The sequence below is a fragment of the Phaseolus vulgaris genome, chromosome 4 (genome assembly GCF_000499845.2).
Source record: "Phaseolus vulgaris cultivar G19833 chromosome 4, P. vulgaris v2.0, whole genome shotgun sequence".
In the NCBI taxonomy this organism is placed as follows: domain Eukaryota; kingdom Viridiplantae; phylum Streptophyta; class Magnoliopsida; order Fabales; family Fabaceae; genus Phaseolus; species Phaseolus vulgaris.
Window position 1 is genome coordinate 1,728,783 of NC_023756.2, and position 72,089 is coordinate 1,800,871.

Here is a 72,089-nt window from a genome sequence, read left to right on the forward strand (position 1 = left end):
GATACTTATTGAGATTTTAAAACAACACTACAATAATCATGACCAGAGACCATCCATCTAATCCAACCTGAAGGAAATACATTTTATGCTGAGTCTTTCTGAGAACACAACCATTCAGTCTTAAACCATTCGCAGCACACTGAGAATCCACATAGATTCAATTAACGTTGCACTTTTTCCAACAATCTTGGCACCAGTTAGCACTTGATCCTCTGGAACTCATATCTAAGCTTGAGTATGGATGGTGTTCTTGAATTTCTTTGATTCACATCTTATACACATGGATTACAATCTTGTATCTTTAATTTCATCCACTTTTCTTTCTGCAAGAGGGTTAGTGGCGTAATGAGTGCTCAGGGAAAAGTCCATTTTTCTTGGTTTATATAAGTATGGAATGATTTTTCTTTCTTTTTCCTTTTTTTAATAATACTTTTTTCATGTGATGGCAGATGATTGTTGTTACTTGAGATGTCAGCCTAGCTGAGATGTCAAGTTGCATAGTGATGCCTAACATGAAAATTTTCATTAAAAAAAAATATAAGTATGGAATGATTTTTAGTTTTCCTGATTTGAAAGTGGCATAATTAATTGAAACAGTAGCATGCAAATAAGAAAAGTGGGTTCTATTTTTATTCCTTCAAACACAAATTTAGAATCAAATAGACCCACCAAGAGGTTCAACAAAACAGTTTGGTTCAGAAATCCACTTTCCAATCTACAATCTTATAAGAATTAATGTTTAAAGTATTTGCATTTCAAAATTCCATTGCTTAAATTCGCCTCTCAGATGTTGGAGTTTGCTCGGGAATTGTATAGGAATTCCTCATCATAATCCAATTTCAAGCCCTTGTACTTATTTTCTCTGTATAATAAATATCATGGTACACTGCTAGAAACCAACTTTGGAAGAGCTGTGGAAGAAATAAGGTAGAAACAAAAGCATAAGCACATTGTTCCATTTATATCATTAACTTAAAAATCAAGAAAGAATGAGTGTATCCATCATAAATATACATTAGCATACAAATTATAGAGCTGCATGTTTAGATTTTTCCAATTAAATTTTGTACTTTCAGACAAAATTTTGCAGAAACAACGTGATAGAAGATGTCTAGAGCGTTTAGTTGAAGTGAAGAAGGCATTGTGTGGGTTTGTCACTGAAATGGATGGATGTATGGCCTTGCACATTGGACCCTGTTTTAACAAAATTTCAAGGCTCTTCAGTTTATTCTAATTATACACACTGCTGAACCAGCCGAACCTACTACTAGTAGTGTATGAATCAAATAATTTATAAAATATCAAGTTGTGTTTTATCTTATTGAGGGCTAAATATGATTTTTTTTTTCTTCTAATGGTAGGAATTGAACACAAGTAGCAGAAGGTTTTCAATAAGTCACACTACTGAACCAATTGAGTATAAAGTTGTTTTTCTAATAGGCAGTAGTGTTACATTTATTTGCTTCTCTTTTTTCAAGATATTGAATCTTAGTACTCTTAGAATACAAACAGAAAACTATGAGATCACTCTCAGTAGGAAAAAGTTGAAAATATGAATTTGAGTCTCAAGATCAGAATATTAAGGAAACTAAAATTGGACCATGACAACATTGTGTGGGTGAACACTAAAATGGATGGATGCATGGCCTTAAAATTAGCTGAAGCCTCCTTTAATAAATATCATGAGTTTAAGTATAACATGTGCTGCTCTTGTTTGGAAAATGACAAATATAGGGTAACCGTTTGCAACTAAGAAAATTGTAATCGAAAAGGAACAAAGATATTGTGTAGAATCAGAACCTGTTGAAGTGGCAGACAAAATTGAAATAGGTGCACGTCTAATTTTGAACATGTGACTCATCTAATGATCGAACATCCAGTTTTTGAATGTGAGCAATCTTTGTCCAGTCTTCGCCATCTGGATTCCGGCAACGCTCCTTCAGCAATGGACAATCCCATATTGTAAGAGAAGAGATGGATTTGGGAAGACCCTCCGCTGGTAAGCATTGAAGGCTGGGACACCTTTCAAGGGTGAGAGAGGAGAGGTGGCAGAGACCCTTGAAGTGCATCTTTTTAAGATTTGGACACCTACGGATTTGTAGAGAGGTGAGAGAGCGTGGCAGCAAAACTTCATCGGGAAAACACTCCACGTCCAAATTCTCAATAGACAAGCTTTCAAGACATGTGTTGGGATCGTTCTCTCTCAAGGAGGCGATAAGTTTTAAACATGAAAGAGACATATCATATATATCTAATGGCAAACCTCCATCTGGGAACAACTCAACTTGTGGACACTTAGTTATCTGCAGCCCGATAAGAGACGGAAACAGAATTTGCATGGGTTTGGGAAACAGGAATGATTTAAATTCAGGGCAATCATAAATACGTAGATTCAGGAGATGATTATGAGCGTATTCCTGTGAAATTCTTCTTATGTTTTGGCAGTTTCTCAGTTCAAGAGAAAGGAGCTTTGGAAAGAAATCTAGCCGAAAGATTATAAGAGAGTCGCAGCCTCCATCAATATGTAGGGTTTCAAGCGGTGATGTTTCCATACTGTTTCCGGTAATTATGAACTCATCACTAACAACTAGTTTCTTTGAATGATGACCTTTTAGCTTTGGACATCTATCGACATAAAGCCTACGAAGACATGGAAAAGAAGTAGTTTTACATTCCCATTCTTCCCATTCCTTCATATTGTGGAATTCCAACCTCTCCAAGGATTCAAACGAAGAGTTGCTCCCATAAAATTCAGTACCAATGCTCACTATTCCATCAAGCCCTGCAATTTCCAGGGTCTTCAGTGATGACAAAAGTCCAAGGGGAGGTAAACATAGGCAGTATTTGCAGTCCTTCAACTTTAAGAATACCAGATTTGATAAGGAATTATCGAATACCCAACTTGGGAATTCTGTACCATTGTAGTTCCAGATTGACAAACCCTCCAAGTGTTTGGAGGGTTGTAGATTCTGAAGTATTTCCTTTTCTTTCCTTGGGTCATCAGCGATGTGGTCCGACTTCCATTTTAATTCTAGCTTCACAAGAAGTTTATTTTTCAAATTTGCTTCTAATGCATCCAAAGGATTCGAAATATTCTGCAACTCATTAATTGATAGTCCCCCATGTAGATTGAGTCCTCCCACTGCTTAGTACTGAGTTCACTATTTCTATCGATGATAAACATATTCAGTACTCGAAGATTCTTCAGTTCTCCAAAGTGCATTGGCATCTTTGTCACTCTTGTACCTTCAAAAATCCAAACAACGCAATTTGATAAGTTTATGCAAATTTAAGGGCAACTCCTTCAACCTTGAATTGTGGTTCAACTTCAGTATTAGCAAGTTATAGAGAAAACATGTTGAGTCGGGTAGCTTTTTTATCCCAGTGTACGAAAGGTTTAGCGAATGGAGATGTTAAAGATCACCTATAGAATCTGGAACTTCAAGGTGTCTAAAGCCACTGAAAGATAAGACGCGTAAAAACTTCATCTTGGAGAACAAATCATGCATCGAAATCTTGAAATCCCATTGAGGGTCAAACTGAATCCAGGATAAAAAATCATCTATGGAAATCTTTAAGTGACGTAGAGTCTGTGAGATAGGAAGAAACGAACGAAGTCTTTTAGCATCACCTAAACTCTCAATACCATCAAAACTTTTGACGTCACGGAATTCAAATGAAAAATGACGGGTTGTTTTCGGTATACATCGGCCTTTATCAAATTTCAACCTGAAACAGAAATCCATAGAGACGTATTTTGCCAAATCATTCAGAAGGTCATGAATGACGAAATGCCCTACAAAGCTTGATTGTTGAAAAAAAGACCTTGACAGTAGATCATTGAAGTACTCTTCACCAACTTCTTCTGGATGTCTAATCTGTTCTGGACTTTGTAGAAAATTTTGGGCCATCCACAACAAAATTAACTCCTCCTTCACAAACTCATAATCTTTGGGGAATAAGGCACAATAAGCAAAGCACATTTTCAAATGAGAAGGAAGATAACGATAGCTCAAAAATAACGCAGGGATAATTTCACTATGTTCTTTTGGTAACTCCCATATGTCACTTTCCAATATCTTCTTCCAATCTGAAATGGATGACTTTGTGCGTAAAAGACATCCAATTGCTTTCAAAGCTAGAGGCAATCCGTTGCACTTCTCAACTATCCTTCTACCAATCTCCTTTAGCTCATCATTCAATTCAATATCACCATCTTTTAATGCGTGGTTTTCAAAAACTTTCCAGCATTCGTCCTCTTGTAATTGTTTTAGAAGATGTACTTTAGACCTCATGCTAGAAGCAACTTTCTCACCACGAGTTGTGACAAGGATTCTACTTCCTGGAGCCCCATACCTAAGAGGAGTTTGCACAGCTTCCCATTCTTCTCTTCTTTCATTCCAAACATCATCTAAAACAAGAAGAAATTTCCTTTTTGACAAGTTTTCTTTCAGTTTTTTGTGAACCATTTCTAGGTTCCCACTATCATCTTTTTGATTAGTGATTGCCTCAAAAATTGTTCTTGTCACGGTCAAAACATGAAAATGATCAGAAACACAGACCCAAACTTTGATATCAAATTTTGCATCTTCGATCTTTGGGTCATTGTACACATGTTGGGCCAGTGTGGTCTTACCCAACCCACTCATGCCCACAATGGAAAGTATTGATGGGTGGTTAGGATTGTCAGTTTCAGATGTGAGCCAATTAATGATTATATCTTTGTCAGCAACTCTGCCATAAATAACGCTTTCAACCACCAAAGAAGATGATGACACTTTACTACCTGATCCATCACCAGAATAAGAACCCTCCTTCAAACCAAGAGCACCTTTTTGCTTTGCAAGATATTCTAGTTTTTCCAAGACTTCTTTCATCCCTAATTCAATTTTCTTGTTAAACGAAGTGAAAGTAGAATTGAAGAAATTTGATACCTTGTAAGTAAGGGTTTGAGGTTCGTATTGAGCTTCGACTTGGGATCTGGTGAGTTCATAGTCTATTTCACCCAAAAGATCCTCTGCATCAAAGACAGCCTCTTTGACAGCAAAAAGCCATGCTTTGACGTGTGGATCTTTGAATTGCCTTAGTTCAGCATCATCAGCGAGAGCATTGATGGAATGCAGCATGATGTTCAAATTGCCGAGCAGTTTCTCATCAAGTTTTCTTCTACGAAAGAAATCTACAACTTGAGGAGAAGCAAGCCTGTCGAATGCAACCTGAAGAAAGGCCGAAAGAAGAGCACCACCAACAACTTCTGCTGCCATGGTAATGATGGGAAGAATGGTAATGAGTAAGTCGAAATGCAGTTAGTGACAACTATTCAGCCGATGGATGCAATATGTATTGATAGGATGAGTAGTAAAGTATTTTAGAAATGATGACTTGACTTAAAGGATGGTGGAACATACTTTTCTTTTAGTCTTTCTTAAAAGCTTAATTCCACAATTATTCGTTGCATTCACACATTCAGCCAATCATAAAGAGTGATTCATGGTTCGGTTTTAAACATTCGATACATATTTTATGTTTCAATGGTTTTGGTGAGTTGAATAAGGTCGATAGACCCAAAGTGAAGCAATAATTGTTTATTTTCTGATATGATATCACAAACTTATTTAATGAATAAAAGTCTGACAATAATGGTGTTTTATACGTCGTTATTTTACTGTTCTATCTCTAGCTTCAATTAGTGGAAGAAGATAACTTAAATAATTTTTTAACAATTTTTTTTATGTATTTGAATTTAAAAGAAAAAAAAATCTTATCATTTGGATATAAAATCTTCATTTTAAAATTAAAATAATGCTGATGTATGACTTTATATTATATTATTATGATATGTTTAGATTGTATGAATAAAAAACTAATGAAATTCTTCCGTGATAGGTCTCAGCTTCTCTGTGAAATACTGAGGCAATATATATTAAGAGCAATTTGGTTATCACTAGCAAGATTCATCTCTGTAACTTTCCCAAATCTCAATTCTTTAAGTAATTGTTTGAGTTAATTAAGGTCACAAGACAGAAGTCATTTCTTTCTACTAAGCTTCTGCACTACATCTTCTCACCATGTTCGGCTTCTTCTTCTTCTTTTTTTCCTTTTATAAGCATACACTATTTTCTTATATTATTAATATTAATATAGTTTACAACATGCTCAGAAAGGACCTTCCAAAATCATGTTTAGAGAATAATTTTGCTTTTATATTTATGAATAACGCCACAAAGTATCAATTGACAGTGCAACAATGAGTTCAAATTATGAATTGCATGAGCTGATTTCTCCTGTTAAGTGTCCAAGAGGTGACAGTTTATGCATTGCAGAAAAGTGCGCTCTATTTTGTTACTTGAAAAGCAAATTTAGAAGCAAATAGACCCACAAAGAGGTTCAGAAAAACAGTTTAGTTAGAAAAATTAAGTTTAGAAGTCTCTAACAGTTCCATTCAATTTTTAGTACATAACTAGTTCCCTGAAGTAATCAATAATAGTTCAGTTCACTGTTGACGAGGATAAATTGGTTTTGTTTTATGCTGCCACAGGTAAAATATATTGTCAAATATCTAAAGTTTCTTCCATTAACAAATACATGTGTATTTTTTAGAAGAATTTCAAGTTAAAGTTGTTAGGTCGTAGCTAATGTCTCCAAACATTTGTTCAAGGTAGTCTCACAAATACCTATGTAGGTTGGTGGACAACATTAAGTTTAACTAGAAAGCATGTGTACCTTTTACAGTTCAATAATTACACAATCCTGCTTCTGTAAATTTTATAAATAAATGGAAATTTGAGGAGGAAAATGTAATGTGAGAAGTAAAAGCTATTTGCAATGCTCACTGCTTCAATGCCACTCCCAACACAGCATGAGAACAAATACAACTTCAACTTCTACGAAAGGAAGTTTAGGATCCTCTGCCAACCGAAGATTGGAATACTGTGAAAAAGATAATGTGATTATCAATCAAATCATTAATTTAAAATTAACAAACCAACAAAAGAAATCAGTAGACGAGTCATGGATACATAATACATTAGCATAAGAGATTTTGTACAGCTACATTTTTAGATCAAGGTGTGGGTGATCAAACAAATCTCCGATAAATTATAGTTTAATCATATTGCTTCAATGAGATTCTACAATCACATAGCTGAGATCAGCTACAATTTACTCTTCTCAGTTACTAATGCATTTGAACTATATATGTCTATGTGTATGTTTTCTAATTGCTATAGTTCAAGAAGCTCTACCATGACAGGAAAGATGTTGGAAATCAGACTTATCCAATGTGAAATTTAGCAGAACAACAAAATAATAAAAATTACTAATCTGATTACTTTAACAATTTTGTAATCAACAAATCCATAGTGATATTTTCAATGCTATGACATTATTACTAATTTTGTTCAAAAGCAATAACAGATAACAACAGCAAAAAGGAAACTTCTAGAAAAATGTTTGATTTGGAAAAAAGAATTATATTATTGCCAATTAACAAATAATCAATTAAAACTCATCTGACATCTCCTCTAAAACTTAGAGTTTCTTTTGTTTAGTAAATGCCGATTACACAGTGTGAAACATTTGCAACTTCAGAAAATTGTAATTGAAAAGGTACAGAGATATTGTGGAAAATTAATTAGCACATGTAGAAGAGGCAGACAAATGGGAATTGCTCCACATCGAATTTTGAACCTGTGCTTCATCTTATTACCTAACACTCAGTTTTTCAATGTGATCAATCTTTCCCCATCTTAGCCTTCTGGATTCTGACAATGTTGTCTGAGCAATGAACATTCTCAAATTGTTAGAGAAGAGATGGATTTGGGCAGACCCTCCTCTGGTAAGCATTGGAGGCTGGAGCAATCAATAAGTGTGAGAGAGGAGAGTTGACTGAGACCCTTGTAATCCACTTTTCCAAGATTTGGCAATCAAGTATTTGTAGAGAAGTAAGTGTGGTAGCAGAACTTCATCAGAAAAAGACTCCAAGTCAACCTTTTCAATACACAAGCTTGCAAGACATGTGTTTACATCCAAGGTCTTTCAAGGAGGTCATAAGTTTGAAACTAGAAAGAGCACATGTTGAAAATTCCACATCGAATGTTCTCTATGTGCACTGCAGTTTCCAATCATCTTTATCCTGGGCAAGCTTTTCAATAATACATTCAGGAATCAGAGTGGTGTCAAACTGAATTTTTGGGGTCATTTTTTCTCCAGTTTCAGTGATCTATTATTAAGTTTAAGTTCATTTTTCTTTGTAAGAAACTGCCATAGCATGAAGTAGAAGAAAGAAGGAAAAAATGTGACTATGAAAACAAATATACTCATATAGCTAGATAAATGATGATGTCATCAGAACTTCCAACTATAGGCAACCTTCAATGTCTAAGAATGTGATAAAAGTAATTGAATCATGAAAAACGTAGCTGAGCAATCCTCCTTTAACAAATATCATGATTTTAAGTATAACATGTGCTACTCTAAACGAAGATGGCAATTATAGAGTTACTGTTTGCAACTAAGAAAATTGTAATTGAATAGGAAGAGAGATATTGTGGAGAATTAGCACCTGTTGTGAAGTGGCAGAATGGAAATAGGTCCGTCTAATTTTTAACTTGTGGCCCATCTTATTAGCAAAGATGCAATTCTTGGATGTGAGCCATATTTTTCCAAATTTCGTCTTCTTTATTCTGAAAACGCTCATTCAGTAATGGACATCTCCGGATTGTAACAGAAGAGATGGGTTTGGGTAGATCCTCCGGTCGAAAGTATTGAAGGATGGGACAATCAACAAATGTGAGTGAGAAGAGGTAGCAGAGACCCTTGAAGTGCACCTTTTTAAGATTTGGGCAATCTTTGATTTGTAGAGAGGTGAGAGAGCGTGGCAGCAAAAGTTCATCGGGAAAACACTCCACCTCCAACTTTTCAATATACAAGAATTCAAGACATTTGTTGTCATCCAAGACCTCTCTCAGGGAGGCGACAAGTTTTAAACTTGAAAGAGACAAACTTTTTACATTTAATGGCAAACCTCTATCTAGGAACATCTCCACTTTTGGACAACCACATATCCGCAACACAGTAAGGGACGGAAACAGGACTTGCATAGGTTTCGGCCACAACTTCAAATTCTCAGCTCCTTCAATTGATATTCCTTCACTGAGTAATGATTCAAATTGAGGACAATCATCAATTGTTAGATCCATGAGATTATTATGAGCGTGCTCCTGTGAAATTCTTCTTAGGTTTTGGCACCTTATCATTTTAAGTACACGGATCTTTGGAAAGAAATCTAGCCGGAAGATTGTAAGAGAGTCACAAGCACCAGTAATATCCATCTTATCAAGGAAATCATAATGGGTCATGGGAATATTCACAAATGGACATGAATCAATTATCAAGAGATCAAGCGACGAGGTGTCCATGCTGTTTTCGCTAATGACGACCTTATGACATTCCTTAATAGATAGTTTCTTTAAATGAAGAAGTTGCTCTGACAGACCTTTCAGCTTTCGACAACGATACACAAAAAGATATTGAAGACGAGGAAAAGAAGTAGGTTTACATTCCCATTCTTCCCATTCCCTCATATGGTGGAATTCCAATCTCTCCAAAGATGCAAATGAAAAATTACTCCCATAAAATTCAGCACCAATGCTCACTATTCCATCAAGTCCAATAATTCGTAGGATCTTCAGATTTGACAAAAGTCCAATCGGAGGCAAACATAGGCAATATTTACAGTACTCCAACTCTAAGAACACCAAACTTGATAATGAATTATCGAATACCCAACTTGGGAATTTTGTACCATTGTAGTTCCAGATTGACAAACACTCCAAGTGTTTGGTGGGTTGTAGATTCTGAAATACTTCATTTTCTTTCCTTGGATCATCAGGGATGTGGTGCGACCATTTTAGCTGTAACTCCACAAGTGGTTTATTTTTCAAATTTGCTCCTAATGCATCCAAAGGATTCAAAATATTCTGCACCTCATTAATTGATAACCTTCCATGAAGATTGAGTCCTCCCAATGCGTCCAGTTGCTTAGTACTTAGTCCACTATTTCTATCAATGAAAAATGGATTCAATACTTGAAGATTCTTCAATTCTCCAAAATGCATTGGCATCTTTCTCACTTTTGTATATTGAAATTCCAAGCACCTCAATTTGGTGAGTTTATACAAATTTGAAGGTAGCTCCTCCAAAAACCCACATGAGTTCAACTTCAGTATTAGCAAATTATAGAGCAAACATATTGAGTCAGGTAATTTGTGTAGCAGAGTATTTGAAAGATCTAATGAATGGAGATGTTTAAGATCACCTACAGAATCTAGCACTAGTACAAGTTCCATACAACCATTGAAAGATAAGACACGTAAAAACTTATAATTGGAGAACAAATCATGTATCGAAATCTTGAAATCCCAATAAAAAAGAAGGTTAGGTTTCCATATAATAGGAAGAAATGAACGAAGTCTTTTAGCATCAGTTAAACTCCCAAATCCATCAAAACTTCTGACGTCACGGAATTCAAATGAAAAATGACGGGTTGTTTTCGGTATACATCGGCCTTTATCAAATTTCAACCTGAAACATAAATCTGCACAAACATGTTTTGCCAAATCATTCAGAAGGTCATGCATGATGAAACGTCTCCTGGCGCCTTGAAAAAAAGACCTACTTGCATGTTGAAAAAAAGACCTTGACAGTAGATCATTACTTGCATGTTGAAAAAAAGACCTTGACAATAGATCATTGAAGTACTCTTCCCCAACTTCTTCTGGATGTCTAATCTGTTGTGGACTCTGTAGAAAATTTTGGGCCATCCACATCAAAATTAATTCCTCCTTCTCAAACTCATAATCTTTGGGGAATACGGCACAATAAGCAAAGCACCTTTTAAGATGAGAAGGAAGATAGCGATAGCTCAGAAATAGTGCAGGGATAATTTCACTGTCTTCTTTTGGTAAATCCCATATCTCACTTTCCAATATGTTTTTCCAATAAGAAATGGATGACTGTGTCCGTAAAAGACATCCAATTGTTTTTAAAGCTAAAGGTAATCCCTTGCACTTCTCAACTATCCTTCTCCCAATGTTCATTAGCTCATCACTCAATACAAGATCACCATCTTTTAATGCGTGATTTTCAAAAACATTCCAGCATTCATCCTCTCTTAATTGCTTTAGGCGATGCACTTTAGACCTCATGTTAGAAGCAACTTTCTCACTACGAGTTGTGACAAGAATTCTACTTCCTGGAGCCCCATAGCGAAGAGGAGTTAGCACAGCTTCCCATTCTTCTCTTCTTTCGTTCCAAACATCATCTAAAACAAGAAGAAATTTCCTTCCTGACAAGTTTTCTTTCAGTTTTTTGTGAACCATTTCTAGGTTCTCACTATCATCTTTTTTATTAATGATTGTCTCAAGAATTGTTCTTGTCACGGTCAAAACATGAAATTGATCAGAAACACAAACCCAAGCTTTGACATCAAATTTTGCATCGTGAATCTTTGAATCATTGTACACATGCTGGACGAGTGTAGTTTTACCCAACCCACCCATGCCCACAATAGAAAGTATTGATGGCTGGTTAGGATTTTCGGTTTCAGATGTGAGCCAACTAAATATGATTTCTTTGTCAGCATCTCTGCCATAAATAACACTTTCAACCACCAATGAAGTTGAAGGCAATTTCTGTGACACTTTACTGCCCGATCTATCATCAGAATAAGTACCCTCCTTCAAACCAAGAGCACCCTTTTGCTTTGCAAGATATTCTAGTTTCTCCAGGACTTCTTTCATCTCTGATTCAATTTTCTTGTTAAATGAAGTGAAAGGAGAGTTGAAGAAATTTGATACCTTGTAAATAATGTTTTGAGGTTCGGGTTGAGCTTCGACTTGGCATCTGGTGAGTTCATAGTCTATTTCACCGAAAAGATCCTCAGCATCAAAGACAGCCTCTTTGACATCAAAAAGCCATGCTTTGACGTGTGGATCTGTGAACTGCTTTAGTTCAGCATCATCAGCGAGAGCATTGATGGAGTGCAGCATGATTTTCAAATTTGCGAGCAGTTTCTCATCAAGTTTTCTTCCACGAAAGAAGTCTACAAATTGAGGAGAAGTGAGCCTGTCGAATGCAACCTGAAGAAAGGCCGAAAGAAGAGCACCACCAACAAGTTCTGCCATGGTAGGAGTTGAAATGGAGTGAATGGAAGTTTGTGATCTGAAATGGATTAAGTGCAGGGATTGCTATAGTGATGAAATGAGTAGTTAGCTAAGGACGACTCACTTTAAGAACAGTGGTTGTGATGAATGAAAGTATGAAATCCTGAAGAGGGTTGTGGGCCCCAGTGAAGGAATAATTGTTGACTGTTTCTGATAAGAAAAGTGTTGACAACTGTAATCCATGAATGGATGTCTGATCATTCGGTGAAATAAATGATCAGTGAAATCTGACAGTATTTCGAAACCAAAATTTTAATTGCTGGGATAATTTGACTTCAAATAATATCTTTTATGCACCAATTATATTATATTCATGCATATTTAAAAGATATATGATATGGAGGAGTTTGTTTTATTTATACATATACTCTATATATAGAGTAAAATATAACAAAATTTCAAATATTAATAATATTTCAATCTGAATTTCCTAAATCTAAATAATAAATGAATACATTTTTATCTTTATATAAGAGATATTTTTAAAAAACTTAAATATTTCCTAGAAAAATATTAAGCAAATATTTTCAATGTTGTTTTTCTGAAATTGTGCCTGATGTAAAGACACTATGACTGTATAAAATTTGGAGAGTTGAAGTCACAATCTTACAAAAACATTTCCTAAGAATTATTTTAATGTACTTGTTCAGTAGATCAAGATTAAGCTGACTAATTGAATTTCATCTTACTTCCTGAGATTGTTAAGCAGTCCATTTAAATAAGTGGTATTGATGATTTTCATAATATTTTGATTTATCTATGACAAGTTATAGAATTTTATAGCCTCATACCCTGCAGTTATGTTACAGTGAAGACAAAAAACAATTATATCTTTAAGTCCTTTTGAATAACAAGCTTTCTTGTAGTTGCAACAATGTCCTTTCTTTGTAGAAATTCTTATTCTCTTTTTTAAGGGTGTCAGTTATCTACTCAGTTCAATCTTTGCAGATGGCCAAAGTGGAGAAAATTAGAAACTGGATTCAATTTGGATTAATATTGATTAGCACAGAATCTTGGAATCTTAGAATCTGTAAAGCATAACCTTAGAATCCTAAGAAAAAAAACCCTGAAAATAGAAGCTGAATTACTCTATTAAACAATATCTCATCATCTCTTATTCAAGAGAAAATGAGGGGTCATGAAGAATATGACTAAAGAATTAAGGACTCTGTTCAGCAAGCTGAGAAATCAGCTGAAGTGAGTGTGTTCTACTACCTCCAGATATAAAAGGGGATGATGTAAAACAAAGTGTGGAAAAATAGTAATTGAAAATTATAGGATTAGTGTTGGAAACAAAGAAGATTGCAATCGAAAAGGTAGAGAGATATTGTGCAGAATTATAGCAGCTGTTGAAGTGGCAGACAAATTGAAATAAAAGAGTGTGAGAGTGGAGAGGTGACAGAGACCCTTCTAGTGCATTTTTTAAGATTTGTGCAATCATCAATATATAGACTCATGAGATGATTATAAGCATGCTCTTGTGAAATTCTTTTTAGGTTTTGGCACCTTGTCAGATGAAGCTTTGGAAAGAAATCTAGTCGAAAGATAGTAAGAGAGTTGCAGCCAAATTTCAATTCTTTTTAAGTAATTGTTTGAGTTAATTAAGGTCACAAGACAGAAGTCATCTCTTTCTACTACGCTTCTGCACTACATCTTCTCACCATGTTCTGCTTCTTTTTTTTTTCCTTTTATAAGCATAGACTATTATCTTATATTATTAATATTAATATAGTTTACATCATACACATTGTCATGTTTTCATTATCATTGTTTATTCTTGGGTGTTCTTTCATGTATTATGTCATATGACAATTTTTTTTCTTCTTCTAATACAAGAATCAGTATATAGGATAGTTTTTACGTACCTTTTTAACTGGTGCTTCATCTGACTCATATCTTAAGGTTTTCAATTTGAGCACCTTTCACCAGATTTCAGGAGTTGAAATGGATCTAGTTATACCCTCTGGTAAGCATTGGACGCTGGGGCTGTCTTCAAGCTTCGAGAGAATATGATACAGAGGCACGATGCTTCCATGTTATCATAAATATATATTTCCTTTAAATGAAGAAGTTGCTTTGAAAAACCTTTTAACGACATATCTATGTAGAAAGATGTCGAAGACTCTGAAAAGTAGCAATTTTACATTCCCTTATTGTAGAATTCCAATCTTTCCAAAGTCAGAAATTTCCATAAAATTCAGCACCAATGCTCACTATTACTACTGAACCCCGCAATTTGATTTAGAAGCACAATATGATTTTAATCTGAGTAAGCAGCAAGTCAGAAATGGTAATTTGGTTTGGACAGCATTTTCTTGACTTGCTGGCGTGGTGTGGTGTTTGGAAAGAACGATGCTGGAGGTAGTGAGGAATGTTGGTAGGAGTGGAAGCAACATTTGTAGGCCACAAGCTATAGTTTATCAGCAATTGTGTGCCTATCTTCATTTAAGCCATCTGCAGCCAAAGTAGAGGTGATGCTGGTGCAGACCATCTCTCAAATCTGATGGCAGTGATGAGGAAGGGGTGCCACTAAAAATTCAACCTAATGGAGCATAATTCTCTGAGGTACTGGGTGGTGTAGAGCTGGTTTAGACCAAGTAATATGAAGGAGCATCTAGTAGTCTGTTGATGCTTATTTTCATTGCTGCAGAACTGCTAGTGTGTCACAGTGTAGACCTTGGTGATTGGAGGTTGAAGGAATGTTGAGTAACCTTTGGCACCTGTTAACCATTATTATGCAGCTTGTTTTCATAAGTTCATTATTATGGAGCTTGTTGCCATAAGTTTTGCTGGTTTTTGGTGTAGTACAAACTACTTTGTTGCTCTAGGTTCTTTGAAGTAGCTCTAATTACTTGAGGAACCAAAGCTTGATTCTAGGTGTTTACAAGATTCCACTCTTTACCATCATAGAAAAGTAGCATCACATTGCAATTCTATTCTCAAACAAGTATTTTAAGAACGCAAGAGATGGATAATATATAAATAAAAAGAAGAAAAGAAAGACATGGTGGGAGAACTACACCAAGATCATAAAGGATGAAGATTGTGAAATAAACAGTTAGGTGAATCTAAACACTAAAAAGCATTGATCGCAAAAACTTGAAACTTCAAAGGGTTCCATAAACAACTCAGGAGAATTCAATAGGTGACACTTGTTGCAACAACATCTCTGGTTGGGAGAAAAGAGAGAATGTAACAAAGGACTGAGTCTGGAAAATCACTGATGATATCAGCCATGGTTGAGATGCAAAGTGTGCATGGATGCTTAACAATAAGATGACTAATATATCTTTGTTTTTATGGCCCACCTAAACCTCTATAATTAAAACTTAAAATTATCATATGATACCATTATCATCCCCTTCTATATCCTAATTACAATTTTTATCTTTCTCTTCCATCTCTCCAATATTTTCAATAACTGCCTCCTCCTCTGTAAACCCTAATTGTATTGATAAATTCCACATTTTAACAGCCTCACAAGATATATTTCTCAACCACTAAAATCTATTGCAATTCCTGATATCAGAAAATGAAATTGTAGTATTTATTTCTGATTTAGAAAAGCCATATACGGCTGAGATCTAGAAACTTTAACTATTAAGTAAGGGTTGAAACACTCCATAATATTTTTCTTAATTTATTAATTCTTACCGATTAAAAAAAATCTAAAAAAATTGAGACTAAGTAACATTTCCACCTATTTCCAATATTACATGGTACAAATTAAATATATTAAAAAAATGACAGTTTATGGTGTCCAAACCCTATAAAAAGCTAAGACTAATTACTTTCTAATTTACAAATACATTTATAAATCTAAATATATAAGAACATATACAAATGCATAACAAATTTTGTTTAACAGCGTGATGCGATTATTAGAATTCACAATCGACGTCAATAATCCATATAATATAAAGGAGGCTTCTTCTTCCTGCACCCCTACATTTTTCTTCCTGCACCCCCACAATTTTCTAAATCCCAGAACTAACCTTAATCTTTAATTTGAAAAAGGGATCTGGGAGTGTGTTACGGATTCATCAATCCGAAACTAAGTATTTGTTTTTTTGGATGAGAGGATGTTCTGGAAGTAATTTTTGCATAAATTATTGATTTCTGGATTGCTGAATCCAGAAGCCTAATTCTATTACAGATTCATGGATCCATAATGTTTTTTTTTTAATTACGGATTACTGAATCCAGAATGCATATTTCTGTTATGGATTGATGGATCTGGAATGTTTTTTTTGAATGATGGATTTTTGAATTTGAAATGCATATTTTGAATTACGGATTGGTGAATCGGAAATTTTACCGGAAGTGTCAATCCGAAATTTTTCCGGATTCCATAATCCATAATGCAAAAATATAAATACAGTTCAAGTACATTTTAGGGTTTTTAAAAAATAATAGGAACAATTTAGTCTTTGCATAACATTATGAGGTAAATGTAGGGGTGCAGGAAGAAACTGGCTATAAAGGATTACTTTTAAACATCATCTTAAATCACCACTGTAAGATAGATTGATAGCACTAGTTTCTATAAGAATTCCCACAGAATAAATACTAATACTGAATTACGATTCTTTGCAATGAATTTCTTTTACATTTAACAGTTAATCATAGAATTTAAACTTACACACCCATGATAAGATCCACTAATCTGTAAGAAAATTATGACACGGAAACTAAACTAAATTTAGAGGCATAGGTGAAGAAAAGTAGATTAATTTGATAAACACACTCACTAATAGAAAAGTCAAAAATTAACTGATTTTTCAAATGATAGGGTACAAGTATTTGAACTCTTACTACATGATGATAAATCTCTTATCATATCATGTCTTCTCAAAAGATCATCATATTCATAACTGCTTACGAGAAATTTCATTGTCCGTAAATAATTTGCATTCAGCATAATATATTCCGCAAATTGAAACTCAAATGCACAACCCTTGTAATCTTTCACACAACAGGTTTTAAGGTGTAATGAAATGCAGGTAGAAACAGTATGTGGGTATGGCAAAACTGCTTCTTCTTCATCGACTTCAATGCTAATGACAAGAGTTTGAAGCTTTGGACAATGCCTCAACACTTTTAAGACGTCACGCCATCCCTCACTAGACTCCGAAGTGACAAACTCAAGTTGAACTAAATTCTGAAGATCAAAAACTAGGTCTTGTTCATATATCTGCAAGAGATACAAAATAATATAAAAACATCAGTAATTATATTTTGTCGCTTAAAACTGAAAAGTGAAAGAAACAAATTTTACGCGCATTACCCTAGAAGTTACCAAAACTTGAACGTTCTTAACAATTTCTAATGGAACTACACATGTATCGATTTCAGCTCTGACCAACTTGGGCAGAGTCTGGAATTCTTCCAGAGTACGATAATCCATAATCTTGACTTTCAGGTGCTCGAGATTAAGACACCCAGAAAGAAACTGTTGAAGAAGATCTGGACAGTCTACTACAGAAATAAAATTCAAATGCAAGATTTTAAGCAAGGGCAAATCAACAAAAGAAGTATTTTCCACTCTTATGTAGACCAACTTTAAAACTACAAGATTCTTGCAGGTAAACACAACCGAGGACACCGGAGCGAACAAACCCATTTGAAGGTGGAGGTGTTCAAGTGTACCCCTTCTTCTCAATAAATCATGACTGCATGCATGAATAGCATCATGATTAAATACAAAGTAACATCCAAGGCGTAATATATGGAGGGGTTGGTCCATATCGCGCCCACGCAGAAAAGAGTTCTCAGAGTTCATCGAGAGAAGAAGGTGTGTTGGAGATCCCACATCGACTAGAGATTAGAGTCTTTCATTGTATATAAGTGGGTGCAAACCTCAATCCTGTGAATCGGTTTTATGGGGTTGAGTTAGGCTTAAAGTCCACTTTGTAATATAGTATCAGAGTCATTTCGATCATATCCTAGAACACCGGTTACAACAACTTGTTCGGTTGGTAGAAAAGAGAGAATGTAGCAAAGAATTGAGTCTGGGAAACAACTGAAACAACTGATGATATCAGCCATGGTTGATAATGCAAATTGTGCATGGATGCTTCAGATTCTTATAGGAATAACTCATCGTTCAACGTATCAAATGGCTTAACTAGACTTTATGTTTGCATTGGAATTGATGTGCATGCCATGGCAAATTTAAATCTTGGAAAGTGAAAGGACAAGCTTAGAGAATTTCAAATAGTGAAAAAATGCTTTTACAATTGAATATAATTATTGATGTGATAGATTTATATATAAATATATAAAATAAATGATATATTTGTAATTAAAATAATAGTATTAAGCTCGTGAATATATAATTATCCAAATAGAGTCATTCTGGTCATTTTATAATGTATTGTCATATTTCTTTTAATATCTTTTTACACAAATTTTATTCAAATAGGTAAATTCACATCTTTATTAATATTTTATTTGATAGGTAAAAAAAAGGTATACTTTTAATATAACGATTTTTATATTTTTACAATTCAAGATTTTTTTGTGTTATTTTTTATATTGGGTTAGATTTATTTTAATATATTTTTTCACAACTTTTACTCAAACAGGTAAATTCAAATTTTTATTAATGTTTTATTTGATAACAAACAAAAATATATATTTTTAATATAATGATTTATGTATTTTTACCATTCAAGATTATTTTGGTTTCTTTAATATTATGTGAACATATTTTAAGGAGAAGATCTCATAATCTAAATTTTTATGTTAAGATATTTCAGTGAGAAAAATCTTATAAAATTCAGATGTTAATGTTATGTTTTAAGATATATGTTATTGCAGATAAAAAAAAATGTTTTAAGATATCAAGAGTCTTAAATTTTATATTATGTTAATATAATTCAAGTTTTTTTAAGATATAGATTTTAAACTTATGACTTTTACAATGAAATTAAGTGATACATTAATGATTGATGACCACTTATAAGTTTCCTTATAATTTGTTTTATTTCAGTGTTGGCATATTTTAAGTGATAAACTATTCATATGTCAAGAATAAAATTAATCAATATGATCCAACCTAACATAATTTTCCTTCAGTTACATTTTGCATCCCTTTTTACCTTTCAATATTCCTTATTTAAGTGGTAAATAAAAAGAAAATTGATTTTGTGTGTTTTTAATGTTCACTTGCTTGAAAAACTGCTTAAGTATAAAATATCAATTAAGAACAAACATTATAAATGATGTTTCTGTATGAGTTGATAATCATGAGAATCTGTAGAAAGAATAGTGTTTGGTTGAGAGAAAATATGGAATTATGAGTCATGGTTAAGAATCCAAAATATGAAAACTGCTTCAGAATTGGAATAACTCACCACCCAACATATCAAATCGTTTAACAAGATTTTGTTTTAGAATTGGAATTGAAAAAGATTACATTAAACATCATCTTAAATAACCACTGTAAGATATATTCTAATTATAATTTGAGAATATTAGTAAAATTAAGTTGTTTATAATTGAGTGATAGTAGGTAAATACTCTTATGATCATAGGGACTACTTTCTACAATAATTACCTCAAAATAAATACCAATACTAAATTACGATTCTTTGCAATGGAACTACAACTGTATCAATCTTATCTCTGACCAACTAGGGCAAACCAGGGAATTCTTCTAGAAAATATCTTATCTAGAAAATATCTTATCGTCTTTCTTTGTCTCTTTATTAATCATTTTTTTTAATTTGTTTCAATAGTAATTTTTATCTCTATTTATAATTTTATTATTTTTGAAAGGTCTCAAATTAGTTTTCATTTTATTTAAAATTAGTCAGAAAAGAAATATTAATATTGTTTCATTGACTAACTTTAGAGTGAGAATTAACATTTATTTGGTATGATTATAGTTACGTATTAAATTTGGATGATATTTAGAAGAATACAGTGACGTTGTTATCTTTACAAGTCATCGTGAATTGATGGATAGTGGCATTTGGAAATTCACAGTATGTATACATGTGACCCCAAGTATTTCAAAAACAATATATAATTTTTAGTTTAATAGTTTTGTTCTATTTTCTTTCTTTCTATTTGTAAAAGTAGTATATTAAGTGTGGTCGTGGTAACTATGAGCCTTTGTTGATAAAATATTAATTGAAAATTACAAGTGTTAGTAAACAAAGAAGATTGTAATCGAAAATTATAGGATTTGCTGCATAATTCTTTCAACAATCATGAATTCTGCAGCTGGAGCCGGAACTAAATTAATGATAGAAGTTTTACTATAAAATATTCATTGTTTCTAGTCAATAATTAAATTACATTAATATCTTTTATTTAGGTGCTCATTGTCTATTATAACTTACAAATGTGTAACATATTTACAAGATTCCACTCTTTAATATCATAGAACAGTAGCGTCACATTGCAATTCTATTCTCAAAAAAAATATTGTGTATTTTTTTTTCATAAAGATTCTTCATTGATCTAAGAAGGCAAGAGATGGATAATATATAAATAAAAAGAAGAAAAAAAGACATGGTGGGAGGACTAAATCAAGATCGATAAAGGCCATGAAGATTGTGAAATAAACAGTTAGGTGAATCTAAACACTAAAAAGCAATGATCGCAAAAATTTGAAACTTCAAAGGGTTCCATAAACAACGCAGGAAAATTCAATAGGTGAAGAAAAGTACATTAATTTGAAAAACATATTCACATTATTGTAGTTATGAATGGAAAGACAAACAAAAGAAACCATAACAGTCACTGCTCAAATCTTGTAACTATTCAAATGAAAGTGTACAAGTATATGAACTCTTCCTGCATGAAGATAAATCTCTTATCAAAGCATCACGTAACAAATGATTATTATAAACCTTACTTAAACTGTCAAAGCAAAATTTCATGGTTCGTAAATAGTTTGCATTCTGCATAATATATTTTGCAAATAGAAACTCAACTACAAAACCACTGTATTTCTTAATACAACAAGTTTTAAGGTGCAATGAAATGCATGTAGGAACAGGTTGTTTGTAAGCCAAAACAGCTCCTTCAAGGCCTTTAGCAAGTGGAAAATTTTCGAGCTGTTAAAAAAAATTATAAAAGTATATTAATCCTTATGTGTGAAGAAAAGATAAGAAGATTCATACTTGAAAAGATTAGATAACGAAACCTGATAAATGCCAATGACAAGATGTTGAAGCTTTGGACAATGATTAAGCAGATCCAAGACCTCATCCCATTGCTTACTAAGGCACACAAATTTCAACTCAAGTTGAACTAAATTCGGAAAATCAAAACCCGTATCTTCTAGACGTATCTGCAAGATGCAAAATATATCAAACTTCAGAAATCCCATTTTTTCCCTTAGAAATGAAAAATAAATGAGAAACAAATTTTACAAGCATTACCACATCTGTGACCAAAATTTCAACGTTCTTAACATTTTCCAATGGAACTAAATATGAACGGACTAAAGCTCTGACCAACTTGGGAAATCTGTTGAATTTTTTTGCAGGATTAGCAATTAAATTCTGGACTTCTAAGTCCTCAAGATTAGGACTCCCAGAAAGAAACTGTAGAAGAAGATATGAACCATATGAGAAAAAAACATTATTCAAGTGCAGGATTTTCAGCAAGGGAAAATCAACAAAGGAAATATTTTTCAGTGCTAAGTTGTCCAACTTGAGCACTACAAGAGTTTTGCGTCTAAACACAACAGAGGGAACCGTAATGCTCGAATGCAGACTGAGGTCAAGGTGTTCAAGTCCACCACTTATTCTCGTTACAGCCTTAATGCATGTCTATGTTGGAATAAGCTTTGGAATAAGCTAAATAGAAGAGTGTATAAATAGGTGTGCATTTATGTTCATTTGCGTATATCATATAACACACAGTTTCTCTAATAAAGGTTTTTCAGTTTTCAATTCCAACTGTCATTTAATTCCCAACAGAGTGGTATCAGAGCATAGGGAGGGGACTTGTGTGGTTTCCTGGCAGTGAGGGTAAGATTGTTGCTGGAACTTTGAGCGGAGGAGGATCTGCTGTTTTGCAAGCCAAGAATTGAAGGTTGACTGTTGTAGGTGATAGCTGTCATGGCTACATTTGGTGTGGTTCCAGGGAGTCTTCCAGTGTTTGATGGGAAAGATTATGATGATTGGATTGTGAAGATGGAAGCCATTCTTGGTTTTCAAGAATTAGAAGAAGCTGTCAAGATTGGGTTTCAAGATTCAACCAAGCTTGAAACAGAGGAGCAGAAGAAAAAGTCTGAGAAGCAGTCAAAAGAAAATAAAAAGATTGATTGCAAGGCACGGATGTTACTGCATCAGTGTGTCTCAGCTGCCATTTTCCAGAAAATCTCAAAAGCTGAATCTGCCAAGCATATTTGGGACATACTGGAACAGACCTATGGAAATACTGGTAGGGTTAAGAAGGTGAGGTTGCAATCACTCAGAAGACAATTTGAGTTGCTGTCCATGACTGATCAAGAATCAGTGTGTGATTACTTTGGTAAAATCCAAGCAATTGCAAATTCCATGCGAGGCTGTGATGAGCAGCTGCCTGATTCAAAGGTGGTTGAGAAGATTCTTAGAACTTTGACTCCTGCTTTTGATCACATTGTTGTGGCAATTGAAGAATCCAAGGATCTTGATGAAATGACAGTAGAAGAACTCCATAATTCTCTTGAAGCACATGAGCAGCGGTTACTTTCAAGAAAAGGTAAAGAAAAGGTGGTAGAGCAAGTTTTCCAGGCTCAAACTGCTGGCAGAGGCAGAGGAAGAAGTGGCTGGAAAAAGAAAGGAAGAGGAAGAGGAGGTCAATCAAGTGATTGGCCTGCTTCAAGCAATCAGAACCAGAGTCAAAATAGTGTGCAGAAGCAGAAATTGGCTGCTGGTAGAGGGAGTCAAGATCATGGATCCAAGAAATTCCAAGATAAAAGAAAACTGCAGTGTTATAATTGTGGAAAGTATGGTCATTTTGCAGCTGAATGTTGGGGAGCTGATAACAGTAACAACATTGGAAAATTTTCCAAGAAAGATGAAGCACATCTAGCTCAAGAAGATGAAGATTCTGATTTAGATCAAGTATTATTGATGGCCACTACAAATCAAGATGAAGATGCTTCAAGTTGGTACTTAGACACAGGTTGTTCCAATCATATGACTGGAAACAGGGAGTGGATTATTGATTTTGATTCTAATGTCAAAAACAGTGTGAGATTTGCAGATAATAGTATGATCTTTGCTGAAGGAATTGGCAAGGTCAGATTCACTTGTAAAGATGGAAGAGTTGGTTGTATGAATGATGTCCTATATGTGCCATCAATGAAGAATAATCTTCTCAGCTTAGGCCAACTACTGGAAAAGGGATTCAAAATGTCAATGGAGCAGAATTCTATCAAGATCTATGATCAGAAATCAAGGTTAGTTCTTAAGGCACCTTTGTCTAAAAATAGGACTTTTAAGACTAATCTTAATACATCAACTGCACAATGCTTGTCTTCAATTGGGAGTAAGGAGGAAACAAATCTGGTGTGGCACTACAGATTTGGCCATTTGAATTTCAAGAGTTTGAACCAACTGAGCAGTAAACAAATGGTCACAGGATTGCCACCAATCAACCTATCTCATAAGACTTGTGAAGGTTGCCTATTTGGGAAGCAATCAAGAAAGAATTTCAAGAACTCTGTACTGCAAAGAGCAAAGAAGCCTTTGGAGGTTGTATACTCAGATGTATGTGGCCCTCTTGATAGCAATTCACTTGGAGGTAATAGGTATTTTCTTACTTTTGTAGATGAATTCACCAGAAAAATCTGGATCTACCTATTAAAGGAGAAAGGTGAGGTGTTTGGAAGATTTGTAAAATTTTGTGCTAAGGTTGAAAGGCAATCAGGCTATGCCTTAACCATTTTCAGAACTGATGGAGGTGGAGAATTCAATTCCAAAGAGATGGAAGAATTTTGTGCTGCAAAAGGAATTGAACATGAAGTTACAGCTCCTTACACTCCACAACATAATGGAATTGCAGAGAGAAGAAATAGAACTTTGCTTGATATGGCAAGGTGCATGCTCAAAGGCAAAGGGCTGCCTCATAGCTTTTGGGGAGAGGCTGTCACCACTGCAGCCTATATTCTCAATAGGTGTCCTACAAAAAAATTGGAGGCAGCTGTACCAGAAACAGTTTGGTCTGGACTTAAACCAACTGTTAGTCATTTGAAAATTTTTGGTTCCTTGTGCTATAGGCATATTCCAGATGAGAAGAGGAAGAAGTTGGAAGATAAGAGTGAAGCTCTTATCTTAATTGGATATCATCCAACAGGTGCTTACAGGTTGTTCAACCCAGTAAACCAGCAAATTCTCATCAGCAGAGATGTTGTTGTAGATGAGAATGCATCCTGGAATTGGAGTAAATCTGTAAAACAGATTCATTGTTTTTTAGAAGACAGTGGACAACAACAAGATGAAGAACTTGAAAATACTGTTGAGCCAGAATCTAGAAGATCACAAAGGCAAAGATTTCCTTCTTCCAGATTAACAGGTCATGAAGTTTACAGTGATAATTTGATCACTGATGAAGGAGAGTTGGTTCACTTAGCATTTGTGGCAGACATTGAGCCAATCACTTGGAAGGAAGCAATAGTTGATAGAAAGTGGAAGAGTGCAATGATTGAAGAGCTGGAATCACTGGAGAGAAATGAAACCTGGGAATTAGTGGTTTTGCCAAAGGGAAAAAGACCAATTGATGTCAAATGGGTTTTCAAGATAAAACTCAAGTCTGATGGCAGCATAGCCAAGCATAAAGCAAGATTAGTTGCTAAGGGTTTTCTGCAGAAACATGGAATAGACTACACTGAAGTCTATGCACCAGTGGCCAGATTGGAAACCATTAGATTGGTGATTGCTGTGGCCAGTTCTAGAAACTGGAAAATCTATCAAATGGATGTTAAATCTGCATTCTTGAATGGAATTTTAGAAGAGGAGGTTTATGTGACTCAGCCACCAAGTTTTGAAGCAAAGGATGCCAGCCACAAAGTGTTCAAACTTAAGAAAGCACTTTATGGACTCAAACAAGCTCCTAGAGTGTGGAATAAACTGATAGATTCGTTTTTGCTCAAGCTAGGCTTCACAAAGTGTTCAGTAGAATATGGAGTGTATGTAAGAGAGTCACAAAGTCAAAGCTTAATCTATGTATGTCTATATGTGGATGATTTGTTAATCACAGGGAGTTCAATGACAGAGATTGAGCAATTCAAAAATAGATTGAAGGCTGTTTTTGAAATGACAGATTTGGGAATGCTTAGCTATTTTCTGGGAATGGAATTTGTATACACATTAATGAAGTGCTCAACAGATTCAATATGAATCAATGCAATGGAGCTAGGGTGCCTGCTGCTGGAAATTTGAAACTGACAGAAGCCTTGGAGGAGATTGCAGTAGATAGTACTTTGTTTAAACAGATTGTTGGAAGTTTGAGGTTCATCTGCAACAGCAGGCCTGACATAAGCTATGCAGTTGGACTAATAAGTATATTCATGTGTAATCCAAGAGTCTCTCACATGGCAGCAGCAAAGCACATATTGAGGTATCTTAAGGAGACAACAGGGTATGGCTTACTGTTTCCAGTAAGCTTGAATAAATCTGAAGACTGTTTGGAGGCTTGGAGTGATTCAGACTGGTGTGGTGATAAAGTGGGAAGGAAGAGCACCTATGGATATTTTTCAAATATTTGAAAGCACCAATTTCTTGGTGTTCTAAGAAGCAAACTATAGTTGCTCTTTCATCTTGTGAGGCAGAGTATATAGCTGCAGCAGAGGCAGCTTGTCAATGTGTTTGGCTTGAATCTGTGCTTAATGATTTAAAGCTGGATCATGTCAAGCCTGTGCAACTTTGTGTGGACAACCAATCAGCCATCAACCTTGCAAAGAATCCAATCTCACATGGGAGGAGTAAATACATAGAGACCAAGTTCCATTTCTTAAGGGAACAAGTTGGAAAAGGAAAGTTAAAAGTGAAGCATTGCAACACCAAGGAGCAAGTGGCTGATATTTTCACCAAACCACTTAGACTAGACAGATTTGAAGAACTAAGAGAGTGGTTAGGAGTTAGAAGTGTTGCAGAATTTAGCTTAAGGAAGAGTGTTGGAATAAGCTAAATAAAAGAGTGTATAAATAGGTGTGCATTTATGTTCATTTGCGTATATCATATAACACACAGTTTCTCTAATAAAGGTTTTTCAGTTTTCAATTCCAACTGTCATTTAATTCCCAACAATCTTGAACATATAATTATTATACTTAGAGAAAAATCCAAGGCGTAATCTATGGAGGAGTTGCTTCATATTACGGGAAAACAGAAAAGAGTACACTGAGAGAAGAAAGCGAGAGCAGACATCTTTTTCATTGTCATAATCATCATATCGGCGAGGGTAATCAAAATACAAAGAGGGAACTGAACGCCATAGAAGCTTCCAGCGCCTAGAGAGAACACTGGTTACAACAACATCTTTGGTTGGAAGAAAAGAAAGGATGTGACAAAGAATTGAATCTGAAAAATTACTAATGATATCAAGCATGGTTGAGAATGCAAAAAGTGCATGGATGCTTCACTTTCTTATAGGAATAACTCATCCTTCAACTGATCAAATCGCTTAATAAGACTTTATGTTTGCATTGGAATTGATGTGCATGCCATGCCAAATCTAAACCTTGGGAAGCCAAAGGACAAGCTTGGAGAATTCTGAAGTGTATTAATTTTTTCTGGATTATGTCTTTTGATATCTTTTTACACAAATTTTACTCCAGTAGGTAAATTATTAATTTTATTAATATTTTATTTGATAAGTAATAAAAATATATTTTTAAATAAGATTTTTATATTTTTACAATTCAATATATTTTTGTTTTATTTTTATATTATGTGAACGTATTTTAATGAGAAATCTTATAATCTTAAGTTTCATTTATGTTAAGGTATTTTAGTGGGAGATATTCTTAAAGATATATTGATTATTTGTTAGTAATGTTTGGTAAATAAGTTTTTAATATTTTGTAAAGTTTCTAAATTTTTTATTTATGGTTTTTTATTTTTTTAAAATATTTACTAAGTGTTTATATAGGATACAATTTTATTATTTTATTTTTTATTATAATATTTTAATGAACTTAATTTTTTTATATTTTAATAAATAAGATATTTGAGAAAAACTTTACTATTATTTTTACTGTTATTTTCATACTTTTATTTTATTTACAATATCTATTAAATTTACTATTTTTGAAAATACTATTGAGATTATATTTACAATTCTTTTTTTATTGGCTATATTATTTACAGTATTTATTAATTTTACTATTTTAGAAAATATTACTAAATTTTATTGTAAATAAATAGTGACTAATGAACACGAACTTACGACTATATAATGCAGAATATAAAAATCTAAAAATTTAACATTTAAAGTAATATTACCAACTAATTCAAGACAAACATTGCTAAATTAATAATTTTATAATTATAATTACCTTTTTCTTTTCGACTAGAATTATAACTCACATACAAATGTTTTAATTAAATAAAAAAAATTAATTGTTGTATATTTTTTATTTTCTACATTTTTTTATCATAAATAAATTAAATTAACAAGGATAATTCATGAGTATCTCGCAACCCCCGTATATATATTTTCAACATTTGTTATTAATCTTATGTTATATCTCACAATATTTCTGTTCAAATTTAAAATAAAATAAGTCATTTTTAATGCACTTGGTCCGCAAAATGTAACAAAGGACTCAGTCTCGAAAAGATTGTTTCTTCCTGCATCTCCATATCTTCTGCTGGCACCTCCTTACACAACATGAAAATACAATTTTATCCTTCTTCTGTCATTCCCATAGAATAGCTTCCGGATTATGTAATCTGGAAACGTATTTGAAAAAAGACTTCCGGATTACATAATCCGGAAGTTAAAAAAGACTTCCAGATTATGTAATCCGAAAAGTAATCATGCATATGAAAAAAGACTTCCGGATTATATAATCCGGAATATTACAGAGGGGCATTTTTGGAAATACAAAAATATATGGAGGTGAGAGAAGAAGATATGGAGGTGCAGGAAGAAGCAGCCTCTCGAAAATCACCATGGTTGAGAATGCGATGTGTGCATGGATGCTTCACTTTCTTATAGGAATAACTCATTTGTATTGGAATTGATGTAATTCACATCCTTATTAATATTTTATTTGATAGGTAAAAAAATGTATACTTTTAATGATTTTTATATTTTTACAATTCAAGGTTTTTTCCTCTTATTCTTTATATTGGGTAATATTTCTTTTAATATCTTTTTACACAAATTTTACTCAAATATCATATTTTTAATAATGTTTATTAGATAACTAACAAAAATATATTTTTTTAATATAATGATTTTTATATTTTTACCATTGAAGATTTTTTTGTTTCTTTTATATTATGTGAACATATTTTAAGAAGAAGATCTTATAATCTTAAGTTTTATTTATTTACTTTTATGTTAAGATATTTTAGTGAGAGAAATCTTATAAAATTCAGATGTTAATATTATTATTTTTGGAATAAAAATATTCTTAAAGATTTATTTATTATTTGTTACTAATGTTTGGTAAATAAGTTTTTAATAGTTTTTAATTTTCATTTGTATATATTTTTTTTAAAAATTATTATCAACTTTTTTTATATAAAATATAATTTTTTTAATCAATATCCAACCTAACATGTTATTTTAAAAATGAATCAATATGAAACAACCTAACAACATCATTTTCCTTCAGTTACATTTTGCATCCCTGTTTACCTTTCAATATTCCTTATTTAAGTGGTAAATAAAAAGAAAATTGATTTTGTATGTTTTTAATGTTCAATTGCGTGAAAAACTGGTTAAGTATTAAATATCAATTATGAACAAACATTATTAATGAATAGTGTTTCTTTATGAGTTGATAATCACGAGAATCCCTGTAGAAGAATAGTGTTTAGTTGAGAGAAAAGATGGAACTATGAGTCAATGGTTAAGAATCCAAAATATGCAAAGCTGCTTCAGTTTCTTGTAGGAATAACTCACCACCCAACATATTAAATCGTGTAAAAAGATTTTAATTTTTCATTGGAAATGAAATTGATGTGCATGTCATGAGAAACCTACACCTTGGGAACTGAAGGAGCATCTAGCTGGAGCATGTTGATGCTTATTTTCATTGCTGCAGAACTGTTAGTGTGTCACAGTGTAGGCCTTGGTGATTGAAGGAAGGTTGAGTAACCTTTGGCAAGTGTTAAGCAATTATTATGCAGTAACAAGTTCATTATTATGCAGCTTGTTGCCATAAGTTTTGCTGGTTTTTGGTGTAGTACAAACTACTTTGTTGCTCTAGGTTCTTTGAAGTAGCTCTAATTACTTGAGGAAGCCAAAGTTTGATTCTAGGTGTTAGGCTATGGTTTTGATTTTTGTAAAAAAATGGAATAACGTGTCCCTTTTAATTTAATTATTTTTTACCGTTAAAAAATATTTAAATGATTAATCCTTAACTTATGAAGAAGTTTTCAATTTTAAATTAATGATAGTAGTTTTACTATAAAATATTCATTGTTTCTAGTCAATAATTAAATTACATTAATATCTTTTATTTAGGTATTCATTGTATATTATTACTTACAAATGTATATCGTATTTACAAGATTCCACTCTTTACCATCAAAAGTAGCATCACATTGCAATTCTATTTGTGTATTTTTTTTTTTTTATAAAGTTTCTTCACTAATATAAGAACGCAAGAGATGGATAATATATAAATAAAAATAAGAAAAGAAAGACATTGGGAGGATTATACCAAGATCCTTAAAGGATGAAGATTGTGAAATAAACTGTTATTTGAATCTAACTTTGAAACTTCAAAGGGTTCCATAAACAACTCAGGAGAATTGTGAAGAAAAGTAGATTAATTTGAATAACATATCCAGATTCTTGCAGTTACATGGAAAGACAAACAAAAGAAACCATAACATTCACGGCTCAAATCTTATACTATTCAAATGTTGAATAAAAGTGTACAAGTATCTGAACTCTTTATACAACGAGATAAATCACTTACCATAACATCATAAAAAAAAGGATAATTATAAGGCATACTACATCTGTTAAGGCAAACTTTCATGGTTCGTAAATATTTTGCATTCTGCATAATATATTTTGCAAATAGAAACTCAAATACAAAACCACTGTATTCCTTAATACAACAGGTTTTAAGGTGTAATGAAATGCATGTAGGAACAGGTTGTGTGTATGCCAAAACTTTTCCTCCAAGGTCTCTAGCAAATGGAAAATCACAGACCTGTTAAAAACAATTACAAAAATTATATTAATCCTTATGTTTGAAGAAAAGATAACATGATGATTGATACTTGAAAAGAGAAAACTTTTCTTTAACAAAACAAATAGTAAAACACACACTTCACAACTCTTTATAAAAATAATTAAAATATAAATATTTTTGGATATTAAGTATATGTATTTACTATTTATTTATGATGTCAATATATCACCTCGCTACTTCAAAAGCTTAAATAATTAAACCTCAAAAATGTCAACGACAAGATGTTGAAGCTTTGGACAATGCTTGAGAACTTCCAAGACCACAACCCAATCCTTACAAAGGCTCACATTTTCCAACTTAAGTTGAACTAAATTCCGAAGATCAAAAACCAGATCTTTTAGATATATCTGCAAGAGATAAAAAAACATATCAAACTTCAGAAATCCAAATTTTTTCCCTTCATAATGAAAAATATATCAGAAACAAACTTCACACGCATTACCCCATCTAAGACCAAAACTTCAACGTTCTTCACATTTTCCAACGGAACTAAATGTGAATCGACTTCAGCTCTAACCAATTTGGAAAATCTGTTGAACTTTTCTGCAGCATTAGCACTGAAATTCTTGACTTTCAAGTCCTCAAGATTAGGGCTCCCAGAAAGAAACTGTTGAAGAAGATCTGAACCTTCTGAGAAAGTAACAGAATTCAAGTGCAAGATTTTCAGCAAGGGGAAATTAACAAAAGAAATATTTTTCAGTGCTAAGTTGGCCAACTTGAGGACTACAAGAGTTTGGCAACTGAACACCACAGAAGGCACCGCAATGACCGGAGGCAGATTGAGGTCGAGGTGTTGAAGTCTACCACTTATTCTCATTGCAGCCTTAATGCATGTCTCGAAAATATAATCATTATAGTTAGAAAAACATCTAAGGCGTAACCTATGGATGGGTTGTTCAGTATTACGCAAAAACATAAAAGAGTGCACTGAAAGAAGAAAGCGAGAGCAAGCCACTTCGTCTACGTATTCGTCTCCACCTGGGTAAACGAAATCCAAAGAGGGAACTGAACGCCATAGAAGATTCCAGCGCTTGGAGAGAACACTGGTTGCAACAGCTTCTTTGGTTGAGAGAAAAGAGAGAACGTAACAAAGGATTGAGTCTGGAAAATTACTGATCCTATCAGCCATGGTTGAGAATGCAGAGTGTGCATGGATGCTTCACTTTCTTATAGGATTAAGAGAAAAGATAGAAGTATGAGCAATGGTTAAGAATCCAAAATATGCATAGTTACTTCAGTTTCTTGCAGGAATAACTCACCACTCAACACATCAAATCTTTTAAAAAGATCTTATAGGAATAACTCACCACTCAACACATCAAATCTTTTAACAAGATCTTATTTTTGCATTGGAATTGAAATTGATGTGATGCCATGGGATGCCTACACCCATGACATTTTACTCTTATGTTCTTCCATACACTTCTTTAGACGCAACAATGAAGTGTATCTTTATATTATATAGGGGAATTGAATCGTGAGGATTTAGAGAGAGGATTTGTAAGGATATGAAAAGAAAGTGAAGTTGTTTAGATTGTACTATGTTAGATTGAATGTGTGAAGAAAATTAATAGAAATTTATGAGTGATAAGATGGTTGTGAGATAATTTTATTTTTATTTTTAAATTATTAAATTTTACTTTATAAATTTATCTTTCTCTAATAAATTTTTTTAATAATGAGATGAATTATTTTTGTTTAAAAATAAACAATTTTCACCTATTTCATAGATATAAATATTAAATATAAATAGATATAATTTAAAAATTACAATTAAAAAATAAATAAATGTATTCAACAAATTAAATAAAAATAAAACTTTAAATAATTTTCTAAAATATTAAACATGCATTATAAAAATAGAAAATAAATGAGATCTTATATAAATAAAAGATAATTTTGTTATTATTAAAAACCCTATAGTTATAAAAAAATAATTAAAACAATATAAAAATATAATGTAATTAATAATAGAAAATAATTTCATAAAAACTATTATCAAATAAATTACAAACTCATAAACATACAAATTTCTTAAAATATTAAATATATACTATAAAATTAGAAAATAAATCACATCTTATATAAATAAATAAAATACTGTTTTTTAATATTAAAAATCCTTAGAGATGAATGAGGGTAAATTCGGAAATAGCATATGCTGGTGTGGTTTTCCCTCTATGTCTCTTCATTTCGAGGAGAGAAAATATTTACTGTTTACAGGTATATCCTCTCATCTTCTTCCCTGCAAAATCCTGAATTCAAACCATTGATATCATCTCACTTCTTTTCTTGTGAACAGTACATCTATGGAAACAAACAAAGCCTAAAATCTACATTTATTTGTGTATCTAATGTATTTTTATTGAAGTTATTACATAAATAATATGACGACACAACGATAAGTTAAAGAATAACTATAATAAATCCATAAAATTTGTACAATGAAATATATAACTATTTTTTTTCAACAATAAATAAATTAAATAAAAAATAAATATTTCAAAAATGTCTTAACCTTTAATATATACATTAAGTCAAAATCCAAACAAAATATTTCAGAAATACACAATCCTTTAATTTATTCATTAAAAATACATTCACAAAAAGATACCAATAATATATGAATTTACATAATTAGAATATTAATCGAAATATATTATCTTTTCAAAGAACAATATAATTCACTCTTTTAAGACTTTGATATGTGATATAACGATAAATCTCTTTCAGCTTCTCACTAATATATACCTTAGTTTACGTGATTTCAATCATCATTAAAACTAGTAAATCTCCATTATAATATATATCTTTATTTTTTATCAGCTATAAATTAATTAAATAAACTATTTATATGTCAAGAATAAATAGGATTAACATGTTATTTTAAAAATTAATCAATATGATCCAACCTAAGATATATAAGTTTCCTTCGGTTACATTTTGCCTTTCACTATTCCTTATTTAAGTGGTATAAAAGAATAAAAAGAAAATTTATTTTGTATGTTTTTAATAACAAATATTATAAGTAATCACGAGAATTCCTATAGTGTTTGGTTGAGAGAAAAGATAGAATATGCACAGTTGGTTCAGTTTTTTTGCAGAAATTACTCACCACCCATCATAGCAAATCTTTTAACAAGATTTTATTTTTGCATTGGAATTGGAAATGATGTGAAGCCATGAGAAACTTACAATTAGGGAAGTGAAAGGAAAAAGTTTAGGATTATATTTTCCATTCTGCATTGAAAAACTTATGATGTGATGGTATTTTTTATTACTAATAATATGTAAATATTTGTTAAATAAGTTTTCTTTAAATTTTTTTACACAAAGTAAAAAATGTTTCTTTAATATTTTATAAGATATTTGAGAATAAGTTTAACTATTATATTATTTACAATATTTATTTTACTGTTTTAGAATTCTACTTTAATATTCATAAATACTAATTTTGTTTTATTTTATTAGTTTTAAACAATTTTTTATTATAATGCTAAAAAAACATTTATGAAGATCATGTTAGCAATCACTCATAACATAATATTAAATTGTGTCAGAGACTCCTCTAACCTCAATAGTAAAGTGTGTACCCAAATTTATTTGTATACCTAGTATATTTGTAGTAAGTTATAATATAAATGTTGATACAACATGTAGATCCTGCAGAACCAACACTTCTTTGTGATGATCTTCTCGTCTCTCCGGTCTTTGGTTAGTTTTTTTTTAGCTGGATTACCTTTGGTCTGGACACGATGGAAGGAGTACCTGGAAAGACACTTCGATGATCAAGTCAGACCGAGAGCTAAGTACCAGAAGAGTGGGGAATGAATACCTTGGGTGTTGTGCCTCTTCTGCTATTTATACTGCTCTAGATGGGCTATGGTCGCTATCGGCCTGCTTTAGGGTCCAAACGAAGGCCCAATTGTGCCTTAACCGCGCTTATCACTTAAGTTGGCTTATTTATACCTAATTACGTGTTTAGCTTTGCGTCTTGTCGTTCGATCGACTTTGTCGTCTGGTCGGCCTTTCGGCCACCCGGTAGTACATATGCCCATAGGCTCGAGTGAGTTGATTTAAACATAACGTAGAGTCGAATTGTCGTGAGTGTTCGTAGGCCGAGTGTGTTCGTGATTGCTCTGCTGCTGGATGTCGAGTGTGGTGACTTGTACTCGAGGCGCGTGTACATGTAGTGGTGAAAGACATACGCTAGATGTAATCTTTGGCCGAAAGGTTTTCTTTCGAACTCTCTTGGCCGAGAGGGCGAGGGGTTTTTCTTTCGTACTCTCGGCAAGGATTCACTTGGGTGAATTCTTCCTTGGCTGAGAGGTTTTCTTTCGAACTCTCTTGACCGAGAGGTTTGTCTTTCGTACTCTCGGCAGGGATTCACTTGGGTGAATTCTTCCTTGGCCGAGAGGTTTTCTTTCGAACTCTCTTGGGCGAGAGGTTTTTCTTTCGTACTCCCGGTAGGGATTCACTTGGGTGAATTCTTCCTTGGCCGAGAGGTTTTCTAGCGAACTCTCTTGGCCGAGAGATTTTCTTTCGTACTCTCGGCAGGGATTCACTTCGGTGAATTCTTCCTTGGCAGAGAGGTTTTCTTTCGAACTCTCTTGGGCGAGAGGTTTTTCTTTCGTACTCTCGACAGGGATTCACTTGGGTGAATTCTTCCTTGGCCGAGAGGTTTTCTTTCGAACTCTCTTGGGCGAGAGGTTTTTCTTTCGTACTCTCGGCAGGGATTCACTTGGGTGAATTCTTCCTTGGCCGAGAGGTTTTCTTGCGAACTCTCTTGGCCGAGAGGTTTTCTTTCGTACTCTCGGCAGGGATTCACTTGGGTGAATTCTTCCTTGAGCGAGAGGTTTTCTTGCGAACTTTCTTGGCGGAGAGGTTTTTCTTTCATACTCTCGGCAAGGATTCACTAGGGTGAATTCTTCCTTGGCCGAGAGGTTTTCTTTCGTACTCTCGGCAGGGATTCACTTGGGTGAATTCTTCCTTGGCCGAGAAGTTTTCTTTCGTACTCTCGGCAGAGATTCACTTGGGTAAATTCTTCCTTGGCCGAGAGGTTTTCTTTCGTACTCTCGACAGGGATTCACTTGGGTGAATTCTTCCTTGGCCGAGAGGTTTTCCTTTCGTACTCTCAGCAGGGATTCACTTGGGTGAATTCTTCCTTGGTCAAGAGGTTTTCTTTCGTACTCTCGACAGGGATTCACTTGGGTGAATTCTTCCTTGGGCGAGAGGTTTTCTTGCGAACTTTCTTGGCGGAGAGGTTTTTCTTTCATACTCTCGGCAAGGATTCACTTGGGTGAATTCTTCCTTGGCCGAGAGGTTTTCTTGCGAACTCTCTTGGCCGAGAGGTTTTCTTTCGTACTCTCGGCAGGGATTCACTTGGGTGAATTCTTCCTTGGCCGAGAGGTTTTCTTTCGAACTCTCTTGGGCGAGAGGTTTTTCTTTCGTACTCTCGGCAGGGATTCACTTGGGTGAATTCTTCCTTGGCCGAGAGGTTTTCTTGCGAACTCTCTTGGCCGAGAGGTTTTCTTTCGTACTCTCGGCAGGGATTCACTTGGGTGAATTCTTCCTTGGGCGAGAGGTTTTCTTGCGAACTTTCTTGGCGGAGAGGTTTTTCTTTCATACTCTCGGCAAGGATTCACTAGGGTGAATTCTTCCTTGGCCGAGAGGTTTTCTTTCGTACTCTCGGCAGGGATTCACTTGGGTGAATTCTTCCTTGGCCGAGAAGTTTTCTTTCGTACTCTCGGCAGAGATTCACTTGGGTAAATTCTTCCTTGGCCGAGAGGTTTTCTTTCGTACTCTCGACAGGGATTCACTTGGGTGAATTCTTCCTTGGCCGAGAGGTTTTCTTTTCGTACTCTCAGCAGGGATTCACTTGGGTGAATTCTTCCTTGGTCAAGAGGTTTTCTTTCGTACTCTCGACAGGGATTCACTTGGGTGAATTCTTCCTTGGGCGAGAGGTTTTCTTGCGAACTTTCTTGGCGGAGAGGTTTTTCTTTCATACTCTCGGCAAGGATTCACTTGGGTGAATTCTTCCTTGGCCGAGAGGTTTTCTTGTGAACTCTCTTGGCCGAGAGGTTTTCTTTCGTACTCTCGGCAGGGATTCACTTGGGTGAATTCTTCCTTGGCCGAGAGGTTTTCTTTCGAACTCTCTTGGGCGAGAGGTTTTTCTTTCGTACTCTCGGCAGGGATTCACTTGGGTGAATTCTTCCTTGGCCGAGATGTTTTCTCGCGAACTCTCTTGGCCAAGAGGTTTTCTTTCGTACTCTCGGCAGGGATTCACTTGGGTGAATTATTCCTTGGGCGAGAGGTTTTCTTGCGAACTTTCTTGGCGGAGAGGTTTTTCTTTCATACTCTCGGCAAGGATTCACTAGGGTGAATTCTTCCTTGGCCGAGAGGTTTTCTTTCGTACTCTCGGCAGGGATTCACTTGGGTGAATTCTTCCTTGGCCAAGAAGTTTTCTTTCGTACTCTCGGCAGAGATTCACTTGGGTAAATTCTTCCTTGGCCGAGAGGTTTTCTTTCGTACTCTCGACAGGGATTCACGGGTGAATTCTTCCTTGGCCGAGAGGTTTTCTTTTCGTACTCTCAGCAGGGATTCACTTGGGTGAATTCTTCCTTGGTCAAGAGGTTTTCTTTCGTACTCTCGACAGGGATTCACTTGGGTGAATTCTTCCTTGGGTGAGAGGTTTTCTTGCGAACTTTCTTGGCGGAGAGGTTTTTCTTTCATACTCTCGGCAAGGATTCACTTGGGTGAATTCTTCCTTGGCCGAGAGGTTTTCTTTCGTACTCTCGGCAGGGATTCACTTGGTTGAATTCTTCCTTGGCCGAGAGGTTTTCTTGCGAACTCTCTTGGCCGAGAGGTTTTCTTTCGTACTCTCGACAGGGATTCACTTGGGTGAATTCTTCCTTGGCCGAGAGGTTTTCTTTTCGTACTCTCAGCAGGGATTCACTTGGGTGAATTCTTCCTTGGTCAAGAGGTTTTCTTTTGTACTCTCGGCAGGGATTCACTTGGGTGAATTCTTCCTTGGCCGAGAGGTTTTCTTTCGAACTCTCTTGGCCGAGAGGTTTTTCTTTCGTACTCTCGGTAGGGATTCACTTGGGTAAATTCTTCCTTGGCCGAGAGGTTTTCTTGCGAACTCTCTTGGCCGAGAGGTTTTCTTTCGTACTCTCGGCAGGGATTCACTTGGGTGAATTCTTCCTTGGCCGAGAGGTTTTCTTTTCGTACTCTCAGCAGGGATTCACTTGGGTGAATTCTTCCTTGGTCAAGAGGTTTTCTTTCGTACTCTCGGCAGGGATTCACTTGGGTGAATTCTTCCTTGGCCGAGAGGTTTTCTTTCGAACTCTCTTGGCCGAGAGGCTGAGAGGTTTTTCTTTCGTACTCTCGGTAGGGATTCACTTTGGTAAATTCTTCCTTGGCCGAGAGGTTTTCTTGCGAACTTTCTTGGCGGAGAGGTTTTTCTTTCATACTCTCGGCAGGGATTCACTTAGGTGAATTCTTCCTTGGTCGAGAGGTTTTCTTTCGTACTCTCGGTAGGGATTCACTTGGGTAAATTCTTCCTTGGCCGAGAGGTTTTCTTTTCGTACTCTCAGCAGGGATTCACTTGGGTGAATTCTTCCTTGGCCGAGAGGTTTTCTTTCGCACTCTCGACAGGAATTCACTTGGGTGAATCCTTCCTTGGCCGAGAGGTTTTCTTTCGAACTCTCTTGTCCGAGAGGCCGAGAGGTTTTTCTTTCGTACTCTCGGCAGGTATTCACTTAGGTGAATTCTTCCTTGACCGAGAGATTTTCTTTCGAAAGAATTCATACATAGCTGGTAACTCTGATTTCATTAAATGTGGTGCCTCGTGAAACCTTCTTCCATCAAATACCGTTGGGAAAAAATTGAAGGTAGGAAATATTCAAACAATAACTTCTTAAATTGACTTTTCAAATCCTCTCCACCCCCCATGAAACCCATGAAAGGTTGCCTTCCTGCTAAAAGAGCTTAACAGGACTTTTCAAATGATAGTATACAAGTAGTATCTGAAGTGTTACTGCATGAGGATAAATCTCTTATCATATCATGTCTTCTCACAAGATCATTATATTCATCATTGTGAATGAGGAATCTCATGCTCCATAAATAATTTGCATTCAGCATAATATATTCCTTAAATTGAAACTCAAATGCACAACCCCTATAATCTTTAAGACAACAGCGCAATGAAAAGCATGTAGGAACAGTAAGTGGTTAATGCAAAACTGGTTCTTCTTCATAGCTTTCAATGCGAAAGACAAGAGTTTGAAGTTTTGGACAATGCCTCAACACATCTAAAACGTGAAGCCATCCCTCATTAAACCCCCTAGTAGTAAACTCAAGTTGAACTAAATTCTTAAAATCACAAACCAGGTCGTCTTCATCTATTTACAAGAGATACAAAATAATATATAAAAACATTTTTTCCCTTAAAAATGAAAAGCAAATGAGAAACAAATTTTACAGCATTACCTTATTTGTGACCAAAACTTGAACGTTCTTAAAAAATATCAATGGAACTACAACTGTATCGATCTTATCTCAGACCAACTAGGGCAAACTGGGGAATTCTTCTAGAAAAATATCTTATCGTCTTTCTTTGTCTCTTTATTTATCATTTTTTTTAATTTGTTTCAATAGTAATTTTTATCTCTATTTTTAATTTTATTATTTTTGAAAGGTCTCAAATTAGTTTTCATTTTATTTAAAATCAGTCAGAAAAGAAATATTAATATTGTTTCATTGACTCACTTTAGAGTGAGACTTAACATTTATTTGGTATTATTATAGTTACGTATTAAATTTGGATGATATTTAGAAGAATACAGTGACGTTGTTATCTTAAGAAGTCATCGTTAATTGATGGATAGTGGCATTTGGCAATTCACAGTAAGTACACATGTGACCCCAAGTATTTCAAATACAATATATAACTTTTAGTTTAATAGTTTTGTTCTATTTTCTTTCTTTCTATTTGTAAAAGTAGTATATTAAGTGTGGTCGTGGTAACTATGAGCCTTTGTTGATAAAATATTAATTGAAAATTACAAGTGTTAGTAAACAAAGAAGATTGTAATCGAAAATGATAGGATTTGCTGCATAATTCTTCAACAATCATGAATTCTGCAGCTGGTGCCAGAACTAAATTAATGATAGAAGTTTTACAATAAAACATTCATTGTTTCTGGTCAATAATTAAATTACATTAATATCTTTCATTTAGGTGCTCATTGTCTATTATAACTTACAAATGTATTTACAAGATTCCACTCTTTACTATCATAGAACAGTAGGGTCACATTGCAATTCTATTTTCAAAAAAAGTATTGTGTATTTTTTTTTCATAAAGATTCTTCACTGATTTAAAAACGCAAGAGATGGATAATATATAAATAAAAAGAAAAAAAAAACATGGTGGGAAGACTATACGATCCATAAAGGCATGAAGATTGTGAAATAAACAGTTAGGTGAATCTAAACACTAAAAGGCAATGATCGCACAAATTTGAAACTTCAAAGGATTCCATAGGATTCCATAAACAACGCATGAAAATTTAATAGGTGAAGAAAAGTAGATTAATTTGATAAACATATTCACATTATTGCAGTTCTGAATGGAAAGACAAACAAAAGAAACCATAACAGTCACTGCTCAAATCTTGTAACTATTCAAATGAAAGTGTACAAATATATGACCTCTTCCTGCATGAAGATAAATCTCTTATCATAGCATCACGTAACAAAGGATTTTTATAAGCCTCACTAGAACAATTAAAGCAAAATTTCAAGGTTCGTAAATAGTTTGCATTCTGCATAATATATTTTGCAAATAGAAACTGAACTACAAAACCACTGTATTGCTTAATAAAACAAGTTTTAAGGTGCAATGAAATGCATGTAGGAACAGGTTGTGTGTATGCCAAAACTGCTGCTTCAAGGCCTTTAGCAAGTGGGAAAATTTCGAACTGTTAAAAAACAATCATAAAAGTATATTAATCCTTATGTTTGAAGAAAAGATAACAAGAAGATTCATAGATTAGATAACGAAACCTCTAAAATGCCAATGACAAGATATTGAAGCTTTGGACAATGCTTGAACGCATCCAAGACCGCAGCCCATTCCTTACAAAGGCGCACATGATTCATCTCAAGTTGGACTAAATTCTGAAAATAAAAGACCAGATTTTTTACATATATCTGCAAGAGAGAAAAAATATATCAAACTTCAGAAATCCCATTTTTTCCTTTCCAAATGGAAAATATATCAGAAACAAATTTTACACGCATTATCCCATCTAAGACCAAAACTTCAACGTTCTTCACATTTTGCAACGGAACTAAATGTGCATCAACTTCAGCTCTCACCAACTTGGAAAATCTGTTGAACTTTTTTGCAGCATTAGCACTGAAATTCTTGACTTTCAAGTCCTCGAGATTAGGGCTCCCAGAAAGAAACTGTTGAAGAAGATCTGAATCTTTTGAGAAAGAAACACAAATCAAGTGCAAGATTTTCAGCAAAGGAAAATCAACAAAGGAAATATTTTTCAGTGCTAAGTAGGTCAACTTGAGGACTACAAGAGTTTTGCAACTGAACACCACAGAAGGCACCGCAATGACCGGAAACAGGCTGAGGTCGAGGTGTTGAAGTCTACCACTTACTCTCACTGCAGCCTTAATGCATGTCTCGAACATATAATCATTATAGTTGTTAGAGAAAGATCTAAGGCGTAACTGTTGATTTTGGCTTAATCCCAAGTCCCACATCGGTGGGTTCATTGTTTGGGAAGGAGGTTTGAGGGTTATATATTAACATCCCCTCCTTCACTGTTAGATATCCCAATTTGTAATATCTTCTCTCATAGTAATAAAAGTGAGCTGTTTTTGCTGTGCTCGGAGATTAGGCTAAACAGGCCGAACTCCGTTAACAATTTTCGGGTGTGTTCTTTCCTCTTTATCTCTTTTATTATTCTGCTTTATTTATTCAATATTATTTGTCGGGTAGCTCTGTTAGGGTTTTGTTTTAGTGGGAAAATTACCCGTTTTTCCCAACAAGTGGTATCAAGAGCCGAAGGTTCGCCTTGGGTTGTTTGAAATTATTTGTAATATTGAATATTATATTGTGAGTCTGTAATGGCAAATTCGGATCAAGAAGGGAAGGCTCTGCAAGATGCAAATGTTGCAGAAAGCAAAAGTGATGTGTTGATTGTCTCGCTTTCAGCATCATTGCATCCAGATGAGTGGATATTGGATTCAGGTTGTACCTATCATATGTGTCCCATTCGGGAATGGTTCTTTGATTTTCAAGAACTCGATGGCGGGGTTGTTTACATGGGTAATGATAATCCATGTAAGACAGTCGGGATAGGTTCAATCAAGTTGCGGAATCACGATGGATCCACCAGAATTTTGCGGGATGTACGGTACGTGCCAAAGTTGAAGAAGAATCTCATCTCATTGGGGGCTTTAGAATCTAAAGGCCTAGTTGTGACGATGCGAGATGGAATTCTTAAAGCAACTTCAGGAGCACTGGTGATGTTGAAAGGCGTGAGGAAGAACAATTTGTATTACTACCAAGGTAGTACAGTGGTGGGGACAGTAGCGGCAACAACTTCTAGCACTAAGAAGGATGCTGAGGCAACGAAGTTGTGGCATATGAGGTTGGGACATGCTGGAGAGAAATCCTTGCAAATTCTTACCAAGCAAGGATTGTTGAAAGGTACGAAGGCTTGCAAACTTGAATTTTGTGAGCATTGTGTTCTGGGAAAACAACGAAGAGTGAAGTTTGGCACTGCAATTCACAATACCAAGGGTATTCTGGATTATGTGCATTCAGATGTGTGGGGACCTACCAAGACTCCGTCAATCGGAGGTAGGCATTATTTTGTCACTTTTGTGGATGATTTTTCCAGGAGAGTTTGGGTGTTTACTATGAAGAACAAAAATGATGTGCTTGAAATTTTCCTTAAGTGGAAAGCTGAAGTTGAAAACCAGACAGGAAGGAAGATTAAGGTTCTCCGAACAGACAATGGAGGAGAATACAAGAGTGATCCGTTCCTGAAGGTATGTCAAGATTGTGGCATAGTTCGGCACTTCACTGTTAGAAAAACACCACAGCAGAATGGGGTGTCGGAGCGTATGAACAAGATACTTGTGGAGAAAGTTCGTTGTATGTTGTCTAATGCTGAGTTAGGCAGAGAGTTTTGGGCTGAGGCTGTGACATACGCTCAACATCTCGTCAATCGTTTGCCATCATCTGCTATAGATGGCAAAACCCCGTTAGAGGTATGGTCTGGAAAACCTGCAACTGATTATGATTCTTTGCATGTTTTTGGTTCTATTGCATATTATCATGTGATTGAATCAAAGTTGGATCCACGGGCAAAGAAGGCTCTTTTTATGGGCTTTAGTCCTGGAGTGAAGGGATACCGTTTGTGGTGTCTAGAGGCAAAGAAGACGATTATCAGCAGGGATGTTACCTTTGATGAATCTGCCATGTTAAAGAAGGTAAATCCAGAAGGAGCTGATAGTACTCCACAACAGGTGGAGTGTGTTCGGAAGCAGGTGGAGTTTGAGCCGACAGTGGTGATCCCAACACGAAATACCACAAGTGACTCTCCTATGGCAGAAGAAGAGTCAGATGAGGAAGAGGTTCCTACCCAAGAATCTCAACAACAATCAGCGCCAATTGCAGTTAGAAGACAAAGACGAGATATTCAGAAGCCTGCTCGTTTCATGGATATGGTTGCCTATGCACTTCCAGTTGTTGATGACATTCCATCCACTTACCCAAAAGCCATTCTGAGTTCAGAAAGTGGTAATTGGGCGGGTGCGATGGAAGAGGAGATGCAGTCTTTGAAGAAGAACAAGACGTGGAAGTTGGCACAATTACCAAAAGGTAAGAAGGCAATTGGGTGCAAATGGGTATTTGCAAAGAAAGAAGAATTTTCTAATAAAGAAGATGTTTGCTACAAGGCAAGGTGGTTACAAGGGCCAAGTTTGAATATTGTTTAGACTTGGTTAATATTTTGCACATTTGAAGTTGGCGCCCGGAGGCGCAAATTTGAAGCACTGTAAAGTTTGTTTTTTGTTATGTTGTGAGAAGATTTGTTTTAGGTGGGACTTGAAATTAAGCCAAGGTGGAGATTTGTTGATTTTGGCTTAATCCCAAGTCCCACATCGGTGGGTTCATTGTTTGGGAAGGAGGTTTGAGGGTTATATATTAACATCCCCTCCTTCACTGTTAGATATCCCAATTTGTAATATCTTCTCTCATAGTAATAAAAGTGAGCTGTTTTTGCTGTGCTCGGAGATTAGGCTAAACAGGCCGAACTCCGTTAACAATTTTCGGGTGTGTTCTTTCCTCTTTATCTCTTTTATTATTCTGCTTTATTTATTCAATATTATTTGTCGGGTAGCTCTGTTAGGGTTTTGTTTTAGTGGGAAAATTACCCGTTTTTCCCAACAGTAACTTATGGAGGGGTTGTTCCATATTACGCGTAAACAGAAAAGAGTACACTGAGAGAAGAAAGCGAGAGTAGGCCACTTCGTTTCCGTATTCGTCTCCGCCTGGGAGATCGAAATCCAAAGAGGTAACGGAACGCCATAGAAGATTCCAGCGCTTTGAGAGAACACTGGTTGCAACAACTTCTTTAGTTGGGAGAAAAGAGAGAACGTAACAAAGGATTGAATCTGGCAAATTACTGATCCTATCAGGCATGATTGAAAGAATGCAGAGTGTGCATGGATACTTCACTTTCTTATAGGATTAAGTGTCTGTTTGGAAGTGGGTTTGGATCCACAAATGAGAGCGTTTGAGAGGGCGCGGAAGGATGTGAGAGGAGGCAGAGCCTTTCTTATCAAAGTTTCGGAGAAGTAAGGAGAGAAGAGAGGAAGTGATTCTTAAATCTCTAAAAATTATCTATATATCCTCATTCTTTCATAATATTTATCATTCACATTCCAATATTTTTAAACTATATTGCACATGTCATAAAACATAAAAAAATATTAAATATATTTTATTCTAAATATATTTAAATAATGATAATAAATATTAATTAAAATTATTTAATTTTATTTTAAATAAATTTTAAATAAACTTTAAATATTCAAGAAATATTTAATATATTCATAATAAAAATAAATATATTAAATATGTTTTTAATAAAATGAAAATACCTATATACCTAAAAATATATTTATATATTTATAATAATTATTATTATATTTTAAATTATATATTATAATAATCTAGATTTTGATTTATTAATGTGAATACAAAATTCATTTAAATATTTAACTTCTAACCAGAATTAAAATATTATTAATGAGGATGTCTTTTCTTTTTTTAATTAACATTATTATGTTTTTTATTTTTACATAATTTTAAAATTACAAACAAATTAACATGTCTTTGTCTTTTTTTCTGATAAAATGTAATGACTTTATATTATATATTTTGACAACTAGTTAATGTTCTAAATATCTATTTTTAAAAAATATATATATTTATTGATAATAATAAAAATCATTATTAAAAATAATTATATTTATATAACATAACATAATTTAAAGAATCATAAATAATATTAAAATTATGTAAATAAATTAACTTAAGTAAAAAATAATTAAATTAATAAAATGTTAAATAATAAAATTATATTTAAATTTTAAATTATAATTTATTATTTCTTTCAATTTTACATTTTTTTTGTTTTATTTATAAATTAAACTTTAAATTATTTTAATTAACTAAAATATAAAAATAAAAATTATTATTTATTCTTCATTTATATAGAAGGATAAATTTATAATCTTACAACTTTTACTATTCAAAATAATTTATAATATTCTTACAACCATCACATCACTCACCAATTTCAATAAACTTTTCTCACACATCCACTCTAACATATCTCAATCCAAACAACCTCAACTTTCTTCACACTTTCTTCACACTTCTACTCACCCACACTCTCAACTTTTCACTTCCCCACACCCTCTAATCCAAACAAAGCCTAAGGGTGTGTTTGGATTAGAGGGTGTGGGAAGTGGAAAGTTGAGGGTGAGTGGGAGTGGAAGTGGAAGTGTGAAGAAAGTTGAGGTTGTTTGGATTGTGGTATGTTAGAGTGGATGTGTGAAGAAAGTTTATTGGAAATTGTGAATGATGTGATAGTTGTGAGAGTATTTTAATATATTTTGAATAGTAAAATTTGTAAGATTACAATTTTACCCTTTGTATAAAAAAAATAATGATTAATCCTATTTCATATTTTAGTTAATTATAATTTTAAATTAAAATATAATTTTATTATTTAATATTTTATTAATTATTATTTTTATTTAAGTTAATTTATTTACATAATTTTAATATTATATATGACTTTTTTAATTATATTATGTTATATATATACAAATATATATAAAATTAATTTTAATAATAATTTTCATTATTATGAATAGCATAATCGATTATGTTAGTAGGCAAAAAACAAACATAATCGATTATCACATCACATAATCGATTAGGACCCCTTTTACACACTTCAGATAATCGATTATCAAAGCATAATCGATTATGCTACTAGGCTAAAAACAACCATAATCGATTATCACAACAAATAATCGATTAAGAGTCATTTACACACTACAGATAATCGATTATGCCTGAAAATTTTTACAGATTACACTATAATCGATTATTTTGCCCATGATATTTAAGCCATAATCGATTAACCAACAATCAAACATATAAACTCACCTCAGATGAACCTAAAGATGAACCCAGATGAAGGTACATATGAACCCAGAGATGAACACAACACTTTCAGATGAATAACCTATACGTTAATGAAGTCCCTAACACACACTATGACTTACGAATCTCTCCAACTACACACTCTATGCTTCGCTCTCTTTGCTTATGCTTCGCTCTCTTTGATTATCTGTGAATGGAGGAAGGGCAACATTGGAAATTCGTGGTGATGACTTGACACTCGCACTGCACAGTGAAACTTTCTCTTCATCTTTTAGAAAAAACACAATTCACTCAACTTTCTCTTTCGTTGCACCCTCACCCGCAACAATGCATGGATCCAAACGGGGTGGTGTTGTGACTTCCGTCGTCGACAACAGTACCACCCCTGAATCGAAACGTAGCCTAAGAGAAAAGATAGAAGTATAAGCAATAGTTATTCAGATCCAAAATATACATAGTTACTTCAGTTTCTTGTAGGAATAACTCACCACCCAACACATCAAATCTTTTAACAAGATCTTATTTTTGCATTGGAATTGAAATTGATGTGATGCCATGGGATGTCTACACCCATGGCATTTTACTCTTATGTTCAAATTTGATACACTTATGTTCAAATTTTACTCTTATGTTCTTCCATACACTTCTTTGGACGCAACATTAAAGTCTACATTTATTTGTGTATCTAATATACTATTATAGAAGTTATTACATAAATAATGACCAACGCAATATTAGAGTTTACATTTGTTGGTGTATCCAATATATTTATATATAAGTTATCACATAAATAATGACCAACACAACGATAAGTTAAAGAATAACTATAATAAATCCATAAAATTTGTACAATGAAATATATAACTATTTTTTTTTCAACTATAAATAAATTAAATAAAAAATAAATATTTAAAAAATGTCTTAACCTTTAATTTATACATTAAGTCAAAATCCAAACAAAACATTTCAGAAATACACAATCCTTTAATTTATTCATTAAAAATACATTCACAAAGATACCAATAATATATGAATTTACATAATTAGATATTAATCGAAATATATTATCTTTTCAAAGAAAAATATAATTCACTCTTTTAAGACTTTGATATGTGATATAACGATAAATTTCTTTCAGCTTCTCACTAATATATCCTTAGTTTACGTGATTTCAATCATCATTAAAACTAGTAAATCTCCATTATAATATATATCTTTATTTTTTATCAGCTATAAATTAATTAAATAAACTATTTATATGTCAAGAATAAATAGGATTAACATGTTATTTTAAAAATTAATTAATATGATCCAACCTAAGATATATAAGTTTCCTTCGGTTACATTTTGCATGCCTTTGGCTTTAACTATTCCTTATTTAAGTGGTATAAAAGAATAAAAAGAAAATTTATTTTGTATGTTTTTAATAACAAATGTAATCACGAGAATCCCTATAGTGTTTGGTTGAGAGAAAAGATAGAATATGCACAGTTGGTTCAGTTTTTTTGCAGAAATTACTCACCACCCATCATAGCAAATCTTTTAACAAGATTTTATTTTTTGCATTGGAATTGGAAATGATGTGATGCCATCAGAAACTTACAATTAGGGAAGTGAAAGGAAAAAGTTTAGGATTATATTTCCCATTCTGCATTGAAAAACTTATGATGTGATGGTATTTTTTATTACTAATAATATGTAAATATTTGTTAAATAAGTTTTTTTTAGTAGTTTCTTGAAGTTTTTATTTGTTATTTTTTTATATAAGATATAATTTTATTATTTTCTTTTTTATTCATCATATATATACGACCTTACTGTTTAATTTTTTTACACAAAGTAAAAAATGTTTCTTTAATATTTTATAACATACTTGAGAATAAGTTTATTATCATTTGGTTTAACTATTATATTATTTACAATATTTATTTTACTGTTTTATAATTTTAATTTAATATTCATAAATACTAATTTTGTTTTATTTTATTATTTTGAAACAATTTTTTTATTATATTGCTAAAAATACATTTATGAAGATCATGTTAGCAATCACTCATAACATAATATTAAATTGTGTCACACACTCCTCTAAACTCAATAGTAAAGTGTGTATCCGAATTTATTTGTGTACCCACTATATTTGTAATAAGTTATAATATAAATAATTACATGAAAGTTGTGTTGGTAATATTTTAAAAAATGTTTAATTGAGTAATATTAGGGTGGCAAAAGCAAAACGGATGTGTCAAACATGTTTTGACCTGACATACAAAAGTTTTGTGAATTAAAAATAGTAATTCGCTCTATTATAAAGTGAGATATTTTTTGTTAAAAAAATAAAATTATTTGATTTAAATCTATTTATTTAATTATAATCATTTATATTACATTTTAAACAATAAAATTAAGAAAGAACTATAAAATTAAATCAAATTTTAATATTATAATAAAAGAATACTTAATATCTAACAAAATAAAATAAATATCAATAATACTTTAATAAATAAAAAAATATATAAAAATAATAATATCAATAATACTTTCATCAATAAAAAATATATAAAAAAATAATATCAATAATACTTTCATGAATAAAAAATATATAAATAAAATAATATAAATAAATTTTTATATAAAATATTCATTATCCAAATTGACGAATTCAAAAAATTAATTCAGGTTAAAAAATGACAATCTCCATCCATTTTACCCGAGTAATATAAAAAAAAGTACACCATCAAATTATCTATTTTTTTTATAAAGGTTGAAATAATCATATTCTTTTTTATTTATTAATTCTTTACCGATTAAAAAAATCTATCAATAAATCTATTATGAGTGCATCTTAATACTACTTCTAATTGAGACTAAACAATAAATCTATTATGAGACAAACTTTGAGAATTTCAATAGGTCTCATCATTCTACACTGTATTAATTTGTATTCATTTTTTCTGGATTATGCTTTAATAGATTTTTTTTAATATCTTTTACACCATTTTTACTCAAATAGGTAAATTCATTTTGTTTATAAAAAAATATATTTTTAATATAATGGTTTTATATTTTTACAACTCAAGATTTTTTTATATTATGTGAACATATTTTAATGAGAATATCTTATAATCTTAAGTTTTATTTTCCTTTATGTTAAGATATTCTAGTGAGAGAAATCTTATAAAATTCAGATGTTAATATTATTATTTTTGGAATAAAAATATATTTTAAAGCCATATTTATTATTTGTTAGTAATGTTTGGTAAATAAGTTTTTAATGGTTGGTAATGTTTTCAAAAAAATTATTTCTAGTTTTTTATTTTGTTTTTAAAATATTTATTAAGCTTTTTTATATATAAGATACAATTTTATTGTTTTATTTTTTATTCATTTATAATATGTGATTTTACTATTTTAACTTTTTTACCGAAATTAAAAAATATATATTTTAATAAATAAGATATTTGAGAATAAGTTTACTATTATTTTTATTGTTATTTTCATACTTTTTTATTATTTAGAGTATTTATTATTTTTACTATTTTAGAACTATCTTTAATACTGATAGATAGTAAATTCATTTCATTATTTAATTATTTTAAATAACTTTTGTATTACATTATATATTTTAACTCTTTTTTTTAATATGAAAAATATATTTTAAGATGAAATATATATATATATATATATATATTAATAACAAATATACAATTTGTTATAAAAATAATAAATCTTTTAAGTTATGAACTTATGTTTAATTGTTATAAAAATATCCAATTTTGAATTAATGACGCAAGTTTAGTATAAGGTTAATCTTTAACTTATGAATTGAGTTTCAATTGTTATAAACATATCCAATTTTAAATTAATGACCCAAGTTTTACTATAAAATATTTATTGTTTCTAGTAAATAATTACTCCCTAAACATTGTGCATACCTATTATTAGTTAAACGTGCATCATATTTACAAGATTTATCATGGAAAATAGAAACTATTGGAAATTATCAAGTATTTTATGTTAGAATCACAATAAAAAATAAAATCAATGCAACAATTTAATTATGGATGCTAAAACATATCCAACATGACTTATGACTTTAACCTCCTATTTGTTTATGTGGATCTACTATTCACAGACAAATAAGTGAGGAATATCAACTATTTGGATCTAAGATTTTGTGAAGAAAAGAAGAAGAAGATATACCATCATTTTCCCTCAAAACGAAGAGATATATAAAAAAATTCATATCAGCAACTCTTATTTTCAAATTTACCATCATTTATTCTAATATTTCAATATTTCATATGATGAGAGTGATTGACCGAAATAAAAACAAATAGATATAGAAAAAATTCATTACAAATTACTGTATCTCATCCACAGAAATTCTACAAAATATCTTCCCAAAATACTTATACATCTAATAAAGATGAAAGTAATATATTTGAAAATTCCTATAACACACAGAAAAAAGTCACGCTTACAGCTCCGATACTAGCTACTTAAATGAAAGTGTACAAGTATCTGAACTCTTTATGCATGATGATAAATCTCTTATCATATTATGTCTTCTCAAAGGACCAAAATAAGCACAATTATAAAACTATTATTAATCCTAATATTTGAAGAAATCATAATAAGAAAATTCATACTTGAAAAGCTTAAATCATTAAACCTTATCATCATAAGTGCTAATGACAAGAGTTTGAAGCTTTGGACAATGCTTTAGCACTTCCAACACCTCAACCAATTCCTTACAATACACAAAGGTCAACTCAAGTTGAACTAAATTGTGAAGATCAAAAACCAGGTCTTTTAGATCTATCTGGAATACAAAATAATATCAAAACATCAGAAATTCTGAGTTTTTTCCCTTAAATATGGAACTTATAAGAAGCAAATTTTACACACAATACCCTATCTGTGAATAAAACTTCAACGTTTTTAACAACATCCAATGGAACTAAATGTTCATGGATGTTAGCTCTGACCAAATTGGGCAATCTATGAAACTTTTCTGCACTATTTGCAGTCATATTATTGACTAGCAAGTCCTCGAGATTAGGAGTCCCAGAAAGAAACTGTGGAAGATCATCTTGTTCAAAATAAACATAATTCAAATGCAAGATTTTAAGCAAGGGCAAATCAACAAAAGAAACATCTTTCAATGTTAAGTTGGCCAACTTCAGAACTACAAGAGTTTTGCATCTAAACACCGGAGAAGGCACCCAAAGGCGCCAATACAGATTGAGATCAAGGTGTTCTAGTCTACCATTTTTATTCATTGCAGACTTAAGCAATGCAACGTTAATGGTTTCAGCCTCAATGATCCTCTCACCACTATGATTACAGAAACAGAAACATTTAAGGCGAAATCTATGGAAGAGTTGGCGCTTATCACGGAAAAGCAGAAAAGAGTACAACGATTGAAAGAAGCCAGAGCAGAACTCTTTGTCATCATCAATTCCACCTTGGAGATCGAAATCGAAAGAGGGAACTAAACGCCATAACAACTTCCAGCGCTTGGAGAGAACACTGGTTGTAACAACTTCTTTGGTTGGGAGAAAAGAGAGAATGTAACAAAGGACTGAGTCTGGAAAATCACTGATGATATCAGCCATGGTTGAGAATGCAAAGTGTGCATGGATGCTTCACTCTCTTATAGAAATATCATCGCTCTCAAAAGTAATCATCGCCTCGCTTAGCTGAGATGTCAAGTTGCAGAGTGATACTTAACACAAAAATTTTATAAAAAAAAAAAAAACAAAAGTAATCATCGCTTAACAAGTAATCATCGCCTCGCTTCACTTAGCTGAGATGTCAAGTTGCATAGTGATACCTAACACGAAAACTTTATAAAAAAAAAAAGTAATCATCGCATAACAAGACTATGTGATTTAGGGTTTAGGATTTTATTGGAATTGATGTAATTCACATCCTTAATAATATTTTATTTGATGGGTAAAAAAATTGTATACTTTTAATGATTTTTATATTTTTACAATTCAAGATTTTTTCCTCTTATTTTTTATATTGGGTAATATTTCTTTTAATATCTTTTTACACAACTTTTACTCAAATATCATATTTTTAATAATGTTTATTAGATAACTAACAAAAATATATTTTTTAATATAATGATTTTTATATTTTTACCATTCAAGATTTTTTTTTGTTTCTTTTATATTGTGTGAACATATTTTAAGAAGAAGATCTTATAATCTTAAATTTTATTTATTTATTTTTATGTTAAGATATTTTAGTGAGAGAAATCTTATTATAAAATTCAGATGTTAATATTATTATTTTTGGAATAAAAATATTCTTAAAGATTTATTTATTATTTGTTAGTAATGTTTGGTAAATAAGTTTTTAATAGTTTGTAATGTTTTTAATTTTCATTTGTAGATTTTTTTTAAATTATTATAAACTTTTTATATAAACTGCTCCTTCATTGCCTTCGTCATCAAAATAAAAATCGAACTGTTAAAAACAATTATAAAACTATATTAATCCTAAAAAAAATTGTCAGAAAAAAATAAAAACATTGGTTCCATATTATTATAAACATTGGTCAATTTGATAACTACAAGGGTTTTGCAGCTAAACACCATGTTTTATGATATAATTTGACTCAGTTAGAATCCAGAGGAAAAATATGGACTAAAATAAAACCAAGTTGTTAATCATTATAATTTGTATTTTTCTTTTTATTTTCAATTGTGGAACGTCTAACTTTTTTTTCTAATTTACAAATATTTATAAATATAAATTATAAGAACATATACAAATGCATAACAAAAAAAGTTTTAACAGCATGATGGAATTTTTAGAATTCGCCATCAAAGTCAATAATCCATATAATAACAAAGATTACATTAAACATCATCTTAAATCATCAATGTAAGATATATTCTAATCGAAAAATGTAATAATATGAAACAAACTTTAATTAGGTGAAGAAAACTATATTTATTTGATAAACATATCCACTAATAGTCATACTCAGATTCCCAATTCTCAGATTCCCAAATTGACTTTTCAAATGATAGTGTACAAGTATCCGAAGTCTTTCTGCATGAGGATAAATCTCTTATCATATCATGTATTATCAAATGACAGTATTGAGAACTACGAATGCGGAATTCCATAATTTTTATCTCTTTGTTTATACTTTTATTATTTTTTAAAGGTCTCAAATTAGTTTTACTTTTATTTAAAATTAGTCAGAAAAGAAATTTTAATATTGTTTGATTGACTAACTTTGAAGTGGGACTTAACATTGATTTGGTATTATTGTAGTTACGTATTAAATTTGGATTGTATTATGATATGTGATTTTAGAAGAATACAGTGACGTTGTTATCTTTTATGAGTCATCGTAAATTGATGTACTTTGTTGGTTCTACATTTATTTCATAAGGTATGACTAATAGAAGTATGACTCTTGACCACCGTTTTTTTAAGGTTTTTTTTTTTAATTTAATTCCTTCTAATGGCTTGATATCTCTATTTGTAATATATCATTTTGCTTCATATTTCTTTAAATTTCTCAAAATAACACAAAAATTAGAAATAAACATTCTTATGCATCTCATAATTTAAAAATATGTAAAAAAAATTCAAATTTCTAAATTAGAAGTTGAATTATAACTATTTTATCAATTCAAATTATAAAAAATTAAAGTTCTAAGTTTCTATTTTTTTATGAAATATTACATAATAATTATGACCTTGATTAACAACTTCCCTTAAATCTACTTCCTCTAGATAAGTTTGTATTATTGTAATCTATATTTCAGTGAAGAAGAAAACAGTTATCTCTTTAAGCATCATCAATTTTAAGTCCTTTTGAATAACATGCTTTCTTGTAGTTTCAACAATGTTAAAAGTGAAATAGACCACAATTCATCACTAAAACGTCCCAGTGGACACTGAAGGAAGGAGCAAAAATGTCCTAGCTCAATCTAGTGCTCAAGCTAAAAGAATCTATAAATATGAGACTTATGAATGAATAGGGAGATACATAATTTACATCATACACATTGTCATGTTTTTCATTATCATTGTTTATTCTTGGGTGTTCTTTCATGTATTATGTCGTATGGCGATTTTTTTCTTCTTCAAATACAAGAATCAGTACATAGGATAGTTTTTATATACCTTTTCAGCTGGTGCTTCCATGCTATCACAAATATATAGTTCCTTTAAATGAAGAAGTTTCTTTGAAAAAGTTTTAACTTGGGACATATCTATGTAGAAAGATATTGAAGACTCGGAAAAGTAGCAGTTTTACATTCCATTAATTCATTTTGTAGAATTGCAATCTTTCCAAAGACAGAAATGAAGAAGACCTGCTTCCATAAAATTCAGCACCAATGCTCACTCTTACTACTGAACTTGAACCAAATTAAAAAAATGATAAATAAAGAGACAAAGAAAGACGATAAACCAAATTAAGTGAATAAGGAAAGGATGCGAATTAGTATATCGAGGCTCAGACACTTCTCTTAAATGACATATCCGTGTTAGACACACGTATCGGTGTCAACACTCGTACGACACTTATCGGTGAAGTGTTCAATTCAAAAAATATTTGTTAGATTTCTGAAAATTCTTGTATAGTTTTAACACAGTTTTAAAAAAGATAAATACAATAATTTTCTGATACACAGTTTTGGTAGATGATAGCCTTTGTTTTGCATAAAACTTCTGAAAAATACTCCCGAAATAGTTTTTTCCTGAAATTTCACGTAAAAATCTCCACTGAATTTGAGAAAAAACGCGACAAATTTCGGATCAAACGGATGAGTATTCACCCACGAAAAAAATCAAACTGTTTCACACACAAACGAACCTTCCTTTCAGCCCTGACAGTGATGAATAAAAAATTAATTGCCAATCTCGTGGGACGAATCTTGAGCTCAAGTCTCAGCCAAAACCTCGATAGACACAGAGACTAACGTCTGGTAAAATTTTCAGACCAAAATACCCAAGGAGTAAGACATTGTAGGTCCCAGACCGAGAGTGAACAAAACTAGTTTTCCGAAAACAAAACGTCCTGGCTTATCTTCCCCGTATCTTCCTTTTGTGATTTGTTTATGGACGTGCCTTCTCACCTGGGTGCACACAACATATGAAAGTACTTGTGTGAATTTTTTCAGCGCTATATGGACCCAAAATGAAATTGCAGAAAGTTGGGCGAAATTTCACAAGTTTTGGTAGAGGATAGCCTTTGGTTTGCCCAAAATTTCTGAAAAATTCTCCCAGAATAGTTTTTTCTTGAAATTCCACGTAAGAATCTCCACTGAATTTGGGACAAAACGCGACAAATTTCAGGTCAAACGGATGAGTATTCAGCCACGAAAAAAATCAAACAGTTTCCCACACAAACGAACCTTCCTTTCAGCCCTGACAGTGATGAATAAAAAATTTATTGTCAATCTTGTGGGACGAATCTGGGGCTCAAATCTCAGCCAAAACTCAATAGACACAGTGACGAACGTCTTGTAAACATGTCAGACCAGAATACCCGGAGAGTAGGGCATAGTAAGTCCCAGACCAAGAGTGAACAAAACTGGTTTTCCGAAAACAGAGCGTCCTTGCTTTTCTCCCCCGTATCTTTTTTTTTTTTTTTTTTTTTTTATGGACGTGCCTCCTTACCTGGGTGAAAACAACATATGAAAGTATCTGTGTGAATTTTTTCAGCGCAATAAGGACCCAGACTAAAATTTCAGAAAATAGGGCGAAATTTCACTAGTTTTGGTAGAGGATAGCCTTGGATTGCCAAAAATTTCTGAAAAATTCACCCGGAATAGTTTTTTCCTGAAATTCCACGCAAGAATCTCCACCGAATTTGGGACAAAACGCGACAAATTTCAGGTCAAACGGATGAGTATTCAGCAACGAAAAAAATCAAACAGTTTCACACACAAACGAACCTTCCTTTCTGCCCTGGCAGTGATTAATAAAAAATTTATTGCCAATCTTGTGGGACGAATCTGGGGCTCAAATCTCAGCCATAACTCAGTAGACACAGTGACAAACGTCTGGTAAAAATGTCAGACCAGAATACCCGAAGAGTAGGGCATAGTAAGTCCCAGACAGAGAGTGAACAAAACTGGTTTTCCAAAAACAGAGCGTCCTGGCTTTTCTCCCACGTATCTTCTTTTTGTTATTTGTTTGTGGACGTGCCTCCTTACCTGGGTGCAAACAACATATGAAGGTACCTGTGTGAATTTTTTCAGCGCAATATGGACCCAGACTAAAATTTCAGAAAATAGGGCGGAATTTCACGAGTTTTGGTAGAGGATATAGCCTTAGTTTGCCAAAAATTTCTGAAAAATTCTCCCGGAATAGTTTTTTCCTGAAATTTCACGTAAGAATCTCCATTGAATTTTTGGGACAAAACGCGACAAGTTTCAGGTCAAACGGATGAGTATTCAGCAATGAAAAAAATCAAACAGTTTCACACACAAACGAACCATCCTTTCTGCCCTAGCAGTGATGAAGAAAAAATTTATTGCCAATCTTGTGGGACGAATCTGGGGCTCAAATCTCAGCCAAAACTCAGTAGACACAGTGACGAGCGTCTGGTAAAAATGTCAGACCAGAATACCCGAAGAGTAGGGCATAGTAAGTCCGAGACCGAGAGTGAACAAAACTGGTTTTCCGAAAACAGAGCGTCAAGGCTTTTCTCCTCGTATCTTTTTTTGTGATTTGTTTGTGGACGTGCCTCCTCACCTGGGTGCAAACAACATATGAAAGTACCTGTGTGAATTTTTTCAGTGCAATACGGACCCAGACAAAAATTTCGGAAAGTAGGGCGAAATTTCACGAGTTTTGGTAGAGGATAGCCTGGGTTTGCCCAAAATTTCTGAAAAATTCTCCCGGAATAGTTTTTTCCTGAAATTCCACCTAAGAATCTCCGCTGAATTTGGGACAAAAAGCGACAAATTTCAGGTCAAACGGATGAGTATTCACCCACGAAAAAAATCAAACAGTTTCACACACAAACGAACCTTCCTTTTAGCCCTGGCAGTGATGAATAAAAAAAAAATTGTCAATCTTTTTGGATGAATATACGGCTCTAATCTCAACCAAAACTCAGTAGACCTAGTGACGAACGTCTGGTAAAAATTTCGGACCAGAATACTCGGGGATTAGGGCGTAGTAAGTCCCAGACCGAGAGTGAACAAAGCTGGTTTTCCGATAACAGAGCGTCCTGGCTTTTCTCCCCAGTATCTTCTTTTTTTTATTTGTTTATGGACGTGCCTCCTTACCTGGGTGCAAACAATATATGAAAGTACCTGTTTGAATTTTTTCTGCGCAATACGAACCTAGACTAAAATTTCGGAAAATAGGGCGAAATTTCACGAGGTTTGCCCAAAATTTCTGAAAAATTCTCCTGGAATAGTTTTTTCCTGAAATTCCACCTAAGAATGTCCACTGAATTTGGGACAAAACACGACAAATTTCAAGTCAAACGGATAACTATTCACCCACGAGAAAAATCAAACAGTTTCACACACAAATGAACATCTCTTTCAGCCCTGGCAGTGATGAATAAAAAATTTATTGCCAATTTTGTGGGACGAATTTGGAGCTCAAGTCTCAGCCAAAACTCAATAGACACAGTCACAAACGTCTGGTAAAAATTTCAGATCAAAATACCCAAGGAGTAAGGCGTAGTAAGTCCTATACCGAGAGTGAACAAAACTGGTTTTCTGAAAACAAAACGTCCTTGCTTTTCTTCCCCGTATCTTCCTTTTGTGATTGTTTTATGGACGTGCCTCCTTACCTGGGTGGAAACAACATATGAAAGTACTTGTGTGAGTTTTTTCAGCACAATACGGACCCAGAATGAAATTGCTCAAAGTTGGGCGAAATTTCACAAGTTTTGGTAGAGGATAGCCTTTGGTTTGCACAAAATTTATGAAAAATTCTCCCGAAATAGTTTTTTCCTGAAATTCCACGTAAAAATCTCCACTGAATTTTTGACAAAACGCGACAAATTTCGGGTCAAACGGATGAGTATTCACCCACGAAAAAAATCAATCAGTTTCACACACAAACGAACCTCTCTTTCAGCCATGGCAGTGATGAATAAAAAATTTATTGCACATCTTGTGGGACGAATCTGGGGTTCAAATCTAAGCCAAAACTCAGTACACACAGTGACGAACATCTGTTAAAAATTTTAAACCAGATGACTCGGGTAGTAGGGCGTAGTAAGTCCCAGACCGAGAGTTAACAAAACTGGTTTTCCGAAACCAGAGCGTCCTGGCTTTTCTCCCTCGTATCTTCTTTTTGTGATTTGTTTGTGGACGTGCCTCCATACCTGGGCGCAAACAACATACGAAAGTACCTGTGTGAATTTTTCAGCGCAATACGGACCCAGACTAAAATTTCAGAAAGTATGGCGAAATTGCACGAGTTTTGGTAGAGGATAACCCTGGTTTGCCCAAAATTTCTGAAACATTTTCCCGGAATAGTTTTTTCCTTAAATTCCATGTAAGAATCTCCACTGAATTTGGGACAAAACGCAACAAATTTCAGGTGAAACGGATGAGTATTCACCCACAAAAAAAATCAAACAGTTTCACACACAAACGAACATTCCTTTCATCCCTGGCAGTGATGAATAATAAATATATTGCCAATTGTGGGACGAATCTGGGGCTCAAATCTCAGTCAAAACTCAGTAGACACAGTGACGAACGTCTGGTAAAAATTTCAAACCAGATGACCCGGGGAATAGGGCGTAGTAACTCCCAGACCGAGAATGAACAAAACTGGTTTTCCGAAAACAGAGCGTCCTGGCTTTTCTCCCCTGTATCTTCTTTTTGTGATTTGTTTATGGACGTGCCTCCTTACCTGGGCGCAAACAACATACGAAAGTACCTGTGCGAATTTATTAAGCGCAATACGAACCCGGACTAAAATTTCGGAAAGTAGGGCGAAATTTCACGAGTTTTGATAGAGGATAGCCTCGGTTTTCCCAAAATTTCTGAAAAATTCTCCTGGAATAGTTCTTTCCTGAAATTCCACATAAGAATCTCCACTGAATTTTTGGGACAAAACGCGACAAATTTCAGGTCAAACGGATGAGTATTCACCCACGAAAAAAATCAAACAGTTTCACACACAAACAAACCTTCCTTTCAGCCTTGGCAGTGATGAATAAAAAATTTATTGCACATCTTGTGGGACGAATCTGGGGCTCAAATCTCAGCCAAAACTCAGTAGACACAATGAAGAACGTCTGATATAAATTTCATTCCAGATGACCAAGGGAGTAGGGCGTAGTAAGTCCCATACCGAGAGTGAACAAACCTGGTTTTCCGAAAATAGAGCGTCCTGACTTTTCTCCCCGTATCTTCTTTTTGTGATTTGTTTGTGGACGTGCCTCCTTACCTGGGTGCAAACAACATATGAAAGTATCTGTGTGAATTTTTTCAGCGCAATACGGACCCAGACAAAAATTTCAGAAAGTATGGCGAAATTTCACGAGTTTTGGTAGAGGATAGCCTGGGTTTGCCCAAAATTTCTGAAAAATTCTCCCGGAATAGTTTTTTCCTGAAATTCCACCTAAGAATCTCTACTGAATTTGGGACAAAACGCGACAAATTTCAGGTCAAACGGATGAGTATTCACCCACGAAAAAAATCAAACAGTTTCATACACAAATGAACCTTCCTTTCAGCCCTGGCAGTGACGAATAAAAGTTTTTTTGTCAATCTTTTTGGATGAATATACGGCTCTAATCTCAGTCAAAACTCAGTAGACACGAACGTCGGGTAAAAATTTCGGACCAGAATACTCGGGGATTAGGGCGTAGTAAGTCCCAGACCGAGAGTGAACAAAGCTGGTTTTCCGATAACAGAGCGTCCTGGCTTTTCTCCCCCGTATCCTCTTTTTGTGATTGGTTTTTGGACCTGCCTCCTTACTTGGGCGCAAACAACAAACGAAAGTACCTGTGTGAATTTTTTCAGCCCAATACGGACCCAGAATAAAATTTCGGAACGTAGGGCGAAATTTCACGAGTTTTGGTAAAGGATACCCTTGGTTTGCCCATAATTTCTGAAAAATTCTCCCGGAATAGTTTTTTCCTAAAATTCCTCGTAATAATCTCCAATGAATTTGGGACAAAACGCGACAAATTTCAGGTCAAAGGGATGAGTATTCACCCACGAAAAAAATCAAACAGTTTCACACACAAACCAACCTTCCTTTCAACTCTGGCAGTGACGAATAAAAAATTTATTGTCAATCTTGTGTGACAAATATGGGGCTCAAATCTCAGCCAAAACTCAGTAGACACAGTGACAAACGTCTGGTAAATATTTCCGACCAGAATACCCAGAGAGTAGGGCGTAGTAAGTCCTAGACCGAGAGTGAACAATGCTGGTTTTCCGAAAACAGAGTGTCCTGGCTTTTCTCCCCCGTATCTTCTTTTTGTGATTTGTTTATGGAAGTGCCTCCTTACTTGGGTGCAAAAGACAGATGAAAGTACAAGTGTGAATTTCTTTAGCGTAATACGGACCCAGACTAAAATTGCGAAAAATATGGCGAAATTTCACGAGTTTTGGTAAATGATAGCCTTGGTTTGCCCAAAATTTCTTAAAAATTCTCCTGAAATAGTTTTTTCCGGAAATTCCACGTAAGAATCTCCACTGAATTTGGGACAAAATGCGACAAATTTTAGGTTAAAGGGATGAGTAGTCAGCCACAAAAAAAAATCAAACAGTTTCACACACAAACGAACCTTCCTTTCAGCCCTGGCAGTGACGAATAAAAAATTTATTCCCAATCTTGTGGGACGAATCTGGGGCTCAAATCTCACCAAAAACTCAGTAGACACAGTGACGAACGTCTGGTAAATATTTAGGACCAGAATACCCAGGGAGTAGGTCGTAGTAAGTCCCAGACCGAGAGTGAAAAAAACTGGTTTTCCGAAAACAGAGTGTCCTTGCTTTTCTCCCCCGTATCTTCTTTTTATGATTTGTTTATGGATGTGCTTCCTTACCTTGGTGCAAAAAACATATGAAAGTACCTCTGTGAATTTTTTCAGCGCAATGCGGACCCAAGCTAAAATTTTGGAAAGTAGGTTGAAATTTCACGAGTTTTGGTAGATGATAGCCTTCGTTTGCCCATAATTTTTGAAAAATTCTATTCAAATAGTTTTTTCCTGAAATTCAACGTAAGAATCTCCACATAATGTGGGATAAAACGCGACAAATTTCAGGTCAAACGGATGAGTATTCACCCATGAAAAAAATCAAACTGTTTCACTCACAAACAAACCTTCCTTTCAGCCATGGCAGTGATGAATAAAAAATTTATTGCCAATCTTGTGGGACGAATCTGGGGCTCAAATCTCAGCCAAAACTCAGTAGACATAGTGACGAACGTCTGGTAAATATTTCAGACCAGAATACCCGGGGAGTAGGGTGTCGTAAGTCCTAGGCCGAAGGTGAACAAAATTGGTTTTCCGAAAACAGAGCGTCCTGGCTATTCTCCCCCGTATCTTCTTTTTTGTGATTTTTTTATGGACGTGCCTTCTTACCTGGGTGCAAACAACATATGAAAGTACCTGTGTGAATTTTTTCAGCGTAATGCGGACCCAGACTAAAATTTTGGAAAGTAGGTTGAAATTTGAGTTTTGGTAGAGGATAGCCTTGGTTTGCCCAAAATTTCTGAAAAATTCTCCCAGAATAGTTTTTTCCTAAAATTCCACGTAAGAATCTCCACAAAATGTGAGATAAAACGCGACAAATTTCAAGTCAAACGGATGAGTATTCACCCATGAAAAAAATCAAACTGTTTCACACACAAACAAACCTTCCTTTCAGCCATGGCAGTGATGAATAAAAAATTTATTGCCAATCTTGTGGGACGAATCTGGGGCTTAAATCTCAGCCAAAACTCAGTAGGCACAGTGACGAACGTCTGGTAAATATTTCAGACCCGAATACCCGGGGAGTAGGGCATCGTAAGTCCCAAGCCGAGAGTGAACAAAACTGGTTTTCCGAAAACAGAGCGTCCTGGCTATTCTCCCTCGTATCTTCTTTTTTGTGATTTGTTTATGGACGTGCCTCCTTACCTGGGTGCAAACAACATATGAAAGTACCTGTGTGAATTTTTTCAGTGCAATACGGACCCAGACTAAAATTTCAGAAAGTAGGGCGAAATTTTATGAGTTTTGGTAGAGTATAGCCTTGATTTGCCCATAATTTCTGAAAAATTCTCCCAGAATAGTTTTTTCCTGAAATTCCACGTAAGAATCTCCACTGAATTTGAGACAAAAAGCGACAAATTTCAGGTCAAACGAATGAGTATTCACCTACGAAAAAAATCAAACAGTTTCACACACAAACAAACCTTCCTTTCAGCCCTGGCAGTGATGAATAAAAAATTTATTGCCAATTTTGTGGGACGAATCTGGGGCTCAAATCTCAGCCAAAACTCATTAGACACAGTGACGAACGTCTGGTAAAAATTTCATACTAGAATACCCGGGGAGTAAGGCGTAGTAAGTCCCACACCGAGAGTGAACAAAACTGATTTTCCGAAAACAGAGCGTTCTGCCTTTTCTCCCCCGTATCTTCTTTTTGTGATTTGTTTATGGACGTGCCTCCTTACCTGGGTGCAAACAACATATGAAAGTACCTGTGTGAGTTTTTTCAGCGCAATACAGAACCAGACTAAAATTTCGGAAAGTAGGACGAAATTTCACGAGTTTTGGTAAAGGATAGCCTTGGTTTGCCCAAAATTTCTGAAAAATTCTCCCGGAATAGTTTTTTTCCTGAAATTCCACGTCAGAATCTCCACTGAATTTGGGACAAAACGCCACAAATTTCAATTCAAACGGATGAGTATTCACCCACAAAAAAAATCAAACAGTTTCACACACAAATGAAACTTCCTTTCAGCCTTGGCAGTGATGAATAAAAAATTTATTGTCAATCTTGTGGGACGAACCTTGGGCTGAAATCTCAGCCAAAACTCAGTAGACACAGTCACAAACGTCTGGTAATAATTTCATACCAGAATACCCGGGGAGTAATGCGTAGTAAGTCCCAGACCGAGAGTGAACAAAACTGGTTTTCCAAAAACAGAGCGTCCTGACTTTTCGCCCCCGTATCTTCTTTTTGTGATTTGTTTATGGACGTGCCTCCTTACCTGGGTGCAAACAACATATGAAAGTACCTGTGTGAATTTTTTCAGCGCAATACAGATCTAGACTAACATTTCGGAAAGTAGGGCGAAATTTCACGAGTTTTGATAGCCTTGGTTTGTCCAAAATTTCTGAAAAATTCTCCCAGAATAGTTTTTTCCTGAAATTCCACGTAAGAATTTCAACTGAATTTTGGACAAAATGCGACAAATTTCAGGTCAAACGGATGAGTAACATATAAACCAAATACAAAATTTTTGTCATGAGATTCAAATATTAACATTATTTTCATTTTAAAAGCAACATTTTATATGTAACTGATAAGAAAATTATTATTTTTATTTAAATAATATATTAAAATTAGAAATACTCAAAAACACTCCTAAAATTTATTCCAGTGATCAATATTTCGGTGTATATTTTTTCCACAAGTTGAAGTTAGAGTTAGAATACTTATTTCGTGGAAAACAAAAAAAAAAGTACTATTTTGCGCTCTTAGTCCGAAACCGAATATCGAGCTCATGTTACTACTGCATAGTAAAATCCTATGGCTCATTTTTCTTTTGCAAGATCTTCATATCAATATTCAACAAAATGTCCATATTATGCGACAATCAAGTTGTTCGACACATTTCTTCAAATCTTATTTTTTTCAAACGCATGAAACATATTGGAATAGATTATCACGTCGTTAAGAAAAATTACAATTTGAATTATTTCATCTTCTCCCTTTCAAGAGTTCTGAGCAACATGCTGACATTTTCACCAAGGTCCTTGATAAATCCATATTCGGTAGATGGTTTCGAAGCTTGGGTTGAAAAATTATCAACCTCCAGCTTGAGGAAGGCTATTGGACTTCATTATTTTTGTAGTTTATTTTCTATTGGGCTTGGTTTTGTTTTTCCTATTGGACCTTCTTACTTAGGTTCCTTTCTTTTACAAATAGCAATCTGTTGTTTTCTGTCCAGAAAATGAATAACAAAGTAAGAAATTGTTCATCTTTTCTCTGTTCTTACTCTTTTTGTTTGTTCCTCTTTGGTGCGCGCTCAATGTCTTCCATTAGCCCTGAATGAGCATTTTGGCCTTCTGCTATCTTATGTGCACCATGGAAACTCAATACTCCACATGATACTTCTTCTTAAAATTTGAATACATATTTTAGTTCAAATACAAAATATTTTATGGCCTAATTTACTACCAATTTTAGTACCTAATTACTACCAACCAGAAAACATAATACTAAATCGGTATTAAGTCCCACTGTAGAGTTAGTCAATGAAACAATATTAGAAAAAAAAAAGATTGTGTCAATTTTTAAATGAAAGTAAAACCAATTTGAGATCTTTCAAAACAATAAAATAAAATTATGTCGAGACTATGAATCTTGACGGAGAAACTAATCTGAAATTAAAGCATGCTTTGGAGGTGACAACTCATCTTCATGATGAAAAATCTCTCCAAAAGTTCAGGGCTATGGTTAAATGTGAGGATCCTAATGAAAATATGTACTCATTTATTGGAACTTTTCAACATGATGGTTAAGAGATTCTAAGTTGAAAAACACTGATTTTATCTATGGCATATCATTGCACGAATTGAATCATCTCATGAGTCTATATACTGATGAGTGAAGGATTATCTGCAATATCATTCCACTTAACATACTACTTTTACAAATAGAAAGAAAGAAAATAGAACAAAACTATTAAACTAAAAATTATATATCTCCCTATTCATTCACAAGTCTCATATTTATAGATTTTTTTAGCTTGAGTACTAGATTGAGCTAGGATATTTTTGCTCCTTCCTTCAGTGTACACTGCGACGTTTTAGTGATGAATTGTTGTCTATTTCACTTTTAACATTGTTGAAACTACAAGAAAGCATGTTATTCAAAAGGACTTAGTTGATGATGCTTAAGGAGATAATTGTTTTCTGTCTTCACTGTAATATAAATGCAGGGTCTGAGGCTATAAAATTCTGTATTTAGAAGGAATTAAAGGAAAAAAACCTAAAAAAGAGGGTGGTCAAGAGTGATACTTCTATTAGTCTTGTTTGCATAGTATTTTAACCACACTATTATGCATAGAACAAATAATTGCAAAATTACAGTTATCTTATGAAATAAATGTAGAACCAACAAAGTACATCAATTCACGATGACTTATAAAGATAACAACGTCACTGTATTCCTCTAAAATCACATCAAAATATAATCCAAATTTAATACGTAACTACAATAATACCAAATCAATGTTAAGTCCCACTCTAAAGTTATTCAATGAAACAATATTAAAATATCTTTTCTGACTAATTTTAAATAAAAGTAAAACTAATTTGAGACCTTTCATAAATAATAAAAGTATAAATAAAGAGATAAAAATTACTATTGAACCAAATTAAAAAAATTATAAATACAGAGAAAAGAAAGACATAAACGAAATTAAGTGAATAACGAAAGGATGCCAATTAGTACATCAGAAACAGTTAACAATTACTGCTTCACTGGGGCCCACAACCCTCTTTCCATTCGTTCATTCATCACAACCGTTGAATGAATATCCAACAGCTCACATTTTATATTGGTTGAGTTGCCATAAAAGAAAAACATGTTCTTAAAGTCAAGTCATCTTTTCTAACTACTCTTTTCATTCATCACTATACCATTCATTCCTCCACTCAATCCATTTCACTTCATTTCCAACTCCTTCCTACCATGGCAGCTGAACTTGTTGGTGGTGCTCTTCTTTCCGCCTTTCTTCAGGTTGCATTCGATAGGCTCGCTTCTCCTCAATTTCTACACTTCTTTCGTGGAAGAAAACTTGATGAGAAGCTCCTCCGCAATTTGAAAATCATGCTGCACTCCATCAATGCCCTCGCTGATGATGCTGAACTAAAGCAGTTCACAGATCCACACGTCAAAGCATGGCTTTTTGATGTCAAAGAGGCTGTCTTTGATGCAGAGGATCTGTTGGGTGAAATTGACTATGAACTCACCAGATGCCAAGTCGAAGCTCAATCCCAACCTCAAACCTTTACTTCCAAGGTATCAAATTTCTTCAACTCTACTTCATTTAACAAGAAAATTGAATCAGAGATGAAAGAAGTCCTGGAGAAACTAGAATATCTTGCAAATCAAAAGGGTGCTCTTGGTTTGAAGGAGGGTACTTATACTGCTGATGAATCAGGTAATAGTAAACTGCCACAGAAATTGACATCATCTTCTTTGGTGGCTGAAAGTGTTATTTATGGCAGAGATGCTGACAAAGATATAATCATTAATTGGCTCACATCTGAAACTGACAATCCTAACCAGCCATCAATACTTTCCATTGTGGGCATGGGTGGGTTGGGTAAGACCACCCTGGCCCAGCATGTGTTCAGTGATCCTAAGATCGAAGATGCAAAATTTGATATCAAAGCCTGGGTTTGTGTTTCTGATCATTTTCATGTTTTGACCGTGACAAGAACAATTTTTGAGGCAATCACAAATCAAAATGATGACAGTGGGAACCTAGAAATGGTTCACAAAAAACTGAAAGAAAAATTGTTAGGAAAGAGATTTCTTCTTGTTTTGGATGATGTTTGGAACGAAAGACCAGCAGAATGGGAAGCTGTGCGAACTCCTCTTAGCTACGGGGCTCCAGGAAGTAGAATTCTTGTCACAACTCGCAGTGAGAAAGTTGCTTCTAGCATGAGGTCTGAAGTGCATCTTCTAAAGCAATTAGGAGAGGATGAATGCTGGAAAGTTTTTGAAAATCATGCATTAAAAGATGGTGATCTTGAATTGAATGATGAGTTAATGAAGGTTGGTAGAAGAATAGTTGAGAAGTGCAAGGGATTACCTCTAGCTCTCAAAACAATTGGATGTCTTTTGAGCACAAAGTCATCCATTTCAGATTGGGAGAACATATTGGAAAGTGACATATGGGAGTTACCAAAAGAACACAGTGAAATTATTCCTGCGTTATTTTTGAGCTATCGCCATCTTCCTTCTCATCTTAAAAGGTGCTTTGCTTATTGTGCCTTATTCCCCAAAGATTATGAGTTTGTGAAGGAAGAGTTAATTTTTTTGTGGATGACCCAAAATTTTCTACTGAGTCCACAACAGATTAGACATCCAGAAGAAGTTGGTGAAGAGTACTTCAATGATCTACTGTCAAGGTGTTTTTTTAACCAATCAAGCTTCGTAGGGCGTTTCGTCATGCATGACCTTCTGAATGATTTGGCAAAATATGTATGTGCGGATTTTTGTTTCAGGTTGAAATATGATAAACGCCAATGTATACCGAAAACAACCCGTCACTTTTCATTTGAATTTCGTGACGTCAAAAGTTTTGATGGTTTTGAGAGTTTAACTGATGCTAAAAGACTTCGTTCATTTCTTCCTATCTCAAATTCTTGGAGGGCTGAATGGCATTTCAAGATTTCGATACATAATTTGTTTTCCAAAATTAAGTTTATACGCATGTTATCTTTCCGTGGTTGTGTAGACCTTAGAGAGGTCCCTGATTCTGTAGGTGATCTTAAACATCTCCAATCGTTAGATCTTTCGTGTACTGGGATACAAAAGCTACCTGACTCGATATGTTTGCTCTATAACTTACTAATATTGAAGTTGAGCTCTTGTTCAATGTTGGAGGAGTTTCCCTTAAATTTGCATAAACTTACCAAATTGCGTTACCTGGAATTTGAAGGTACAAAAGTGAGAAAGATGCCAATACATTTTGGAGAATTGAAGAATCTTCAAGTACTAAGTATGTTTTTGGTGGATAAAAATAGTGAGCTAAGTACTAAGCACCTGGGCGGATTGGGAGGACTCAATCTTCATGGAAGGCTATCAATCAATGACGTGCAGAATATTGGGAATCCTTTGGATGCATTAAAAGCAAATTTGAAAGATAAACGCCATGTGAAGCTAGAATTAAAATGGAAGTTGGACCACATGCCTGATGATGCAAGGAAAGAAAATGAAGTACTTCAGAATCTACAACCCTCCAAACACTTGGAGGATTTGTCAATCTGGAACTACAATGGTACAGAATTCCCAAGTTGGGAATTCGATAATTCAAATCTGGTGTTCTTAGAGTTGAGGAACTGTAAATACTGCCTATGTTTGCCTCCCCTTGGACTTTTGTCATCACTGAAGATCCTTGTGATTATAGGTCTTGATGGAATAGTGAGCATTGGTGCCGAATTTTATGGGAGCAACTCTTCGTTTGCATCCTTGGAGAGGCTGACATTCTCCAATATGAAGGAATGGGAAGAATGGGAGTGTAAAACTACTTCTTTTCCACGTCTTGAAGATCTTTCTGTGTATGATTGTCCGAAACTGAAAGGTACGAAAGTAGTTGTTAGTGATGAGCTCAGAATTAGCGGAAACAGTATGGACACATCGCATACTGATGGAGGCGGCGACTCTCTTACAATCTTTCGACTACATTTCTTTCCAAAGCTCCGTTCTCTTGAATTGACAAGATGCCAAAACCTAAGAAGAATTTCACAGGAGTCCGTTAATAATCATCTCATAGTCCTATTTATTCAAGATTGCCCTGAATTTAAATCATTCCTGTTTCCCAAACCCATGCAAATCCTGTTTCCGTCCCTTACTAACCTGTATATAACTAGGTGTCCACAAGTGGAGTTGTTCCCAGATGGAGGTTTGCCATTAAATATAAAACATATGTCTCTTTCATGTTTTAAACTTATCGCCTCCTTGAGACATCTCTTCAAAGCTTGACTATTCAACAGTTGGAGGTGGAGTGTTTTCCCGATGAAGTTTTGCTGCCACGCTCTCTCACCTCTCTACAAATCAGTTTTTGCCTAAATCTTAATCTTGATCATTGTCATCTGCCATCTCTCCTCTCTCAGACTTGATCATTGTCCCAGCCTTGAATGCTTACCAGCGGAGGGTCTCCCCAAATCCATCTCTTCTCTTACAATCTTGAATTGTCCATTGCTGAAGGAGCGTTGTCAGAGTCCAGATGGCGAAGACTGGGGAAAGATTGCTCACATCCAAGAACTGCATGTGCGATGATTATATTTGAATTTGTCTGCCACTTCAACAGGTTCGAATTCTCCACAATATCTTTGTACCTTTTCGATTACCATTTTTCAAACAAGAGCAGCACATGATATACTTGAACTCAACTACGTTTTTCATGAATCAATTACTTTTATTTTACTCTTATTTTCGTGCAAAATTATTTCAATTTTTCTGTTGAAATTAAATTCCAACCGAATGTTTTTCCTAATTTTAGAATACTACGAAAATCGTGAAGGTGGTTTGGCATTTGGCATCCATTCCGAACAGAGTATTCTGTGTTCTTATTTCATGTTACTACAGTTTCTGACAAAAAAATGAACTTAAACTTAATAATAGATCACTGGAACTAAATGATCCAAAAAATGAAGTTTTGAATGGAAACTGCAGTGGACATAAAGGACATTCTGTATCTAAGGAACTTGTAATTGGAATTTAAAAGTATTTTTAAACCACTTTTTTCTTTATTAAAATGGTCTTCCATATTTCATCAAGATTTTTAGGCATTAAAATAAGTCTTATGGTGTTCAATGAAGACTGAGTTTGATAGGATTTTGGGAAAAGTTCCAAATCTCTGAGTGTATTCAATTCAAGCTGTAGCTAGTCCAACTCCATTGCAGCACATTTGTTTATTTTAACACTTTTTTTTATCTAAATATGAAGCTAGCTGTGAATGCAGTTAACATTGTGAAGCTTTAGAACTGCACTTTAATTGGAAAAATCTAAACATGCAGCTCTATAAAAAATTTGTATGCTAATGTATTTATGATGGATACACCCATTCTTTCTTGATTTTTAAGTTAATGATTTAAATGGAACAATGTGCTTATGCTTTTGTTTCTTTCTACCTTATTTCTTCCACAGCTCTTCCAAAGTTGGTGTGTAGCACTGTACCATGATATTATACAGAGAAAATAAGTACAAGGGCTTGAAATTGGGTTCTGATGAGGAGTTCCTGTACAGTTCCCGAGCAAACTCCAACATCTGAGAGACAAATTGAAAGAATGGAGTTTTGAAATGCAAATACTTTAAACATTAATTCTTAGAACATTGTAGATTGGAAAGTGGATTTCTGAACCAAACTCTTTTGTTGAACCTCTTAGTGGGTCTATTTGATTCTAAACTTGTCTTTGAAGGAATAAAATAGAACCCACTTTTCTTATTTGTATGTTACTGTTTCAATTATATTTGTTGTCCATCAATGCTCTCACTCATCATGCAGAGCAAAAGCAGTTCACAATTATTTTCTTTCCTAAAATATGAGAAATTTTGAAATCCATGCGAACACATAACTGCATACACTAAAAAAAAAATTATGAAATATAAATCAATTTTAGAAATAAAAAATAATTAGGATAAATAAACACATGTATTTAATCTTTTTCTTAATTTTCTTATATTTTCTAACGACCTTGTACACTTTTTAATCTTCTTTTTTTTCTAATGAATGTTTCTCAATTTGTTTCTAGTGTAGTTCAAAAGTTTCATTTTATGCATGCTTTTGAAAAAAAAAATCACTTAAAAAGAAAATAAATCCTACTTTTATCAACGAATATATATTACATTTTTCTTTTACAACTACCCTAACCTCTTTTAGGAAAATTTTAGTGAGAAGCCTTTCTTTTTAAATATTTTGCAATATAATACCTAAAATCTACAATATTTTTACAAGGATTTAACATGCCGCGAATTCTCTTAAAAGAGAGGGACGCCTTCGGGAACGCGAACAATGGAAAATTTAATAAATCCTCTGATGAGGATAGACAAATTGTGACATCTGACATTTATTCATTACTTGGGTGTGATTGACATTTGACATCTATTCTTTACCTCGAGGAGGAATGCTGGGAAATGTTCTTAACAAGGTCAACGTAATATGAACTCAAAATAAAATTGCAGAAATTAGGGAAAAATTTCACAAATCTGGAAAGAGGACAGTTTTGGAGTGCAAGAAATTTCAGAATTTTTTTCCCGAAACAGTTTCTCATTGAAATTCTGTGTAAGAATTCCAACAAAATTCGGGACCAAACGCAATAAATTTCAGCTCAAACAGATGAGAATTCAGTTAGAAAAAAAAATAAAACACTTTCAAAAAGAAACGAACCTTCGTAGGATTCGTCCCACAAGATTGACAATAAACTTTTTAAACACAATTAAAATTTATGAAGGTTCGTTTGTGTATTAATCTGTTTGATTTTTTTCGTGGGTGAATACTCATCTGTTTGACCAAAAAATTTTCGCGTTTTGTCCCAAATTTAGTGCAGATTCTTACGTGGAATTTCATAAAAAAACGATTTCGGGAGAATTTTCTCAGAAATTTTGTGCAAACCAATGGCTATCCTCTACCAAAACTTGTGACATTTCGCCCAACTTTGTGAAATTTTATTTTGGGTCTGTATTGAGCTGAAAAAATTCACACCAGTACTTTCATATGTTGTTTGCACCCACGTAAGGAGGCACGTCCATAAACA

General features: G+C 33.7%; 7 protein-coding genes and 1 pseudogene across 9 annotated transcripts; 1 reads left to right on the top strand and 7 right to left on the bottom strand.

Annotated features, from left to right (window-relative positions):
• Positions 1–602: 602 nt before the first annotated feature.
• On the bottom strand, positions 603–5,471 carry LOC137836760 (putative disease resistance RPP13-like protein 1). Its single transcript, XM_068645485.1, has 2 exons — positions 1,801–5,471; positions 603–911 (listed from the first exon to the last, which is right to left on the bottom strand). The coding sequence occupies exon 1, from the start codon at positions 5,262–5,264 to the stop codon at positions 3,414–3,416; it is 1,851 nt and encodes a 616-aa protein (XP_068501586.1). The 5' UTR covers positions 5,265–5,471; the 3' UTR covers positions 603–911; positions 1,801–3,413.
• LOC137836584 (putative disease resistance RPP13-like protein 1) lies at positions 1,839–3,229 on the bottom strand. Its single transcript, XM_068645247.1, has 2 exons — positions 3,194–3,229; positions 1,839–3,095 (listed from the first exon to the last, which is right to left on the bottom strand). Exons 1-2 carry the CDS (start codon positions 3,227–3,229, stop codon positions 1,839–1,841), a joined length of 1,293 nt encoding a protein of 430 aa, XP_068501348.1.
• Positions 5,472–6,636: 1,165 nt separating the features above from the next.
• On the bottom strand, positions 6,637–12,321 carry LOC137836757 (putative disease resistance RPP13-like protein 1). 3 transcript variants are annotated; one of them, XM_068645480.1, is made up of 3 exons: positions 8,564–12,321; positions 7,709–8,143; positions 6,637–6,930 (listed from the first exon to the last, which is right to left on the bottom strand). In XM_068645480.1, exon 1 carries the CDS (start codon positions 12,183–12,185, stop codon positions 8,625–8,627), a length of 3,561 nt encoding a protein of 1,186 aa, XP_068501581.1. In that variant the 5' UTR covers positions 12,186–12,321; the 3' UTR covers positions 6,637–6,930; positions 7,709–8,143; positions 8,564–8,624. The 3 variants fall into 3 exon arrangements, with proteins under 3 accessions (XP_068501581.1, XP_068501582.1, XP_068501583.1); XM_068645481.1 differs by having other exon boundaries at positions 7,709–8,134; positions 8,564–12,299; XM_068645482.1 differs by lacking the exon at positions 7,709–8,143 and having other exon boundaries at positions 8,564–12,300.
• Positions 12,322–16,986: 4,665 nt separating this feature from the next.
• Positions 16,987–22,308, bottom strand: LOC137836585 (F-box/FBD/LRR-repeat protein At5g56420-like). The gene is made up of 5 exons (XM_068645248.1): positions 22,193–22,308; positions 21,623–21,710; positions 21,362–21,531; positions 17,512–17,896; positions 16,987–17,418 (listed from the first exon to the last, which is right to left on the bottom strand). Exons 1-5 carry the CDS (start codon positions 22,306–22,308, stop codon positions 16,987–16,989), a joined length of 1,191 nt encoding a protein of 396 aa, XP_068501349.1.
• An 8,504-nt stretch (positions 22,309–30,812) lies between these two features.
• On the bottom strand, positions 30,813–31,747 carry LOC137836586 (F-box/FBD/LRR-repeat protein At5g53840-like). The gene is made up of 2 exons (XM_068645249.1): positions 31,061–31,747; positions 30,813–30,965 (listed from the first exon to the last, which is right to left on the bottom strand). The coding sequence occupies exons 1-2, from the start codon at positions 31,745–31,747 to the stop codon at positions 30,813–30,815; spliced, it is 840 nt and encodes a 279-aa protein (XP_068501350.1).
• A 9,110-nt stretch (positions 31,748–40,857) lies between these two features.
• LOC137836587 (F-box/FBD/LRR-repeat protein At1g51370-like) lies at positions 40,858–41,403 on the bottom strand. The gene has a single exon (XM_068645250.1). It carries the CDS (start codon positions 41,401–41,403, stop codon positions 40,858–40,860), a length of 546 nt encoding a protein of 181 aa, XP_068501351.1.
• A 9,662-nt stretch (positions 41,404–51,065) lies between these two features.
• On the bottom strand, positions 51,066–52,017 carry LOC137836589 (F-box/LRR-repeat protein 13-like). The gene is made up of 2 exons (XM_068645251.1): positions 51,313–52,017; positions 51,066–51,221 (listed from the first exon to the last, which is right to left on the bottom strand). Exons 1-2 carry the CDS (start codon positions 52,015–52,017, stop codon positions 51,066–51,068), a joined length of 861 nt encoding a protein of 286 aa, XP_068501352.1.
• Positions 52,018–66,193: 14,176 nt separating this feature from the next.
• On the top strand, positions 66,194–70,786 carry LOC137836764 (putative disease resistance RPP13-like protein 1; annotated as a pseudogene).
• Positions 70,787–72,089: the final 1,303 nt, after the last annotated feature.

Bases quoted from the DNA above. Each gene is read 5' to 3' on its own strand.
- LOC137836584 (XM_068645247.1), bottom strand. From the start codon at position 3,229: ATGCCAATGCACTTTGGAGAACTGAAGAATCTTCGA. The intron at 3,096-3,193 runs GTACTGAATATG...AATGAGTTGCAG, and splicing joins GAGAACTGAAGAATCTTCGA to AATATTTCGAATCCTTTGGA.
- LOC137836760 (XM_068645485.1), bottom strand. From the start codon at position 5,264: ATGGCAGCAGAAGTTGTTGGTGGTGCTCTTCTTTCGGCCTTTCTTCAG.
- LOC137836757 (XM_068645480.1), bottom strand. From the start codon at position 12,185: ATGGCAGAACTTGTTGGTGGTGCTCTTCTTTCGGCCTTTCTTCAGGTT.
- LOC137836585 (XM_068645248.1), bottom strand. From the start codon at position 22,308: ATGACAGCTATCACCTACAACAGTCAACCTTCAATTCTTGGCTTGCAA. The intron at 21,532-21,622 runs GTAATGCTTGTA...TGCATCTTGCAG, and splicing joins AAATTTTGGTCACAGATGTG to ATACGTCTAGAAGATACGGG. The intron at 17,419-17,511 runs GTAATGCGCGTA...TATCTCTTGCAG, and splicing joins AAGTTTTGGTAACTTCTAGG to ATATATGAACAAGACCTAGT.
- LOC137836586 (XM_068645249.1), bottom strand. From the start codon at position 31,747: ATGGCTGATAGGATCAGTAATTTTCCAGACTCAATCCTTTGTTACGTT. The intron at 30,966-31,060 runs GTAATGCGTGTG...TATCTCTTGCAG, and splicing joins AAGTTTTGGTCTTAGATGGG to ATATATCTAAAAGATCTGGT.
- LOC137836587 (XM_068645250.1), bottom strand. From the start codon at position 41,403: ATGTGGGACTTGGGATTAAGCCAAAATCAACAGTTACGCCTTAGATCT.
- LOC137836589 (XM_068645251.1), bottom strand. From the start codon at position 52,017: ATGGCTGATATCATCAGTGATTTTCCAGACTCAGTCCTTTGTTACATT. The intron at 51,222-51,312 runs GTATTGTGTGTA...TTTGTATTCCAG, and splicing joins AAGTTTTATTCACAGATAGG to ATAGATCTAAAAGACCTGGT.